Source organism: Sorex fumeus, unplaced genomic scaffold (assembly GCF_029834395.1).
Source record: "Sorex fumeus unplaced genomic scaffold, SorFum_2.1 ptg000128l, whole genome shotgun sequence".
Classification (NCBI taxonomy): Eukaryota; Metazoa; Chordata; class Mammalia; order Eulipotyphla; family Soricidae; genus Sorex; species Sorex fumeus.
This window is the reverse complement of record NW_026606185.1, coordinates 22,633,155-22,705,243: the sequence shown is the minus strand read 5'-3', so window position 1 is coordinate 22,705,243 and position 72,089 is coordinate 22,633,155.

Here is a 72,089-nt window from a genome sequence, read left to right as displayed (position 1 = left end):
AAGAGCAATTTAGAACTTTTATGAAGATAATGATGTTTACGACACTGACATACCTCCAAAAGCTAAAATTAGAGTAAAAGACACATGAACATTAAAAGTATCCAACTTCAAATTAAAATTTTAATCTTTCATGATTTTTTGTCTCTCCAAATATAGGAGCAATAAAAACACTCAGAAGCATAAAAGCTGAATTCCTGGTAAAAAGAAATTAGTATAAGATTTTTCAATAGTCATTTTCTACAAATACAAAAATTACCAAAAGACATCAGCACAGGAGTCAGAAAATTTCTGACGAAAGAGACACTGATAAGAGTCAGGCTGAGGTTCTCCAGCCACTGCTACTGGGCTACATGAGTGGGGTTCTATAGTGCCTTCAGGTGTGGCTCAGCGGGGAGTGAGTGAAAATGCATTTGGCCAACGTCTGGGATTACTTAAGCCCGTCGATGTTGGGTCGGGGTCAGGCGGGGACCCCAGCCTACCAGCCTGGGATTGCAGTTCCCGTGATCCAGAGTCAGGCAGTTGTGAGGTGTCAGCCCCTTGGTGCCAAGCCGGTTACTGTGTAGAAGTCATTGAGTTTGGAATTCTCTGAAGGAAATCTTTTTTCCAAATATCAGCTTTGTGGGCAAGGTTTACAGAAGAAGAGCTATACAAAAAGCCAACATATGTCAGATTCTCTTCTCAATAAGTCAACTTTTCATAGTGTTGTAGCCAGAGAAGAAAAGCAAGGCAAAACTTCCACAACTGCAAATTTTCTGCAGAGCCAACATCTTTTTGACAGATTTCACCTCTAGAACAGGAGCAAGACTCACCTATGATCTTTTATTTGCCATCATGTAAGAATTAAACAGAAAGAAAGGTCACTGTTCCTGATACCAGAGAGCATTTTGAAGATAAGATTCTAAACATTGACATAAGACATGTTGTTAAATAGAAGCTGAGAAACTTGTATCACTGAGCAGTGTGGAAGGTTCTGCTGCTGCATCACCATTTTCCTCTGGTTCTTTGAGAACTGAAGAGAAAAAGAGTGCAGAAAATTTGAAGAGCACTGTTTCTGATTATCTGATTATCGCAGGGCTGGCTCAAGAAGTGACTTCCTAAAGATATTAGAAAATGAGAATCAATACTGAGGAGGCTCTGGGAACTCTGAGCTACAAGTGCCATGGCACAGAAACACTGCATAGTTCCACAGGCATAAATGGAAGTGTCGCTTCTTTTTAGAAGGCACTTTTCAAGTCAGCCTGGCACCTGGAACCGCTGTAGTGCCCCAAGTGTCTGCCATGAGTGGCCCCAGGAACGTTCAGCAGGACTCCTGGTGCTGGATCCAGAATAGCACCAAGACTAACAGACCTCTTAGTGGCCTCCTGGCTCAGGGTGTTGCTGCAGAGCTGATACGGTCCCCCAAGGAGATCAGAACCTCTGCCACACTGCTTCAGGTACATCTCAAAATGAGTGCTGCTGCAGCATGTTAAAGAAGAAAATCTCCCTGAGCACAAACTGGCTGGAGACCCAGGATGGAGGCGTGTGGCCCCTGGTCAGGCTCTGCTGGACTGGTGGCTGCAGCCCACCCCAAAGTTCCCAGGCCGCATACAATAGCAGTCCTGGATCTGGTCCTGGTCTCTGCTGGGACCACTTCTGGGTCCCAGGGATGCTGAACCACCAGCAGGTCAACCTGGACCCAAAGAGCAAGTGCATCAATATCCTGATGGTGCCTTTAGGCTTCCTGATGTCCAAAAATAGCTACTGTGCCTCTGGCCAGACTCCAGCAACTCAGGACCAAGTTTTCAGAGAAATTAAATGTCCTTTAAAAGTTAGATATGGGGAAGACACACCCACAAACACCTCTAGCTCAACCATACAAGCTCATTTATTGGCCTTGCTTCAGAGGCCCATAAATAAATCTTGAAAGAGATTAAAAAAACACAGTTAATCTTGAACTCGCACAAGGCTGAACACACCAGGTAGATAAGAGGGGGGTGGGTTCACGTGGTGTCTGCCCAAATAGCCCCCTGAAGTCATTTGCTCTCACAATTCAAAGTTGCCACCATGTTCCCCACCAAACTCCACCATCTCACGACAGACCTCACCAAGATATCAATCTGCTGAAAATTCAGGTATGCAGGTTTTGTGACTGAAATCTCTAGGCTTTCTTGGGACTGGGATGGGTTACCTCCCGCCTCCTCCTTATATTTCCAGAAGCCCTAGCAGTCACATCCACCCTAAATCTGCCATCCAACTGAAAACGCTACTCCAGCTGTACCTTTCTGATAAAAACATTGAACTCCCTGAACAAATACAATGACCTTTTGATACCTGAATTGCAAACCATAATGCAGAGGTAAAGAAAGAGAGAGAGAGAGAAAGAGAGAGAGAGAGAGAGAGAGAGAGAAGAAAAGTGCCTGCCATGGAGGCAAGCTAGGGGCAGAGAGTTGTTGAAGGATGGTGAGAGGGAAACTAAGAATATTGGTGGTGGTAAATATACACTGGTATAGGTATGGGTATTGGATCATTGTACAACTGAAACCCAATCATGAACAGTTTACTTGTAATGGTCTACCTCAAAATTTTAAATCATGCTGTAACAACAGGTATTATCCAGGACTATCCAAGTTATCATAACACATGGTCACCTTTTGTATATCAATATGCAACATAGATAGATTGATTTGCTCCTAGCCTTGTTTGGTCACACTTCATTCATAATTAGGGGCTTATTTTGTGATTATTTCATTATCAAGCATACTGAAGCAATTTACAATGCTTAAAATTTAGATGTTCTATGGCTCCCTTCCTGAGGTTTATTTTTATGGTCATGGTGGGCATTTAACACCCACTTTGAAATTTTTCCAAACTAAATCTCTGTGGCCATGTTTTGGGGCTTTGTTCACCCATCTGTTCATGTGTTTGTATAAGCTTAAAATAATTTTTAGAGAAAATCTTGGCTTATTCCACTGTACTTATTTAGCCTATCATTTTAGAATTGAAGTGACCTCCTACTCTAATATATGAAAATTCACAATTCTACATAGAAAATTACATTATAAAGAAAGCAAAGAATAAATATTCCACAGGGAAATATGCAGAAAACGATACAGTGTCTGCTACAAAGACTAAGAGGAACTCCTTGATCCTGCAGTTGAGAGAACCCCAGTTCTTACAGGGGTGTGTGTGTGTATGTTGGCCTTTAACCAGTGCACAGAATACCTGATTCCCCAAACAACTAAGGATATTTATTCAGAAATTCACTGCTATACAACACTTTAATTTAAAAACTTAATTGAGAGAGAGAGAGAAATACAGTTATACAGAATTTTCTGAATTGTATGTATTCTATTTACTCCTCTAAAACTTGAGAATTTGTTTTTCAGAAGACCTTGAGCTATCCAACCTGCATTGCTCTGGTCACCGATAATTCTCATACTAAATAGTGCTAATTTGTTCTCCTCTCATCCTGGGGTGATGGTAAAGAAGTTGTCCCATATGCTTAGGGTATTTATTTGTTGGAAGTACTGCCCACTTTATTAATAGACCTCTCTACTGGGTTCTTTAGAATAAATTTGTTCAGAGCTACCTAATAAGGAGAAATAATTGTGCATATTCTGAAAAATTGTATTAGGCACACTGTGGCTTAGTGTCTAGATTTGAAGATCTTTAGCAGTGTTTGGAAAGCCAGATTTATAGAACTTTAACAGTGTTTAGAAACTCAACCTCAATTATGTATTTTAACCTCTTTTCTCATAGTCTACCTACCTTCTTACCTTATTTTTCTTTCACTCTAATTCCCTTGCTCATAAAATCACCATTGTATTCGTGTTTTCAGACTTGAGTGAACAATGTAAGGTAGATATGGATTTTATAAACACATAGATTAAAAAACAAACAAAAAAAACCTATGAAAGTACTTAGCCTAATTTTCTCATATCCAAATGAGATTCTTGAGAACCTTCATAGTCTCCTAACTCTCAAATTCTAATTTTATGTAATTCTAAATATTTGTTTCACAAACTAGATCATGCAAGTTTTCTTAATATCTTAAAATATTTTAACAGAGAACATCATGCAACCACTGGAATGGGAAGGAATGGGAATGAAAATAGACAGTCGACAACTACATCACCTCCGCTTCACTGATGACAACATTCTAATAACACCAAACATTAGCCAAGCAGCACAAATGCTGGCCAACTTTGACCATGAGTGTGGAAAGGTCTGACTGCAGCTAAACCTCATGAAGACAATGTGTAGGAGAAATGGTCTCATTCCTGATGTTCCATTCACTCTCAACGGAACGAACATCTCCAAAGGTAACAGTTGTGTGTACCTAGGTGAAGAAGTCAACATGACAAATGACCTGCACCTGAGTTTCACAGGAGGAAGAGAGCAGCTTGGAATGCCTTCAAGAGTGGCAAAGAAATAGCCAAGAGGACAAAGAACCTCTGGGTCCTGGCACATCTCTTCAATTCCACTGTTCTTTCTGCATTAACATATGCCTCCGAGACCTGGGCTCTACAAAAACAGTATGAGAACACTATTCAGGTCTCCCAAAGAGGAATTAAAAAAACTGTATAATTGAAACCCAAGCACAAAATTTGTAATTCTACAACTGTACCACATAGTGTCTCACTAATAAAAAATTAAAAAAAAAAAAGAGCTATGGTTGGAGTATCACGTTTCGACCTCCGTCAACAATCAAGAATCAGGGATGCTGTGTTATTTGCCAAGGTGTCAAAAATCAGATGGGCTGGATATGTAATGAGATTTGGAGACGACCGCTGGACTAGAGCCATTACCGACTGGATTCCATGGGACGTCAGCATGGCTGCCCACCTACGAGATAGTCAGCCTTCTTCATCAAGACCCTGAAAGATCGGTTTGAGGCTCAGAATTACTGGTCCCCACCCAAGCAAATCGATGAGTAACTGGATATCAAATGATCAAGTGACCTTAACAGAATTCTCCTTGATTTTCTTATCTGTAAAATGGCAGTAATATTTAATTTTATCTGTACTCCTTATCACTATATAAAACAGCATGAGCTCTACTTAATTTCTTCCCATGCTACTCATCACAGCAGGATACACATGAACTATACTGTGATACATGTGAACTACACTCCAAAATATAAATTTGAATCACTTTCTAATGAACTGTAATTGTTAACTATTCTTCTCTCTACTCAACACACAGTTTCTCTATCAATTTTGAATCTGGGATGTTAAGAAATTTCTTCATACAACTCACTTTTGAACCAGCTGTAAAATAACAATAAAAGTTGTTTTGTATCATGACCATAATATAAGGAAAATATATTTACTTTTTAGTGCATGAGCTGATATTTGTTTAGTATTTATATAATAATCCTATTGAAAGATACATGAAGCAAAATAAAATATTACCACCTATCAGGAAGCACTTCAGTACAGTCTAATGATTATGGGCAGAGTGTGGAATCACGCAGCCTATTTGAATTCCATCCCTGACTCTTACTAAAATTCCTGACTTCAGTCATTCTCCTTAATATCTTTGCATTTCCATTTTTCAATCTATAAAATAAGGATAAATTGTTACAAGGATAAAATAAATAATACAGGTGAATCAATGGAATAGTGTTTAGCATCTAAAATCAGATAAAAATGAGGATTGTTATTAGTCAATCACAAAACCATTAAATAATGTGGAATAATAAGTAACAACACAACATTTTGATAAATCTGAAAATATAAATTCAATAAATTTCTTTTCAAACAGACTTTGTATTTTTTAATAGCAGTAGTAAATAATCAGTAAGAAATATGAAAGGAAAAATCAGGAGAAAGTTATTTCAATTGCATGTCATTTTTTTGGTCAACTAGAAAACACCATAAGTCAATAAAATTTTTAAAGATATATATAAATATATGCACTATAATTATATCAGAATTTCCCAACATTAATCTCAAAAACATTTGCATTGTCCTTTTTCTTTTAGAGATTAAATAAAACAAATGAAAAAAGTAGAGGAGGATTAGTGTTTTTGAGACATCCTGATGGCAATAAATAAACAATATGGCTAAAGTGACCATCTGGCAAATTAATTCTCATTTCTTGGCCCAATTCACCAACATTTGCATTTTTATGGATGAGTATCCAGACTTCAGAATTAGTGAAATACATGTCACTCGTGTACTATGCTTCAAAATATATAACATTACATATAAATAAAAAAAATTTTAAATTTTACAAGCTACCGAGAGTATTCGATATGCCAGACACAGTAACAACAAAAGTCTCCAATGGAGACGTTACTGGGCCCGCTCGAGCAAATCAAACTTAATGAGTTAAGTCAAAATTTATTAACAAAAATTCTTGACTTTCTGTTCCCTAAAATGAATAATACCCAACTTTCTCTTTTCTCAGTAACATTGAGCTGGTTATTTGTTTCTAGAGGAAGTGATTCTCCTTATTTTAGACTAATGCTACAGCTTCAGTTTTATGTGCCAATTTTTGAAAACAATTCTAAAGCTCACATCATGAAATATGAGTTATATGCCTACAGAGAATTGTTTAAATTTCCTAGGGGAGCTTAATACTCACCCACACCATATGGGGAACAGTTTTCAGTTCCCACAGCAGCACATCTACCTCAATATATTTAGTTTTGGTCTAACTTGAGTCACCTCAATTGATTTAGAAGCTGGTAATTTCTCAATAACATCACTTTTTAGTCTTTTTTAAATGTCTTTAGTATTTTTGTACTTTATTAAAGCATTTAAATCTGTTACATCACTGAGACTTAACCAGAAGAGCCAGATTGACAAATAATATACAAAACAGACAGCAGACAGACATTTAACTGAGAAAGATTACATTTGAAGAGGCTTTTTTTGGGGGGGAGTATTGTCACTATATTCTTATAGAACAGTTCATTTCCTCTGTTACCCTCAAATTCACTTTGATTTTAAGTATAAAAATGGGAATTCATTGTATATGATATTTTCCACTTACTATGTGTTATAGCTGTCAGAGATTCAATCTTTAAGGTTCCTAGAAAAGTCTAATGATCTTATTTTCTTCTATTACCAGCAAAATAAATTTTCATATTTGATTTATTTTGACCTAGTTAATACTTCAGTCATTGTAACACTTGGGAGCTATCCAGTTATTACTTAAATTCTTCCAAGTTGCCTCAGAGTAGATTACCTCTCTGAAATAGCACTCCTCTGCAGAGTTCACTATCAGATTTCTAGCCAAAAAAATAAATTCTTTTCAAGAACATGTAATTTATCACATTGGGTTTCTTACTTCATTTACCGTTCTTATTTTCTTCATATTGGGTTAAATTTAGGTCTTATGAGGTTAATATATCATTCATTTTATTCACAATTCCCTCTCTTTCTGAATTTTCTCTTATTTCTTCCTGGAAAAGTAAACCAGATAGTCTCAGGGTATTAAAGCAAAAGACATTTCCCATTTTATTAATTTTAAATCAAATATTTTGATTAGTTGTCCATTCACTCAAAAATATTTTGTACCTATTTCATACTGGACATAATTCTAGATGATGTCAGCATTCACACAATTAATAATTGGAGGAGATAAACAGTAAACAAACATGGGCTTCCAAGATAAATGAATCAGGCTATAGACAAAGTCTATGTAGAGTGTATTGTAGAACAGGGCCTCATGCTCAGGGCCAGAGTACTTGCCTTACATGTATGAAGCCTTGGGAACAATCCCCAACTTAAAAATAAAACAGAAACAAAAACAAAAATAGAATAGAATAACTGCTAATAGCATGACTCTGGATCCTGGAACTTGGATTGATCCTTGTTCATTTAATAACCATATGATTATTCTGCTTGGCTATTTCGGCATAACAAATTATCCTCCAATACTTTTCAAAATAAGCAACAATCACTTACTTTACACATGAATTGGTAAATCAGGAATTCACACAGAGTACAACAAAAAACATTCATATATGGGCTGGAGCAATAGCACAGCAGGTAGGGCATTTGCCTTGCATGTGGCCAACCTGGCTGACCCCGCTCGATACCTTCACTCCTCTCAGAGAGTCCGGCAAGCTACGTAGAGTATCATGCCTGCATGGCAAAGCCTGACAAGCTATCCTTGACGTATTCTATATGCCAAACATAGTAACAACGAGTCTCACAATGGAAACGTTACTGGGCCCGCTCGAGCAAATCCATGAACAACAGGAGGAAGGTGCTACAGTGCTATGTGGATAATTATAGATGGAATTTTATCTGAGTGACTAGAATAGCTGGGAAACTATAGCCATGATAACATGCTCACAGTTGCGTCACACTTCTGTATGTATCTCAGATGCAGGTACAAAGAAATAGAAGTTGCCAGACATAGTTAAGACATAGACCAAAATAGTACATGTATATAAAAAAGGCAAGTGTTGGTCCTACCACATTCTATTTCTCAAAGCAGACACAGAGACCACTAGGTTCAAGAGCATGTTACTGCTGTCAATGAAAGAGTGTCTAAGAACTTGCAAATATCTTTAATCTGCCAAGCTGTCCTTGGATAAGCACATTACTTTTTCAGCATCTCAGATTCCTCAGTGGTTAGTAACAGTTTGTTAGAAATTCTAATAATTTAATTAAAGTGTCAGGAAGATAGAATTCAACTTTATGACATGATGGTAAAGAATTTAACATCAAGGAGGGTGAGGTAAAGATGACTGAAAAAGGAATAATTTTTTTGTATGTATGTCTGAGGCACCAATGCAAAGAATGCATAAAAACTGAGCTTTAACACAGCATTCCACAAGGGTCTTACTCGGAAAATTCACTGGAAAATGAATCACCTCAAAAAACTCCATTCTACAGAACAGAGAACTGTGAAAATTTTAAGGCATGCTTCCTCTTGTATGGGGGATGAGGAAAAATAGGCTGAAAGAAGAAAGGGAAGGCAAGTTGACATCATACATAGAATACAAAATTCAAAACTAAGTGCTGAGTGCAAAGGACTTGCAGAACTTCATCTTTATACCAGTACTTGCTAAATAAAAATTAAAGAAAAAAAAAACACCATAATCCTCTGGTCTTGCTGAGCGCAGCACAGGGGATTAGGAGTGCTGCTACATTGAAGTTGGGAGCAGATACTGCTGAGGTGAGCCCCACCTGAGAGTTGCAATCTCAACTCTGCCCCGATAGACTTTTTGCCTGAGCTATGGTAGCCCCACCTCAACGGACAGATTCATACCAGGGTACCCAATTAAGGTCTGAACTTGAACAAGACTCTGAACTTTTTAAACAAACAAAGGATGATGCCACATCTAAAGTAAGAGTAGCCATCCCCAAGCCGGGTCTAACTCTGCAGAGTCTCCGCCTCAGTTCCAAGCAACAGCATTACAGCCACCACTGCACCCCTACAGGCTCACAACTTCACCCCTCTCCAACTGTTTTGAGTTGCCATATAATTTGACAAGCTTATAGTCACAGCCAGCTCAGAAACAAAGGAAGCTTCTCTAATGTAGGTGTACAAAACAAGTGGCCATCGTGGGCAAAAAAAAAAAAAATTAACCTGTGTCCATCGTGGAAAAAAGAATTCTAACCTAAGTGTGAGGACACCTAATATGAGAAATTTGAAAAGGTTCTGTTTTGTGCCTGTATCCACTTGGTGAGAAACAGACTAGGAACTGGAAGCAACAAGCACAGACAGAGTCAGAACTAGAGAGAAAGTAGAGTATTTATGCAGGCGGCCTTGCACAGGGCAGATCTTGGCTTGAGCCCCAGTATTGCAGATGATCCCACGGGCACTACTAGTGACCCCTGAGTAGAGTTCAGTATGACCCCAAAACCCAAAAGCAAAAGAGGGTGCAGTTGTTCCCAAGCCACAACAGGAAGCTGCTACTCCTGAGAAAGCAATTGGGAGTTGCCAGCCAGAGGCTTTTATAGGGAGGAAACAGATATCGTAAAATTTCTAAACCCACTCCAAAATCAAAGTGGTGCAGAAGCCGTCTTAAGAGTTCGAGAGTTTTCATTCGGGCTACCTGGAAAATGTAGAACTGCTATTTTAAGAAGATAGATGATGAATTTCACGAAAGTATTCTTCATTTAGTCAATAAAAATGTCCACCCACCTATTCCACCCCACAAAACAATCAATAGGAATGAAATTTTGGCCTACACAAACTGAAAGTAGTAGGACCAAGGCAATGAAAGATGCTACATAATAATTCTATCAAAAATTCTATCTTTGGGGGCTGGAGCAATAGCACAGTGGGTAGGGTATTTGCCTTGCATGTGGCTGACCTGGGTTCGATTCCCAAAACAAGGAAAAAATATATTGAGTCATTTCAATTTATCACAACCCCCAAGAATATAAGATAAGTGCATTATGCAAATTATTATGTTCAGATAATATGCAATAGAAAAGGAAGAAGTGTAGTAATTATTTTTCCATTCTGTTCAAAATAACAACCTCTGATGATATATGGTGATCTAAAAAATACAGTTAATCTGAGTTGCAAAGCACTGAAAATTGAATATGGATTTCAAAATCAAATAAAAACAATGCAGGAAAAATTTCATTAAAAAATAATCTCAACTGAGTCACAAAATTAGTATAGGAATGAGGTGTTTCCCTTGCAAGTGGATGGCCATGGTTCAATCCCGAGCATCATGATGGTCCCCCAAGTACTGTCAGAAGTAATCTCTAAGTACAACACCAGGAATTAGCCCTGTATGAGCACAATAGGGTTAAGTCCAAAACCAAACAAATGTTTAATTGATTTCATGCAAAAATAACTTTTGGACATATTGCATTAAGTAAATTATTCTATCAAAGTTAAGTTCAAATGTTTTTCTTTGCTTTCCTTAGTGTGGCAACTAGAATAATCATATTATAATAGTGCTTTGTAATTATGCTTTGTGTTACATTTCTGTAAGACAGTATTTCTTTCTCTGAGAGATACAACTTAACCTCTCTAAGCATCAGTTTCAACTTTTGTAAAATAAAAGAAAATAACTACTGCTTCTACTGCTTCATGTCACTGACTGATTTATTGTCAAGACAAATGAATAGGGACTGGAGCAATAGCACAGCAGATAGGGCATTTTCCTTGCATGTGGCCAACCCGGGTTCGATTCCCAGCATCCCATATGGTCCCCCGAGTACTGTCAGGAGTAATTCCTGAGTGCATGAGCCAGGGGTAACCCCTGTGCATCACCAGATGTGACTCAAAAAGCAAAAAAAAAGACAGATGAATAGATATATAGGCAAAAAATGGTAAATTATGAGATTATATAAATACAAGTGTCCATTGTGAAAAAATTCTTCATGAAAAAGTCTGCAAAATGAATGAATGTGGTAAATATAAATTTCAATTGCTCTAGCACAAAATTATATTGTGCTAAACAAAGCAAAAACAGAGACTTGCCCTCCAAATCTTTCACTATTTTCAGTTCCATAAATTTAAAATGCTAAGCATGCCAAACTATCTGACAGATCCCATAATAGATGAACCTCTCAAAGAGCAGGATACTGTTTTGTGAGTATGTTCATGGGATGAAGTAAACTATCATTCTATGCAGAGATCAGCCTAGCTTGAAACCTGAAGTATGTGGTATTTGTATCAAGGTGTGAAATTATCAAAGCAGTACTGACAGTAAACAGTTAGCTCTTTGGATCCAGGGGCTATGATCACTGTTGATTTTCTAAGCAATGCAAATTTCTAATGTACCATAAAATATAAAAGTAAATCTAAATTAGAAAAAGCTAATATTCTTGATCTAGTCATTCCATCCCCTTTGCAATAGTTTCTAGAATTTAGTGTGACTTTCACAAGCACAGGAGGGGATACAAGAAATCTCAAGGGATATTAGGCTCAGGTAAATGGAGACAGGTAGAATGAGGTCCCCCATACACTTAAAGTAAAGATGTCTTTATGTTCACTCACAGTAGCAAAATTCTAAGTCAATAGGCAGATCTATTAGGGTGCATAATTAAAGTTCCCAAATATAACCAACCTTGTAATCAAGGAATGGTAAACAAACTAACTTTATAGTCTAGCCTCACTTGCTTATAAATTCTTATCTTTAACAGGTTGGACTCTAATAATATCACAAAAGTTGCAATTCTTAAACACATCAAGTCCCAAAACCTGTACTCCTACTGCTATCCTGTCAGTACAAACTCAATTGTCCCCACTACTGTTTCCCTAGCAACCTCCTACTCCTAACTTGCAAGGTTCAGCTAGAGTCATGTCCTCTGGGAATCTGTCTCTGCCGCATCCTACAAAACTCGTGTCTATGTTATAGATTAACATCCTTGTAATGTAAACTGGAATGGCCAGCATTAAAAACAGTATGGGGGTTCCTCAAGAAATCAAAAATAAAACTTCCACATTTTCCAGCAATTCCACTTCTGCATACACACACCTATATGTCTGCATATGTGTGAGTCTGTATACATCTGTATATATGTATATATATATATATATATATATATCCTAAATTTGTATTTATGTGTATTATAAAGTCAAAATGAATGAAATTATCATCTCAAATAAAACATATTTCCATGTTCACTGCAGCATTAGTTACAGTATTTGAGACATGAAAACAGTTTAAATAATCATAAATAGACCAATTAATAACAATGTGATAAACATACATATAAATACTGGGAAATTATCTAGATTTGGAGTCAAGGAGATATCTCTAGGAAACTGGAGTGCATGCCAGCATGCAAAGGGCCCTGAGTTCAATCCTAGAATTGCATGCCCTCCTGCACACGCACAGGAACAACCCTGAGAAATACCTACCATATGTAGTGCAACAAGGGTGAACTACAAGGGTCCCAACAGAATAAGTCAAACAAAGTAAGACAAATACATGTTATCACTTACATAGATATTTTTTATAAAAATAATTTTTATTTTAAGAAAATAATTAAGGAAAAAAGAAGAAGAGGGTGAGAGAAAACAAAAAAGGAGGAAAGAGAGATTGGGGTGGTAGGAAGTTGGGGTGGTAGAGGGGCAAAATGGAAAGGTTGATAAAATGGGTGCATACTTTCAATTATAAGACAGGTATGGCTGGAGCATCTACTATATGACATTGGGACTATATCTGCCACTGAACTCAAAGTATATTTGAGATTTATTAAGATATTAGAACTTGGGGCTAGAGAGATCGCATAGCAGGTAGGCAGATAGGGTGCCTGCCAGAAGTAATCCCTGAACACAGAGACAGAAGTAAGCCCTGGGCACTGCTCAGTATTAGCCCCCCAAAAATCAAACAAACAAAAATAAAGGACAGTATAACTTAAATAACTTAAATCTCCTCACCAAAAATTTAAATAGGTACATTATATATATATATATATATATATATATGTGTGTGTGTGTGTGCGTGTGTGTGTGTGTATACAAATATATATTTTATAGTTACAATCCCATTTGTCAATAATACTTCGGTAAAGGTAAAAGCAGCAGATGGGGAGAAGGCAAAACAACAAATGCCCTTATACCAGAATTGCCTATTCCTATTTATGACTTCATTCGGCTGAGACCTTTAATGAGGTTTTTCGGCTTTTCAGTATAGAAACTTTGTTGCATGCTGCTCCATGACAGTGATAATCACAGACTCCCAGGGGTCATCTCCCAGCACCTCTCTATTGGTAATTGAGTTAGGATAAACCAGCCACCCTCAGCTCTTCCCCGAACTCATTCTCATTACTTCAGGATCTGAACATGAGCTGAGATAGAATCTACCTATTCTCTCTACTCTGCAAACACAGGGGATTAGCTCCACAGCCTGTGGTTTCCTACAATGCCGATTGGTTTAGAATAGGCATTTTGTTAGAAATTTAGTAGACTGACCTCAGCTACAATCGCCAAATAATTACTGCATTGATCTCCGCTAATGGATCAAAATGTGTATGCACAACAATTAAACATAGGTGAATCAAAAAAGTGTATTATTTACTAGTGTCTTAAAACTACTATATAGCTTGTATGTATTTAGAAAGAGCACAGAGCGATAGCACAGCGGTAGGGCATTTGCCTTGCATGCAGCCAACGTGTCTGACCCGAGTTCGATTCCTCCGCCCCTCTCGGAGAGCCAGGCAAGCTACAGATAGTATCTCGCCTGCACGGCAGAGACTGGCAAGCTACCCATGATGTATTCGATATGCCAAACACAGTAACAACAAAGTCTCCAATGGAGACGTTACTGGGCCTGCTCAAGCAAATTGATGAACAACGGGAGAACAGTGACAGTGACAGTATTTAGAAAAGAAATGAATTTCAATTGTACACTAAAGAATAAAACATCAAGCTAAGAAACCAGAAATAGCTTAAGGCAGACTATCTAACAGATAAAGACAATCTCCATATCCTACAAACTAAGTTCTCCTGAAGATAATACATTCAACAAAGGCAGCAACTTATTATTGATTTATATGCCTACATCCTTCCCTCTCCCTTATGGTGTACCCAAATTTAATATTCTATATTGTAAAAAATCTTTGAGGGGAAGAAGGGGTGGGGTCCGATGGCTCTTCCCCTAGCCTCCCACAATTGGGGTGGGTCCATGCCGCTCCCCGAGCCAGGGCAGCCCGGGCCATGTGGCAGACAGTGGACGAAACAAGGGCCAAGTTGGTTGATTGATTAGATGCCATTTATTCCATTCTCCCCATGTGCCTGCCTCAGTCTCTCTGAGCCTCCCATCCTAGTCTCACACTGCTCCTCATTCCCATCTTCTGTCTCTCCCACTCATCTCTCCATGCTCCATCTCGCAGCCTGGGCTCTCTCTCTCCACATGCTTCCTCCTGTATTCTTCTACATTCTTCTCTCTCTCTGTTCCCCTTGCTAGTCTCTTCATGGTCCATCTTGCTGCCCTGCACTCTCTCTCTCCATCTCTCTTACCTCCCCAACTTCCCAGCACTCTAGGCCACACTGCACCCAGTCAGGTAGCAAAATCAACTTAAGAAAGCCCTTCCTGAGGGCCCACCGGGTTCAAAGGGAATACCACTAAAGAGGTATTCCAAAGCCTTCCTGACTGCCCAACAGCAAAATACCCTTTAAGGTGTTTTTCTCTTTTCCTTCGTCTAATAACTCTATCAACATCTTAATACTAGTTATTTTTGTATGGATACAGTAAGAGATAACATTGAGGCTTGTAGGGCAATTCTCCTGGGAACATCTTGCCACAGACTCAGACTACAGCACTCAGGTCAGATTATTCATTCCTAACCCTAGCAGGGTCCAAATCTAGTTATTACTTTTTGTATCATGACAACATTTGTCCAGGACCAAGATCTTAACTTATAATTAAGCATTATGGCACTTTGGCCAGGCCCATCTCGATGCCAGGGTAGCACATAGCTTACCACTTGCCCTGGTTCCATCCAGTCCCTCATCGGGACCCTGCTTGTGGGGGTGCTAAGAAGTAAGGTCCACTGAGGTTTAGGTGAGAGAAAAGATGCCCAGGAGAAAAATATAATGGAGAGTCACATTACAAAAGCATAGCATATACTGTCGTCCTGTGTCCATACAAAAAGGACATTGTTCTGAATAAACTATGCAAAGGACTTAGGGAGAAGAGAAAAATCAATATTTACAGGTCAACTGAGCACAAAGAAAGAAGTTACAAATAAACACAGAGAAATGGGAGCACTGTGATAGGAGCAACCCATATACCTAAACTACCTGAGGTATGCAGGAAGGACAAAACAATGCTATTCTACACTATATGTATATCGTAATTTAATTAATAATGCATAACCTTCACATAAATATGTATACATGGTTTCATCCTAAGAGGAGAGCACAGAATGCTCACAATAGAGTGGTTTTGATTTTAAGTATAAGGTGAATTGTGTGTTACAAAGCAAAACAGAACACAATATCTTATGAAAGCAGGCCATGATTAAGTTTTGGGAAGAGAAGTAAGAGTGTATTACAAACTTCTGAAACTCAAAAGGAAATGAGTTGTTAACATTAACAAGCATTAACAAGTATGTGGAACAATAGTAAGGTGTGGGTTGAGCACTTGAACAGCTCGACTCATATCCTTCATCAGCTTTTTCATTTATAAAAAGAAGTTAATGAAGCTACTGATTTCATGGAATTTTTGCAAAAATGAAAAACTTAATTCTCTTAAAGACATTTGTTAGTTACCACAGAAAATATGAGATTCCTTGTAGGAGCAAATGTAGTAAGAACAGCAGAAGCAACAGCCGTCGCTTAATTTGGACATTCACACTTAGATCCCTTATGCATGGGTCTGTTAAACTGACTTTGAATTGGGGCTGATGGTAATTAGTTATTAGGTTTTTAATCCTCACTCATTCTAATTAAATATTTACAAAAAATACAAAATAAATATTTTCCTGAAATTTCCCTCTCTCACATTCAAGATACCTAATTCATATTCCCCATGAAGAGTTTCACACGAGATTTCTATTTCTCTTAAAATGCAGAATGCTCTCCTTTTAATTTATCCCATACTAAATGTATTTATGCAATTATAGATTTGCTGGGAAAAACTCCAACCGTCTTTTCCAAAGCCAATATCTGAGTGGTAGTGCAAAGCAGTTAACAACACTTACAAATTCTGCGTGCTGCTTTCTCTAAAATGTCTTCTTCGATTGTAAATACCAGTTTTCTTAATCCCCTTCCACATATTTCCTAGGAAACCTATTTTTAAAAAAGAAAGTTTAAAGCATCAGTAAAATAAAAACTTGCTTCCTAATTAACATCTTCCCACACAAATAGGAATAAAACATAATAAAGATTTTAAGTTTGATGGGATAAGCTGGAATATTAACAAATTCTTTCCCATACATATTCTAAAAAAGGGAATGAAATGCCAAAATTTCAAGTTCACATATTAAACATTTTATATTATTTTGCAAGCTGTATGAAGTAGCTCTACATTACTAAGAAAATAATAATTAACTTCTTCGCCTAAGAATTATTCTCCTTTACCTATATGTCAAGTTTGATATGACTTCCTTTATCATGGTCAATTCTACCTGTTAGTGTTTGTCACTGTATACTTAGAACTACAAATTTAATAGCACGAATGGATCATAACATCTGTATTAGCACTGTAGCACTGTAGCACTGTCCTCCCATTGTTCATCGATTTGCTCCGGTGGGCACCAGTAACATCTCCATTGTGAGACTTGTTACTGTGTTTTGGCATATGGAATATGCCATGGGAAGCTTGCAATTAGTATAGAAAAATATTGTTGAGATTTTAGCTCTATATTTCTTAAACAGAAATTGCCATTAAGTCTCCATTAGCCCTAAAAACACTTTACTAGTTGAAATTTACTACATACTGAAAATCTAAAATTATTACCAAATTTACTAATCTTTCCCAAACAAATTTAAAATTTAAAGGTCAGGTGTATTTTATTTTTCCCAAACATGATCTTCTAAAAATAAATCATACGTGCATTCACCATCTACAATTTAATTATCCTCCTGAGACTAGAGAGTTAGAGTCAGAGGGTATCATTGAGCAGCCTTTGGGAAATTGAAGCTCTTTCATTTGCATTACTTTTTAGTAACAGGAATTCAGACTCTGCCTTTCTTTCCCCCCTGTGAAAAGGTCACAGTCTATCATTATTATTAGAAGTTTGAATGAAAAATGGTAAGGTAGATACTTTTTATGATAAAAGTTAGGGGAAAAGAAAACAAATAACATGTTGACATTTAAAGTATTCATTTTCAAAATAGAGGGCACTGTGGTCTGTCACTAGCATGTTTCCTCATTATTGGGTTTTCTTCCATTTATAGAATCTCTGGGTTAGAAGGAGTAATAAAGGTCATCTTGTCCAACTACCACCTGATCCCTAGAAAATGTCTTTTCTGTGGTACAGTCTGGTTTATATTCTTATAAATTATTTTTATTGTCAGTAAAGAGCCATTTTATTATACTTCATAGTGAATATTTGATTATGATTAACTTCTAACATCTTTATTTCATTTGACACTTAAAAAAGTTTTTCTAAAACTTCATAAATTTTGCTTCTAATTCTCTTAACTTTTTTCCACATTGGGTATGAATATATGGTTATTTTTTAAATATTTTAGCATAATATCTTAAAATATTTATTTACTTGTTTATTAGAAATCTCATTAAATTGTATGTCAGATATTTTATCCCCAATATTTTCAATAAAAAGGCTACTATTTTTTAGTTTAAAAGAATATTTTACTTTTACAATATATATAGTGAGTTACATTCTAATGCAAATAGTTATATGAAATTTGTTGTAATAATGATTAGTGGTTCTCTTCATATAAAGAATTAGCTGGACTCATTTGTGGAGTATTGAACAACATAACATGAAGCTGATTCCTAAGGATAGTAGATACACGGGACAGGAAAATTGCTCCATAGCTGGAAGCCTGCTCATAAGCAAAGGGGAGAAGGCAGCTGGAATAGAGAAGGGATCACTAAGAAAATAATGGCTTTGAGGAACCGATCAGGATAGGAGATGTGTGCTGAAAGTAGATAAAGGACCAAAAACGATAACCTCTGTGTCTGTATTGCAAATCATAATTCCCAAAAGTAGAGAGTATGGGAAATATTGTCTGCCATGGAGGCAGGGGGAGGATTTGAAAGTGGGGGGGAGTAGAAGAGGCATACCGGGGATATTGGTGGTGGGGAATGTGCACTGGTGGAGAGACAGGTGTTTGATCACTGTGTGATTGCAACCCAAACATGAAAGCTTGTAACTATCTCACAATGATTCAATAAAATTTAAAAAAAAATAATTAGCTGGGGGCTGGAGCAATAGCACAGCTGGTAGGGCCTTTGCCTTGCACGCAGCCAACCTGGGTTCAATTCCCAGCATCTCATGGTCCCCCAAGCACTGCCAGGAGTAATTCCTGAATGCATGAGCCAGGAGTAATCTCTGTTCACCGCTGAGTGTGACCAAAAAACAAACAAACAACAACAACAACAAAAAATTAGCTGAAATCACACTTCCTTTCCCTTTTGATTATATTTGTGCATTCCTTTCTCTCACGGTTACCTAGTTACTTCCAGGTGTAAATGACTGTTTAGTAGAGTAAGAATTTTAAAAAGGAACTTTTATTATTTGCCAGAAGGAGAGAGAGAAAAATAATTGTAGAATTTAAAATGCTATCATTCACTTAAAATGTCTCTTAAAAATCTCGATCCTCATATAACAGCTTCATAAACCCAAGTGATAGTTCATCATCATCAGCTGAAAGACTCTTAGTTGGATGGTTTGGCTTTTATTTTATATTTTAGGTGAGTTTGATAAAATATTTGTTTAAACTCTATCCAATTCCTTATCTATGTTCGACATGTGGATTGCAAAGATAAATAAAACTCAATTAAAAGGACATATATAGACATAAGAAGAAAAGTTGAAGTGCTAGTTGAAGAAAGAAGCTTCTTTCCTACATAAGTTTCCAACTAGGTATAAGTTTCAGGGTAGTAAAGGAATCTAGAAAAGTTGAGGTGGTTTAAACAAGAATAAAGCAAGTTCATTAAAGAAAATAGCATGTTCTGTTTAGATTTACATGGTGGAGGCCTCCAAAGTAAGAGGTCTGTGTAACATTCTCGGGGGAAGCTTTTCATAGTGTATTGTTGGGCTGCTTTAGGCAGGAAACTTTTCTTTCTAGAAATTGGTTAATCCTGGGACGGGGCAAGTGCAGGAGACATAGAGTCAATCCTGGGGAGGAAGAAAATTGTATATAAAATGTTCTTTCTGAGTCATCATCTGAAGAAAATGCGAGATACATAAAATATCTTAATAATTTAAGTGAATAATAAAATGATATGAGCCAATCATGTAAAGATGATTAAATGTACATCAAACAATTTAAAAGGTATGCCAGGAAAAGAGAAGTGGGGCCAATTCTAGGAATTTGAGTGGCACATGCATAGAATTGTTAACTTGCTGTATTATATCTCCACTGGGCCAAATTTGTGAGGCAGGGTGCCTAGGTCAGTTCCACTAACTGAAGGGCAGAATGGAGCAATGGTGGGGCCTTTAGACTCCTAGAAATATTTGATTATCTTAGTAGAGACAATTTCAGACGGTCAGGCCTTTGAAATTGGGACTTAACCTGGCATCTCTTTAGAGAATTTCTGCTAGACCCCTTCACTAGTGGCATGCCTAAGTGGCTCTGAGGCCACAGAGCAACTGTACATTGCAAGTCTGTGCCATTGCAGCTCAAGGGCCAATTAATCAATGGCCAGCCACATGTTAAAAAAAAGGAAGAAGAAAGAAGAAGAGGAAGGGGAGGAAAAAGGAGAAAGCATAGAAGAAGGGGAGGGGAGAAAGGAAGAGGAAGGGGGGAGGAAGGGGAAGGTGGGAAGATAGGAACGGGAGGAGGAGGAAAAGGAGGAATAAAAGGAGGAGGAAGAAGAGAAAGGAAGGAGGAAAAAGGAAGTGGAGGATAAAGGAGGAGGAGGGGGTAGTAGGAGAAGAGGTGAGAGAAGAGGAGGAGGAGGGGGAAGAAGGGAAATAGAAGGACTAGGTAGAAGGACCCCTATCTCACATCCTACATAAAAGTGCATCAAAAAAGATTAAAGATTTAATATCTAGCCTCAATCCATACATTATATTGAGAAAAATATAGGCAAAATCCGTATCTCTTAAGACACAGAAATACTCAAGATCTCTAAATAAACAGGCCTCATTGTTTCTGCCCATTTACTGCATTTAACCATACCATTACTCATTCTATCACATTTCTCGTTATCCAAAGAAGAACAAATACTTCAAGTTTACTTTTTTGTGTCATTTCTTTCTCCTGGGTCACATAAAACTTATTATCAAACAAGTGAGCTTGATTTTCTCTTGTTAACCTACCTTTTGTTATAGGCATTCCAGCTAACAGTTTAGAAAGGCAAAGAAAACAAATATATTCCTTTTCCAAAGTATTTTAACTCAAAGCCATGAATTGAAGAGATTCTCAGGAATACATATGCTAATGATTAGAATCTTCACGCTCACTGACAGCCCCCAAAGCTCTTGGACTTACTTGAGTCTGCAAAACAACTCAAGAGATCATCTTTTTTGATACAAATGCAAATTTCTTAAACATAACTTTTAAATTGAACATTCTCCCCCACCCCTTTTTTCCTTTAGATTTTCTGGTAACTAAGCAAATAACTCACAGTGTGGTTAAGAACAGTACTAATCTATCTGAGCTGCCTTTACCCCTAGAGTGTGAACAACTTGGAATTTAACACAGCTGTTCTCGGGTGTTAGTCTCTTATTTTGTTCGAAAAGGGAGCAACAAATAAAGGGTGCTGGGAAGATATGCCCAGGATGGGAGATGCCTGCTGAAAGTAATCTATGGACCGAACATGATTGCCACCCAATGTCTCTTCTGCAGACCACAGCACCCAAAAGGAGAGATAGAACAAAAGGGAGTGCCCTTACACAGAGGCAGAGTGGGATGGGGGATGGGGGGTGGGAGGGATACTGGGATTGGTGGGGGTGGAGAATGGGCACTGGTGGTGGGATGGGTACTCGATCATTGCATAACTGAAACCCAAGCACAACAACTTGTAAGTCTACAACTGTACCTCATGGTGTTTCACTAATAAAAAAATTAATTAATTAATTAATTAATTTAAAAAAAAACAGTACTAATCTGAGCACAACTCAGAAGATAGTTAGCAAATGTATAGTTTCTCTTCTTTGTGTCTTCTAAAATGCCTAACATTAAGTCATTTTATGTGCTAGGTGGTTTGTTTAGTTATTCACCTTTTTATTTCCTTGTCCTTATTCACTGGGAGGTAAACTGTAGCAAATGCTTCAACATCCCAGTGATGGCTGTGACTTTGCTTTGACTAGAATATTGTAGAAATGAAACAGTGTTGGTTCCTGGCTATAAATATTATGTATATCTGTCTGTACTCCTGCATCTTTTAAAAAAAATCTAATTTATTTTTTAATTAAATCACAAAACTGTGAGATACACAGCTACAAAGTTGTTCATGATTAGATTCAGTCATATCATGTTCTAACACCTGTCCCTTCAATAGAGTACATGTACTTTTTCCACTACCAATGTCCCCAATTTCCTTCCCACCCCCACCCTATGGCAAGCACTTTCTCTTTCTCCCTCCCTCCCTCTCTTTCTCTCTCTCTCTATCTCTCTGTCTGTCTCTGTCTTTGTCTCTCTGTCTCTCTGCCTCTCTGTTTCTGTCTCTTTCTCTCTATCTTTGTCTCTCTGCCTCTCTGTCCTTCTCTCTCTTTCTCTCTGTATTTCTCTCTGTCTCTCTCTCTGTCTTTCTGTCTCTCTCTCTCTCTCTCCTTTTGGGCATTATGGTTTGCAATACGGATACTGAAAGGTTATCATGTATATCTCTTAACTACTTTCAACGCTCTGTTCTTTTCCAGAGTGATCATTTCCAACTACTATTGTTATACTGGTCCCTTCTCTATCCTAACTGCCCTCTATACCACACACAACTGTGGCAACTTCCAACCACTGACTAGTCCTCCTGAGCCCTGTTTTCCCTGGCTTTGTATCCCTGAATCTTTAGTCTATTTTCCAGGAGAACAACTAGGTAACTAGAGCTCTCAGAATAAAAAGACCTTTGGAGCAGACTTGAAGCCAACTTGCCCTGAGATATAACCATACCAACTAACCTGTAGAGCATTACATAAAAACTAAATCACTGTTATTTTAAGTCAGTGAGATTTAGGGGTTGTTACACTACTTTATAAGAAACAGATTTACTTTGCTTTGTATATGTTCTCTAAATTTTTTATTTATATTTATAGGGTTTTAGCCAGTGAAATACAACATAAGGGGTGGAATTATCTTGTAAAGCACTAATCAGTTTAGTAATTATTTTTTGAGATATCTCAAGAAGAAGTGGTCCATATTTTATAATTCACTGGAATTTTATGGGGGTTGCTTTTGTTTGGGGACTATGTCTGGTGGCACTCAGGGCTTACTCTTCCCTCTGTGTTATGTGGTACCAGGGATCAAACCTGGATATTCAGCACGGTATCATCTCTCCAGTTCTGAGATTTTATGGACTAGATATTGGTAAACTATTATTATTTACAATGTTGGTGTTTATTGTTCTCTTCCATAAACTAAAGTTTCTTTGGTCCATCTTTCTCTTCATGAACACAATCATGATTATGAATTTTGTGTGTGTGAATGCTTGGCTTAAATGAAAACTGTAGACTTCAGCTATAACATTTATATGCTGCTCAAGTCAGAAATCTTAGAATTTGTAAAGGATCATAAAAAACAAGATTAGCAGGTACTAATCTTATGTGCAAATACTTGATTTACAGTGATGAACTGAACACTGAAACAATACCCACATTTTCCAGGAAAATAAATTATAAACTTAAAAGCATTTGCAAGCTAAAATGATGCCAATAAAAGACAGTACAAAAGGAAGGGTGATTGCCTTGCATATGGCCAACTACATTCCATCCCCAGCACTACACATGGTCCCTTGAGCACCGCCAGAAGTAATGTCTCAGGTCAGAGCCAGGAGTAAAGACCTAAGCACTGATGGGTGTGGATAAAATAAAAAAATAAAAGTCCTTAAGGATATAATCCCCAAAATCATTAAAACTGATTTTTTTTTACTTTCACATTTTAAAGATTAAACATACTTCAGATTCTACATAACATTGGGGTTTTGGTAGCTTGGAGATTAAGGTTCAGATAGGAATCTCAGGGATCAAAGTCAGAGTCCTTATTCAGCCCAGAATTTACTATGTTATACTTATTTATGGGCTGGAGCAATAGCACAGAGCATAGGGCGTTTACCTTGCACACAGCCAACATGGCCTACCTGAGTTCGATTCCTCCACCTCTCTCGGTGAGCCCAGCAAGCTGCCGAGAGTATCTTGCCCGCACGGCAAAGCCTGGCAAGCTTCCTGTGACGTATTCGATATACCAAACACAGTAACAAGTGTCACAATGGAGATATTACTGGGCCCGCTTGAGCAAATCGATAACGGGAGGATAGTGACAGTGACAGTGATACTTATTTATAATATTTAAACTATTTTGGAAACAAATTCAGTTTTTAGATACCTCAGCGATAACTTTAAAAGCTTAAATATTTTAAAGTATTTTTATTTTAAAAGCGATAGCACAGCAATAGCACAGCTGGAGCGATAACACAGCAGTAGGGCATTTGCCTTGCACGCAGCCAACATGGCCGACCTGAGTTTGATTCCTCCGCCCGGCAAGTTACTGAATCTCGCCCACACGACAGAGCCTGGCAAGCTACCCGTGACGTATTTGATATGCCAGACACAGTAACAAGAAGTCTCATAATGGAGACGTTACTGGACCCGCTCGAGCAAATAAATGAACAACGGGAGGACCGTGATCCGTGATTTTTATTTAATTTTCAATGTATGTCTTATTTATTTTTCAGTGCCTGGGATTGAATCCATATATCCTCACACATGTAAAACAATTTCTCTAACTATGCTTGGTGCATGTTTACTTATAGATTACTACAATAACTATTATAATGTAATTCTTTTATTAGTATTATTATAATGTATTTATTTTAATGCATAAAATACAGAAACAATTTGAGTGATTGATTTTATGTGATATAGAAAATCTGTAGGAACAACAAAATATTAGAAATAATCATAGATTTCCTGATACTTTGAGGTTGAAGAACATTTGGCTCAATCTTCCTGAAACTTAATTTTCTCATCTAGAAAATGTAACAAGAACTTATGAGGGCTTGGAGACATCATGAGGACAGGCTTTGAAGGATAATGTATGAAAACACTATATCTGACATAGGTAAAGCCCAATAAATAAAAAATATTATTTGTTACTGTAAAGGTAAAGGTAAAGGTAAAGGCCCTCCCGTTGATCGTCGATTTGCTCGAGCGGGCCCAGTAACGTCTCCATTGGAGACTTTGTTGTTATTGTGTCTGGCATATCGAATACTCTCGGTAGCTTGCCGGGCTCTCCGAGAGGGGCGGAGGAATTGAACTCGGGTCGGCCATGTTGGCCGCTTGTAAGGCGAACGCCCTACCCGCTGTGCTATCGCTCCAGCCCCTTAATCACAGAGCAACAGCAACAATAAGATGTCTAAAATCTGAAGCTCTGGCTCGCTCTTCAAGTCCATGTTCTCCCTTGAACACATATCTCGCTCATCTCTATGTTTCATTGCTTGTTTAATTCCACTAGAGAAGTCTGCATTCACTCTTGAACACATTCTCCTCTTCATTCTCCCCTCACATCTTTCTAAATAAGTTCCTATAAAACCATCTTGCTTCACCAAAAAGTAAAAACAAATCTGAAGCGTAGGTCCTCTAAGAAGCATTGCTACTTTAACATGTAAATAAATATGATGTCTGTGGCTTTGATTACTCCCATATAGTTCTTCAATTTATCTTTGTGACAGTTGGAAACAGGAGAGGAGAAAGATAGGGTTTGATTGTTCACAGATTACTCTATCTTTAAAAATAATAATTATTATATTTTATGTTACATGTTTACAATAGTATCAATGTTCATGAATTTGATATACAAAATTATCACACTTAATCACTACCAAAGTACCCAAGATTCTTTTTTTTTTTGCTTTTTGTTTTGCACTCAGTGATGCACAGGGTTTACTCCTGGTTTTGCACTCAGGAATTACTCCTGGCAGTGCTCAGTGGACCATATGGGATACTGGGGATAGGACCTGGATCAGCTGCGTGCAAGGCAAATGCCCTACCCACTGTACTATCACTCCAGCCCCAAGATCCATATCTCTATGTTACTTCTCGTCCACCTCTTCATTCCCCAACTTTCATACTTTCATGGTATTTCCAATTTTGCAATCAAAGATAAAGGATTTGATATCAGTCAATTCTTTCTGTCCCCCTTGTTCTGTTTCTCTCTATACCAGAGATGAATGGGATTATCCAGTATTTGTTGGAAGGGATTTGCTCAAAATAATGTCTTAAGGAATCAAGAACAATGTTTCCAATTTCAAATGTTACACATACACTGGAACAATCAATCATCACATTTATCAGGATCATTTGATCTATTCAACAATCACCTCATCATGTGGTCCAAGCTCAGTTCCACCTGATTCTTACTGCCAAACTGAAAGAACAGCAGTAGTTCTCATAATAACAATAACTACACTAAACATCTCCTTGGTTCCAGTACTGTGCTACCAACTTCACATATTTAGATCTCCTAATAATGCTTAAGAAATACTAGAATACTAGAATTATAAATCTTAGGATGAGGAAATGGGCCATAGACATCAATGCTCCCTATTCTTAGCACCAAATAAGGCACGGGACAGGTTATTTTGGCTTTCAAGTTTGTTTGTTTTATCTGTATCTTTTAATGGTAGAGTCAGCATTTAGCGTTAAAATAGAGCTTGACTTGGAAGCGACCTAAGATTTCATCCAAATTAAACCTGTTTTTTTATACATGAGGACTCTGAAGTCAATATCAGAACATCCAAGTCACAAAACCAAAAGAAGAAACCAAGGTTATAAAATCCACAATATACCTTTGTTCTCTCTCTCTTCCCTTCCCCCCCTCTCTGAATATGACAATAATTAAATTCTGCTGCTTTGAATTATGCCACTGAAGAGAGAATTAAGTCCAATCTCATACAGGACCAGAGAACTCAAATGTCATGGGCACTTGACATTGCATGCCCCAAAGGCCCAAGTTCAATCCCCAGAATCATGTGTATCCCAGAGTACAAGTGGCTGTAGCCCAGAGACCCTTGAGTGCTTCACTGTAGTGCTTCCTTAACACAGAACTGTGCAGCCTGGTTGGGTTAGTGATAATAGGAATGGACTCTGGGTGCCCTGAAAACTACGTGAAGCTCCCCAATTAATTATTTGAAATCTATCATATATACTATTATAAATATCTTTAGCTGTATTTCCTTATCAGAAAGACTGTGACAAATTTTGGATACCATTACCACTGTTTTTATAAACTGCTCCGTAAAAGATAGAAAGCTAAATTAATGAGGAACAAAGAATCATTCTAGACTTCTCACCTTGAATACACACTATTGAATGAAAGCAGAGCTCTGAGTGGGTGGCAATGACATTGTTAAAAGAAAAATAACCAATCTCCCCCAGTTTCTCTTTAATATGTAGGAGTCAGACTTGTTTGGGCTTCACCTATTGTAAAAGTCCTGCTGACTGTTCCCATTCACCATCACCTCTTGCTGACTGAAGCACGATTTCTGACGTCTGTTTCTGACGTAAATTGAAGCAATACTGACAGCTTCAACTTACCAACATAATTCAGAGGTTGTGCTCTTTGGCAAGGGCTTAGACTTATTTTTTGTTTTGTTATTATGCTGGTCTGGATACATCACTTTATAAAATAATAGTCAAGGCCAGAGCATTGTCTCTATGCTGCCAAAACATATTTATCTATTTATTTATTTATTGCAAAAGCAAAGAAATTTTATTACTAGCCTGAGCCAGTGCTAGCTAAAGCTAGGGTCCAAGTCTCATCCTATGCAGTGGAGTCTTGACAAGGACCCTGACTCCAAATCACGAGCAGCCAAAACATATTTTAAAGGTTTTTTGTCTTACAAGCAGCCAACATGGCTGACCCGAGTTCGATTCCTCCGTCCCTCTCGGAGAGCCCGGCAAGCTACCGAGAGTATTCAATATGCCAGACACAGTAACAACAAAGTCTCCAATGGAGACGTTACTGGGCCCGCTCGAGCAAATCGACGATCAACGGGAGGGTCTTTACCTTTACCTTTACCTTTGTTTTTCATTGTTCACAACACTTCAATATTGATATGCATGAAGCATATTTTCCAGTCTCCCATTATTTGTCATTCAACTTTTTCAAAAGCCTTTGTGGATTCTGGCTTGATTTTCTTTTAGTTGGCAGTTGCTATGGGTGAATGTATGAATACTCCACACCCCCACCAAATAATATGTTGATTCCCAAATCTAATCCCCAATGTAAAGATATTTAGAAAAGAAGCCTTTGAAGATAGTTTGGATTAAATTGGGGCAGGTGGGTAAAGTGCTAATGATGGGATTAGTCTTTAAAAAAGAGAAAGAGTCATAATTGCTCTCTGTTTAACTGTGCACAGTGAGAGACCATGTAAAGACCCAAAGATGTGTAAAATAGAGGGAAGATATTACCAAGACACCAACTTTGCCTTTATCTTGATCTTGGATTTTCTGTCTTTAAAACTGTGAAAATGAACTATTACTGCTTAATTCAGCCATTCTGTTATATTTGTTAAAGCAGTCTGACTAAAGATATCACTGAAAATTTTGGGAGAATGAAAGAGTATTTCAATGTTTATACCATTAATGTAATTTTTACACATCAGTAAATAATTCCTAATGCAAGTGTCCTATGAAACATTTTAGGCCTTTGGGATGTGAGTGCTTTTATTCAGGATCAACACCTTTTCCTTCCTGACTTGTGGCAATGGTTGAAAAGTATAAAGTGTATGATAGGTTCAGATCCCCTTTTCAGGCTACATGAGAATTCCAAATAGGTTCAACAAATGAATCTCTTTAAATGAAGGCTCCAAAGGAAGGCAAGTAAGCTGTTTGGTTGTTTGAATGATGCTTCAAAATGCACTTTCCCCCAACAGAATGAGTGCATACCAACATGGATTCTAGACCTGTAAGACCCAGACATTCTGTGAACTAAAAGTGAAAAAGAAGATCCTGATGTACATTCAAATAGATTTCCTGTGAATAATTCATCAAGTATCTAAAACTCCCATCTTAAACTATTCTTATAAAAGATACTTGGCAAAGCTTCAAGCAAAGCGGTGATGTTCTCAGACATATGAGGAGGATAGCTATTAAAAAATGCTTCCACAGGTTTTGGATCAGTGTAAAAGAGAATTTCTAAACTATTGAGCATCACAATAATTTTGTTACTTTCTGATCTCTGAGTTTAAAAGACATATGTCTGGGCCTGGAGTATCACATAAGTGCCTCTGGGAGAATTATATCTAAAAGTACTTAAAGGAAGAAACAAAGGCACACTCCAGCAACAACAAACCCTGAAATACATATAGAGAGTCCTGACAATATGGTCTGGACTAATTTAAAGACATACCTTATATTTTAACTACAGATATCTGGGGTAAAAAACTACTTGTTGCTTGAAGAACAATACCTTGGTTTATTAAAAAAGTTATGAAAAAGAATAAAAATCATTTATGAATTATAAACTAAAAACTAGTAGCTCAGAATACAAAAGTGAAAGAAACTTTAGTTCATGGTATGAGAGAGACATAAAACTCATTTCATAAGATTTCATGAAATGATTGTGACATGTGGGTAAGAAGATAAACCTCAGAAATATGCAATATCAAATTAACTTTTTAACACGATAACAAGATTAAATATCCAGCAAAAATAAAGACATGAACAATCCTTTCTAGGGTCTCTTCATGTCTTACAAAATAACATTTCTGTGACCACACCCAGTGGTACTCAGGGCTTACTCCTTGCTCTGAACCCTGGGATTACTTCTGGTGGGCACAGTGGACTATCTGGGGTACTGGGGATCAAACCCAAGTTGTCTGTCATCATGCAAGGCAAGCTCCCTACCTACTGTACTATCTCTCATGTACAAAGAGTTATACTTAATAGATCTTTTATATGGCAATATACTGCCACTTAATAAAATGCTCTTTGTATGGTCCTGTTCTCCTGTTTCTATTATAGTTGCCTAGGTTCAAATTAGTCTGTGAGCTGATTGAAACAAAGATGATATTGCAGATATCTCTCTAACCAGTGCTCAGTGATGCTCTTTGCATATATTTATTTTTCAATTTATACTTGATAAGTATTTTAAAGTGCTCTTACATGGAAAAATCTCTGAAAACCATCAACAGGTCTGTAATAGACGCAAAAATTCTTTGTGCTCTCTTGAACCAGAAAGCAGAAAAAGGCAGTCTAGTCTAAAAACAAGACTTTAAGATCAAGGTACAAATAGACAGTTCAATGCTGAATACAAGTTTTGCATGCAGGAGGCCCAGGTTCTATTCCTGGTACCATATGGTCTCCTTAGAGTTGCCAGGAGTAACCTCTGCCCTAAACCAGGAGTATCCCTCTAGCACTGCCAAGTGGGATCCCAAAACAAAAATGAACAAACATAAAAGGAATAAAACTTCATTGATAGGCTCATTTATTCAAGCAAGAGGAAAGCAACAAAGATAGCTCTAGTTGACTTCCCGGAGAGCTTCATTGAGTTTCAAAATCATCTTTGATTATGTTCCATGCAGGGGACAGTTATAGATGAGTTTTGTGAGAAAATGGAAGGAGATTTCTAAATATCAGGGTTCTACCCCTTTTGATTCCTTTTATGACTATGGCGTTACCTAATAATTATAATTAGCTTTACTAAACCCATACCAAGAGACAAATAGATGAATGATGCAAGCTAATAGGAGCCACTCCCAATAAAAGACTACAAGGTATTAACTTCTGTTGACAGAATTTAGGTATCACCAATATAAACAGCTGTAAGCCCTGACTGCTCCCAACACAGTCTAGAATATATATCAGGTATTAATGAAATCATCACTGAATCTGTACTTCATTGGATCTCAGTGCTGGCCTGTAAACATTCTTTCACTACTACTATAAAATGGAAAGGAGATGCAATCAATTCAGCAATAAAAGACCATTTTTTCCAAGTTTACCCTGATACAGAGATGATAAAATTAGTGCCAGGATGATAAAAAATATTTTTTGAAATAAATTAAACATGATGATTTCCCCTGTAACCTGGATTCAAGTCTGCTTGCTGGTTTCCTTTAAGAAGCTGCATTAAATGAGTTAGCTAGATATTTTGCTTATTTTCCGTACTGTTCCCTGAAGATACATTTCCTTCTTCTCCCCACCATGTTCCCAATTATCCTCAGCTTTTTTATTAAGTACCACAGTGTTCTTTGTATAAACAGAACATTTTACAAAACAGTAAAGTCAATAACATATGCTTCATAAGTTCTTTAACTTCTTTAAATACTTTTGAGAAAAGATTTTCAATAGCTGTCCAGATATTATTCTAGTAAATAGAATTCAACAACTCATCAAAAAGATCATACCATAATAAAATAGGATTTATTCTGAGGATGCTGGGATTGTTTAACATTCTCGTCAATCAACATAATATACCATATCAATAAAAGAAAAAAGCAATATGGTCATATCAAAACATGCAGAGAAAACATTTAACAAGATCCAGCACCCATTTATGACAAAAACTCAACAAAATGTGAGTTGAATGAACATTCTTCAATGTAGTGAAAGCCATCTACCACAAATCCACAGCAAGCATTATTCTCCGTGGGGAAAATCTAAAAAGGTTTCCCTCTAAGATCAGGTACAAGATAAGGGTGCCCACTCTCAGCATTCCTATTCAATATAGTACTGGAAGTACTTGCCATCGCATTTATGCAAGAAAAAGATATCAAGGGCATCCATACAGGAAAGGAAGAATTCAAGCTTTCACTATTTGCAGATAATTTAATTATTATACTTCAAAAATCCTACAGGGGCTGGAGTAGATAGCACAGTGAGTAGGGCATTTGCTTTACACGCTGCCAACCCGGGTTGACCCTGGTTCCATTCCCAGCATCCCATATGGTCCCCTGAGCACTGCCAGGGGTAATTCCTGAGTGCAGAGCCAGGAGTAATCCCTGTGCATCACCAGGTGTGACCCAAAAGGCAAAAAAAAAAAATCATAAGACTATCAAAAAAGCTACTAGAAACAATAGATTTGTACAATAAAGTGACAGTTTACAGAACCAGTACTCAAAAGTCCATGGCTTTCATACATACAAATAATAAAAGGACACTGAAAAAACAGTCCCACTTAAAATTGTGCCTTGGAAAATAAAGTACATTAAAATCAGTCACTAAAGAGGTCAAAGACCTATACAATGAAAACTACAAAACACTACCTCAAGAAATAAAAGACAAGACAAGGAAATGAAGACACATCCCCTGCTCGTGGATTTAGAGAATTAAATAAAGGTAAAAGTAAAGGCCCTCCCGTTGTTCATCGATTTGCTCGAGCAGGCCCAGTAACGTCTCCATTGGAGATTTTGTTGTTACTCTGTTTGGCATATCGAATACATCACGGGTGACTTGCCAGGCTCTGCCGTGTGGGCATTGTCAAAATTGCAATACTCCTTGAAGCACTGTACAGATTCAATGGAGTCCCTATAAGAATACACCTGACATTTTTTCAAGGAAATAAAACAAAAACTCCGAAATTTTTATAGAACAATAAACCCCCACAAATAGATGGGAGGCATCACCTTCCCTAACTTCAATGGTACTACAAAGCAGTAGTAATTAGAACACCATGGTAATGGAATAAAGACAGACTCACAGATAATAGAATAGAGTTGAATAATCCTAACACAGACCCTCAAATATATGATCACTTAATCTTTGATAAAGGAGCAAGAAATATGAAGTGGAGCGAGGAAAGCCTCTTCAACAAGTGGTTGTGGGAAAACTGGGCAGCTACATGTAAAAAAAAAATGAACTACTCAGACCTCTAACACCATGCACAAAAGTCAGATCAAAATGGATTAAAATATCAGACCCAAATCTATCAGGTAAATGAAGGAAAATGTAGGCAAAACTCTCCATGACACTGAAGCTAAACACATTTTCAAAGATGAAACACCACTGGTTAAGGAAGTTATAAACAAATGGGACTGCATTAAATTAAGAAACTTCTGTATCCAAAAGAAATGAGAAATGCTAACCAAGATACAAAGATAGCCCATGGAATGGGAAAAATTATTTACCCAATACCCAATACTGATAAAGGTTCAATATCAAACATATGTAATGCTGGTAAAATTTTACAAGAAACGAAACACTCAACCACATCAAAAATGGGGAGAAGAAAGGAACAGAAACTTCCTCAAAGAAGAAATTCAAATGGCCAAACGGCACATGAAAAACATACTCTACATATGGGTGATGCAAATCAAAACAATGAGATATCACCTCACACCACTGAGACTGGCAAACATTCAAGAGAACAAGAACAACTAGTACTGGGCAGATTCAGAGAGAAAGGGACTCTCATTCATTGCTGGCAGGAACATCGACTGGCCTAGCCTTTTTTGAAAACAATAATAAGATTCTACAGAAGAAGAAGAAGAAGAAGAAGAAGAAGAAGAAGAAGAAGAAGGAGAAGGAGAAGGAGAAGGAGAAGGAGAAGGAGAAGGAGAAGGAGAAGGAGAAGGAGAAGGAGAAGGAGAAGGAGAAGGAGAAGGAGAAGGAGAAGGAGAAGGAGAAGGAGAAGGAGAAGAAGGAGAAGAAGGAGAAGAAGAAGGAGAAGAAGAAGGAGAAGAAGGAGAAGGAGGAGAAGGAGAAGAAGGAGAAGAAGGAGAAGAAGAAGAAGAAGAAGAAGAAGAAGAAGAAGAAGAAGAAGAAGAAGAAGAAGAAGAAGAAGAAGAAGAAGAAGAAGAAGAAGAAGAAGAAGAAGAAGAAAAAAAAAAAAGAAAAGGAAAAACCAACTAGAAATTGAGCTCCCATTTGACCCAGCAATAAGACTTCAGGAAATATTTGGGCCATTGGGGGTCCAAAACACACAGCAGAAACATCATCTGTGCTTCTATGTTCATTGCGCACTATTCACAATAGCCAGAATCTGGAAACAACCGAAGTGCCTAGGAAGAGAGGTCTAGCCAAAGAAACTATGGTACATCAACACAATGGAATACTACACAGCTGTTAGGAAAGATTAAGTCTAGAAATTTGCTTATAAATGGATGGACATGGAAAGTAACATGCTGAGTGAAATGAGTCAGAATGAGAGGGACAGATATAGAATGACTCATTTGTGGGATTTTTAAAAAAGTGTACTCCATTATTGTGAACAACTCTATGAACATAAATTCTTTTAAAAAAATTTAAAAGTATGATATGAATAAATAAGGCCAGGAAAAACAGGGGCTAGGAGGATTGTTCAATGGCTGGAAGCTTGCCACAAGTGTGTGGGAGGCAGTTAGGATAGAGAAGAAACCAGTATGACAATGATAGTTAGAAATGATCACTCTGGACAGCTGTGAGAATGAAATACACTTCAATTTAGTGTTGAAAGTAGGTAAATGAATATACATCATACTTGATAACCTATAAATATCTGTATTGCAACCATAATGCTGAGAGAGAGAGCTTTCCACGGAGGCAGGCGGGTTGGGGAGGGGGCAGTGGGAGGGAAACTGGGGGTATTGGTGATGGGAAATATACACTGGTGAAGGGATGGGTGTGGAAACATTATATAACTGAAACCCAATAAAGAACAACCTTGCAACTCTGTATCTCACTGTAATTCAATTAAAAAAATTGTAAGAGAAAAAACTGTCAAAATTACTTATATTGCACCAATTCTATGCCTTCTGCAACTATTACCTGGTTGAAAAAAAACTGAGTATGAAGAAAATGGAAAGAAAAGATGGAAAAGGAAGCACAAAGGAACTAGGGGATAAAAAGAAGGAAAGAAGGGTAGAGAAGAATGTGAAGAGATAAAACAAAAAAGAAAAGAGTGAGTAAATTGTTTGATAAAACTTGAAATTTTCAAGATTTGCCTTTCTCCTTTTATGTAATTAAAAAATTTACAGTCTGTCAGATATACCACAAAGAAAGAGAATTACAGACCAATATCCCTGATGAACACAGATGCAAAGATCCTCAACAAACTATTAGCAAATAGAATCCAACTACTCATCAAAAAGATCATACACCATGACCAAGTAGGATTCATCCCAGGGATGCAAGGATGGTTTAACATTCGGAAATCAATCAACATAATCCATCATATCAACAAAAGAAAAGATTAAAAGCATATGATTATATCAATAGATGCAGAGAAAGCATTTGACAAGATCCAGCACCCCTTTATGATGAAAACCCTAGCCAAAATGGGTATAGAGGGGACTTTCCTCAACATAATTAAAGCCATCTACCACAAACCTACAGCAAGCATCATCCTCAATGGGGAAAAACTGAGAGCCTTCCCTCTAAGATCAGGGACGAGACAAGGATGCCCACTATCTCCACTGCTGTTCAATACAGTACTGGAAGTACTTGCAATAGCTATTAGGCAAGAAAAATATATTAAGGGCATTCAGGTAGGAAAGGAAGAAATCAAGTTCTCACTATTCGCAGATGATATGATACTATACTTAGAGAACCCAATACCTCCACCAAAAAAACTCCTAGAAACAATAGACTAGTATAGTAAAGATGCAGGCTATAAAATCAATACCCAAAAGTCCATGGCTTTCCTATACGCAAACAGTGAGAGAGAAGAAAGCAACATGAAAAAAACAATCCCGTTCACAATTGTGCCCCAGAAAATCAAGTACCTAGGAATCAGCTTAACTAAGGAAGTAATGGACCTGTACAAAGAAAACTACAAAACTCTATTTCAGGAAATAAAAGAAGACATGAGGAAATGGAAAGATATCCCCTGCTCATGGGTCAGGAGACTTAACATTGTCAAAATGGCAATACTACCGAAAGCATTGTATAAATTCAATGCAATCCCTATTAGGATATCCATGACATTCTTCAAAGAAATGGAGCAAACACTCCTAAAATTTATATGGAACAATAAGCCCCCACGAATAGCTAAAGCAATTCTTGGGAAAAAGAAAATGGGAGGAATCAACCTCCCTAACTTCAAACTGTACTACAAAGCAGTAATAATCAAAACAGCATGGTACTGGAACAAAGGCAGAACTGCAGACCAGTGGAATAAGGTTGAATACACTGACATCTCCCCTCAATTATATGATCATCTAATCTTTGATAAAGGTGCAAGTAATGTGAAATGGAGTAAGGAAAGCCTCTTTAACAAATGGTGCTGGCAGAACTGGACGGCTACATGCAAAAAAGTGGGCTCAGAACTCTGCCTAACACCATGTACAAAAGTAAGATCAAAATGGATTAAAGACCTCAACATCAGACAAAAAAACCATAAGGTATATTGAAGACAAAGTTGACAAAACCCCCCATGACATAGAAGCTAATGGTATCTTCAAAGATGCCATGCCACTGGCCGAGCAAGTGAAAACAGAGATAGATAAATGGGACTATCTTAAACTCAGAAGCTTCTGCACCTCAAAAGAAACAGTGACCAAATGACAGTCTACAGAATGGGAAAGGATATTCGCCGAATACACATCTGACAAGGGGTTGATATCAAGGATATACAAAATACTGGTTGAACTCCACAAGAAGAAAACATCCAACCCCATCAAAAAATGGGGCAATGAAATGAACAGAAACTTTCTCAAAGAAGAAGCCCGAATGGCCAAAAAGCACATGAGACAATGCTCTACATCATTAATTATCAGGGAGATGCAGATCAAAACCACAATGAGATACCATCTCACACCTCAGAGACTAGCCCACATTCAAAAGAACAAAAGCAACCGATGCTGGCGCGGATATGGCGAGAAAGGGACACTCCTTCACTGTTGGTGGGAATTTCAACTGGTTCAGCCCTTCTGGAAAACAGTATGGACGATTCTCAAAAAATTAGAAATTGAGCTCCCATTTGACCCAGCAATACCACTCCTGGGAATATATCCCAGAAAGGCAAAAATGTATAGTCGAAGTGACATCTGCACTTGTTTGTTCATTGCAGCACTCTTTACAATAGCCAGAAACTGGAAGAAACCTGAATGCCCAAGAACAGATGACTGGTTAAAGAAACTTTGGTACATCTACACAATGGAGTACTATGTAGCTGTTAGAAAAGATTAAGTCATGAAATTTATGTACAAGTGGTACAACATGGAAAGTATCATGCTAAGCGAAATGAGTCAGAAAGAGAGGGATAGACATAGAAAGATTGCATTCATCGGGAATTATAAAGTAACAAAATATGAGATTAATACCCAAGAATAGCTGAGATCAGCACCAGGAGGATTACTCCATAGCTTAGAGGCTAGCCAGGCATTCTAGGGGAAAGGGCAGCTCACATAGAGAAGGGAGCACCAAATAAAGGACGTTTGGAGGATTCTCCCAGGAGGGAAGATGCATGTTGAAAGTAGACTATGGACTGAATATGTTTGCCACTCAAAGCCTCTTTTGCAGACCACAACACCCAAAAGGAGAGAGAGAACACAAGGGATCGCCTTGCCACAGAGGCAGGGTGGGATGGGAGGGATGGGGGTGGGAGGGATATTATCCATGGTGGTGGAAAATGGGCACTGGTGGAGGGATGGGTATTTGATCATTGTATAATCGAAACCCAAGCACAAAAAATTGTAAATCTACAACTGTACCTCATGGTGTTTTAAAAAAAAAAATTTCGGAATTTCAAAATCACGTGGCCCTACTGCAGCCACGCGACATCATGTTATTCATAACCAGAAATAGAACACAAATTGTCTACTGTTGCCTTTTCAGCAGATTTGAGTGTTGGGGTAAAATCTCAAATAATAATAGTGGGTTTGGTGTCAAAATATTGAATGTGATAAAAGTAGAGAGAGAGTAATATGGAAATCATCTGCCCCACAGGTAGGGGGAGGGTATGAGATGGGGGTATACTGGGGTTTTTGGTAGTGGAGAATCGGCACTGGTGAAGGTATGGGTGTTTCATTGTATGACAGAGACTTAGACCCGAAAGCTTTGTAACTGCTCTCATGGTGATTCAATAAATAAAATTATTTTAAAAAAATTTACAGTCTGTATAACTTAGCTACACATTAGAGTGCCAGAGCGGGCCATCTTCTCTGTAGCACACCCCCATCAGCACCCTGCACAGAGGATGATTGATTTTGTTAAGAATTATCTTCACTTTCTGCTAGGTTTCCTCTTTTGTCCTAGTTAAGAAAAATCTGTTCAGTATTTTGTCAGTATTGGGGGTTATTTGATGTTTTTCAAAGAGTTACAAAAATTTTGCTTCTAAGAACAGTTTTATATAAGTATAGGACATTTAAAAAATAAAGAGAAGGCAAAATAAGCTAAGAACTGTAGGAGCGATGGAGTAACTCAAAGGAATTAGTTGTTAGAATTTGAAAACAAAGATATCCAGTCATTTATTAGTGACTTTTTGTTTTCTTGAGAAAATAAGTAGAATAAAGAGAAAGGAACCAATATTAAGTTGAAATTGGTGTGTGCAATTTTCTAAAATCTAAGAACTCCAGAATTAAAAATGTTCAAATCATTGATAAAAACCTTTTTAACCTTTAAGAAAGGAGATGGGGCCAAGGAAATAGTACAGTGGTTAAGGCACTTGTCTTGTTGCAGGCTATCCATTTTTGATTCTTGGCACACAATCAATCCCTAGAATCAAGAGGTATAGTAATGCCTGTGCAGAAAAAGGAGTAGCCCTGCACACCACCTCATATGGGAAAGGAAGAAAAGGAGGGAAGGAGGAAGGGTATAAGAAAATGAATTAATCACTATTCTTGCATAGGAGCGATTATAATTCTTCAGCTGGCAATTTGTGGCCCTATGTCAACAGCCTACCACTAAGGTTAGCTCCCCTAACCTTTTATAGTACAAACCATTGGAAATATTTTTGAAATGAAGATTCATGTTCAGAGGTCAGAGGTAGAGCTTGAAATTCTACATTTATATCAAACTCCCATAAGAGCTGAGCACCACCCTTAAGAAGCAAAGCCTACTGAATCCATAAGACACTTAGAAGAAAAATGTAGACAAAACTCTCAACACCATTGAAGCTAAAGGTATCTCCAAAGATGACTCGCCACTGACCAGGCAAGTGAAAACAGAGATAAACAAATGGGACTATCTTAAACTGAGAAGCTCTGCACCTCAAAAGTAACAACAACAACAACAAAAAGCAGTGACAAAGATACAAAGAGAGTCTTCAGAATAGGAAAAGTACTTCATCCAAAACCCTTCTGATAAGAGGTTAATATCAAAGATACAAGGCACTGGTTGAACTCTACAAGAAAAAAAAATCCAACCCCCTCAGAAAATGGGACGATGAAATGAACAGAAATTTTCTTAAAGAAATTCAAGTGGCCAAAAGGCAAATGAAAAAAATGTTCTTCATCACTAATCAATTCCAAGGAAATTGGAATTGGTATTATTGTGTTACTTATTAAAAATCTGTACTCCTGAGCCTCACAAATTAACAAATGCTGATGCAATTAATGTTTATGTTCCAAATTTTCTTTTAATATAATGTATTGCATTACAAATCATCTAATAATATATTGGAAGTACCTAAGATGTGGGGCTGGAGATTTATAACATTTTAATATTCCACAGCGAGTAAAGCGTTTGCCTTGCACGCGGCCAACCTGGGTTAGATTCCTCCATCCCTTTTGGAGAGCCCAGCAAGCCACTGAGAGTATCCCACATGCACGGCAGATCCTGGCAGACTCCTCGTGACATATTTGATATGCCAAAAACAGTAACAACAAGTCTCACAATGGAGGTGTTACTGGTGCCGGCTCGAACAAATCAATGAAGGTCAGGAGGACAGTGCTACAGGACAGTGCTACAGTGTTACCTAAGCTGTATCAGCTAAAATTTAAACCTATTTTTATTTCCATTTTTATCCCCCTTTTCTGATAATTACCTTGAGTTTAAAGCTTTAAAAATAATAAGAAACAAATTTTCAAATAAAACCACTCTCCAAGGAAGGAATATATAGCACTGCAAGTAGGGCACTTACCTCTGTGTTATAGACCCAGGTTTTATCCCTGCATCCCAAAGGTTCCTTCAAACACAACCAGGAGTAATTTTTTTATTTAAAATTATTTATTTTAAATAATATCAGTGTATTGAGGGTCAGTGTGGGAATTCTGAACTTCTTCCCTGCAAGCAAAGAGTCCCCAATATTCACGTGGGCCAAGCCCCACTGCAGCAGCTCAGCTGTCTGAGGTCTCTGGGGTCGCAAGGAGTTTCTGGTCAAATTCTAGTTAGGTTTGAGGAAGCACCACAAGACAGTCTGACCTCTGGTGAGCACCTCATCTAAAAAGATACACAACCACCCTGGCTGGGAAGTGTGAGCACTAGTGAGCATGCGTAGCAGCACAGTCATCCATGACGAGCACAATAACTAAACAAATGATCACTGCAGCGTGGAGTTTGTATGACTGCCAGTCACTGCAGTAACAACATCAAGAGCAACAATGGGTGAGGGTCTTATTTTTTCAAAAAGAGAATAAGAGGCAAATAATAAAATTGTATGATAAGCATATGCCTATGCTTATCAATAATTGAATTAGCATGGTTATTCTAAATATACAATGAAAAGATAGACATTGTCAATGAATAATAAAACAAGATCTAAATATATGCTGTCTACAAGAAAACCAATTTTTCCCCTTTATTTTATTTTATTTTTTTTAAAGTTGTAGATTTACAATTTTTTGTGCTTTGGTTTCAATTATACAATGATCAGATATCCATCCCTCCACCAGTGCCCATTTTCCACCACCATGGATAATATCCCTCCCACCCCCATCCCCCATCCCCCCTGTCTCTGTGGCAGGGCAATCCCCTGTGTTCTCTCTCTCCTTTTGGGTGTTGTGGTCTGCAAAAGAGGCATTGAGTGGCAAACATGTTCAGTCCATAGTCTACTTTCGACATGCATCTCCCCTCCTGGGAGGATCCTCCAAACATCCTTTATTTGGTGCTCCCTTCTCTATCTGAACAGCCCTTTCCTCTAGGATACCCGGCTGGCCTCTAAGTTATGGAGTAATCCTCCTGGTGCTGATCTCAGCTATTCTTGGGTATTAATCTCATACTTTGTTACTTTATATCCCCCAGATGAATGCAATCTTTCTATGTCTATCCCTCTCTTTCTGACTCATTTCGCTTAGCATGATACTTTCCATATTGTACCACTTGTATGTAAATTTCATGACTTCATCTTTTCTAAGAGCTACATAGTACTCCATTGTGTAGATGTACCAAAGTTTCTTTAACCAGTCATCTGTTCTTGGGCATTCAGGTTTCTTCCAGTTTCTGGCTATTGCAAAGAGTGCTGCAATGAACAAACAAGTGCAGATGTCACTTCGACTATACATTTTTGCCTCTCTGGGATATATTCCCAGGAGTGGTATTGCTGGGTCAAATGGGAGCTCAATTTCTAATTTTTTGAGAATCGTCCATACTGTTTTCCAGAAGGGCTGAACCAGTGGACATTCCCACCAACAGTGAAGGAGTGTCCCTTTCTCGCCACATCCACGCCAGCATCGGTTGCTTTTGTTCTTTTGAATGTGGGCCAGTCTCTGAGGTGTGAGATGGTATCTCATTGTGGTTTTGATCTGCATCTCCCTGATGATTAATGATGTAGAGCATTTTCTCATGTGCTTTTTTGCCATTCGGATTTCTTCTTTGAGAAAGTTTCTGTTCATTTCATTGCCCCATTTTTGGATGGGGTTGGATGTTTTCTTCTTGTGGAGTTTAACCAGTATTTTGTATATCCTGGATATCAACCCCTTGTCAGATGTGTATTCAGTGAATATCCTTTCCCATTCTGTAGACTGTCTTTGTATTTTGGTCACTGTTTCTTTGGAGGTGCAGAAGCTTCTTAGTTTAAGATAGTCCCATTTATCTATCTCTGTTTTCACTTGCTCGGCCAGTGGCGTGGCATCTTTGAAGATACCATTAGCTTCAATGTCATGGAGGGTTTTGCCAACTTTATCTTCAATGTACCTTATGGGAAAACCAATTTTTTTATGTAGAAGTACTGCTATTTATTCAGCCACTGATTAGCTGATTGAATTGGGCATGAACTCCACCTTACATTTTTTTCCATTTTTTATAATTTTATTTATTGAATCACCGTGAGAGCAGTTACAAAGCTTTCGGGTCTAAGTCTCGGTCATACAATGAAACACCCGTACCCTCACCAGTGCCCATTCTCCACCAAAAAGAAACCCAAGTATGCCCCCATCCCACACCCTCCCCCTACCTGTGGGGCAGATGATTTCCACATTACTCTCTCTCTACTGTTATTACATTCAATATTTGACACCAGACCCACCATTATTATTTGGGATTTTTACCCCAACACTCAAATCCGCTGAAACGTCAACAGTAGACTATTTGTTTTCTATTGCTGGTTATGAATAACATATGATATCGTGTGTCTGCAGTAGTGGCCACGCGATTTTGAAAGTTTGAAATTTTAACAATCAAATCTGGAGGAGTTTCTGCCAAAACCTGCTGGGTTCTGAGATTTGTTCCTGAGTCTCTTGGATCATGGCCATTAAGCAGCTTGATCATGACCCAGAAAGGCCATTCATGGGCCGTGACTCAGGGTCTCGTTGGGGTGAGGGGGAAAGGGACAGCTCCATCCCCATCCCCTGAGGCCTCGTGTGTCTCGTCACTGCGGGCCCAAACCTGACTGTCCAATGACCTCTGGCGGGTGGGGACCACCAAGCTGCCAAGGGGGAGCAGGTGGAGGGACAGCACCCTTTCGCTCCTGGGGTGGCTTGGCGACAGTAATCTACTGCGTGGTCTGGACGCATTTCTGCCAAAAACCACTGGGTTTCAAGATTTGTTTCTGAGTCTTTGGGATCACAGCTGTTAAGCAGCTTGATCAGGAGCCAGAAAGGCCATTCATGGGCCGTGACTCAGGGTCTCCATGGGGTGGGGAGGAAAGGGCCGGCTTCACCCCCATCCTGTGAGGCCCCGCGTGTCTCATCACTGTGGGCCCAAACCTGACTGTCCAGTGGCCTCTGGAGGATGGCGGCCATTGGGCTGCCAGGGGGAACAGGCCAAGGCACAAAACCTAATCCCTCCTGGGTGGCACAGCAGCAGTAACCTACTGCAGCAACTTTTGGCAGAAATGCTTCCAGACCGTGCAGTAGGTTACTGTCACCGGGCCATCCCAGGGGGGAAGGGTGCTATCCCTCCACCTGCTCCCCCTTGGCAGTTCGGTGGCCACTATCCACCAGAGGCCATTGGACAGTCAGGTTTGGGCCCGCAGTGACAAGACACGCGGGGTCTCACAGGATGGGGGTGGAGCCGGCCCTTTCCTCCCCATCCCAACAAGATCCCAAGTCGCCGCCCATGAACGCTCTTGCTCCTGATCAAGCCGTTTGATGGCCATGATCCCTGAGACTCAGAAGCAAATTGCAGAACGCAGCAGCTTTTGGCAGAAATGCGTCCAGGAGTAATTCTTGAATGCAAAACCAGGAGTAATCCCTGAACATCAGTAGGTGTAGCCCTGAAACCAAACCAACAAAAAAACCACTCTCCTTTCATCAGTTACAGACTTACTCATCGCAACTCTCCCAATATTTTATCATTGCCACAATTTCAATTTGTTAAAAGCAGGTCTCCATATTTTCTTTCACTACTCCACAGAGGTTTTGAGAAAGAATTAAATTCAGTTTCCTGATACCCAGTTTCCTAAACCAAATTAATGTACCTGAGTCATTAACCTGTATATTGTAGCAGCTGAAGACCTTCAGAACCAGCCACCACCATGCTGAGACCACTCTCTACACTCTTAAAGGTACCGGCAGAGGAACAAAGGCATGCGGGTCCCCGGGCTGAGATCTCCAAGCCTGCTTGGATCAGGGCTGAGCATCCTCCACCCAGATCCTCCATCTTCCAGTAGGCAGGGGCCACACCCACCAATTCACCCCCAGCGCCGTGTAATCCCATCAATGGCCAAGACCCAGAGACTATAAAATCCAGCTCCCAGAAGCATAACATCTTATCATTTCATTCTTACTTTGGACAACCTGGCAGGCTACCGAATGTAACCTGCCCACAGGGCAGAGTCTGGCAAACTCCCCATGTTGTACCCAATATTCCAAATACCAGTAACAATGATGGGTATCATTCTTCTAACCCTGAAAGAGCCTTGAATATGGCACTTTTTAAAATCTCAGGGCTAGGACGAAGGAGACGTTACTGGTGCCTGCTCGAGGCAATCGACAAACAACAGGATGACCGAGATCGTGATTGTAGCACTGTAGCACTGTCCTCCTATTGTTCATTGATTTGCTCGACTGGGCCCCAGTAATGTCTCCATTGTGAAACTTTGAGACTTCTTGTTACTGTTTTTGCCATATCGAATATGTCACGGGTAGCTTACCAGGCTTTGCTATGCGGCAGGATACTCTCTGGTAGCTTGCCAATCTCTCCAAGAGGGACAGAGAAATTGAACCTGGGTTGGCCACGTGCAAGGGAAACGTCCTACACACTGTGGAATATTAAAATGTTATAAATCTTGCTGTTCCCTAAAACCTGAGTTTTTCTCCCAGTCCTTTTTAGCTCCATGTTTCTATTACTAGTTCTTATGACTATTGTTAATAATTGCTACTATATTCAGCTAACACTGAAGTTTTGCTAAGGTGCCTAGCAAGGTTCTTAAATGTTATATGTGTTGTCTTAATTTTTTCACACAATGGAAAAATTATTTCTCTTTTATAAAGAAAAAAGATTAAGCTAAGTAGATCATTCAAGGGTCACAAAGCTAGTAAAATGTTAGTTCTGGATTCAAACTCCAATACATTTGTCCCAGAAAAACTCATCATCTCTATGTTATACTTGCCTTAATTACTTATCCAGCACTGAATTAAATTTCTTAAAGCATTTATTTTTTTAAATTTTGTATAATCTTCATATATGTAAAAGAAGAGGGGAATGAGACCCATTGCATTTACTGAAGATAGACGGTCGGCAACTACAACACCTCCACTTTGCTGATCACATCGTTCTAATAATACCAAACATTAGCCAAGCAGCTCAAATGCTGGCCCACTTCGACTGTAAGTGTGGAAAGATCGGACTGCAGTTGAATCTCACAAAGACAATGTTTATGAGAAACGAACTCATTCCTGATGCTTCATTTGCTCTCAACAGAACGAATGTTTCTGAATGCAACAGTTATGTGTACCTAGGTAGAGAACGTAACATGAAGAATGACCTGGCACCTGAGTTGCACAGGAGGAAGAGAGTGGCATGGAACGCCTTCAAGAGCATCGAAGAAATAGGTAAGAGGATGAAGAACCTCCAGTTCTGGGCACATTTCTTGGATTCCACAATTCTTCCTGCATTAACATATGCCCCAGAGACCTGGGCCCTATGAAAATAGGGTGAGAACGCAATTCGAGTTTCCCAAAGAGGAATTGAAAGAGCAATGCTTGGAGTATCATGCTTCACTCAAGTGAGAGAAAAAATCCGGAGTTTCGATCTCTGTCAATGATCAAGAATCAGGGACGCTGTTGAATTTGCCAAGGCATCAAAAATCAGATGGGCTGGCCATGTAACGCTATTTGGAGACGACCGCTGAACTAGAGTCGTTACCAACTGGATTCCATGGGACATCAAAAGATCACGTGGCCGCCCACCTACGAGATGGTCAGACTTCTTCATCAAGACCCTGAATGATCGGTTTGAGGCTCTTCGTGTTCCTAGAGTGATCAGACGCCACTGGGCTACACGAGCACGCAATAGGGACAAATGAAGAAGTTACCGGCACCCACTCGAGCGAATCAATGAGTAATGGGATGTCAAGTGATCAAGTGATCAAGTGATATGTAAAAAAATTGCTAGTTTTAAGAAAGCCAAAATTCTAATCTGAGAACTATTGTACTTAAATTAAAATGTTCTAGTATGTTATGTTTAAATTCAAAGAGTTTTAATACAAATAGAATCTTTTATCTATTCCCATGCTGATGCAAGGCTGAGAAGGCCTCAAACTGATTAATCCCATTAGGAGTGGATAACTTCTATTAGGTGTTACAATTTAAGTATTTTTAAATTACTGGAAAAGAATATTGCAGTATTGTTCCTGTTTCAAGATCAATAATATAACAAAAACAGTTTATTATATTGTATGTGTATGTGGCAGGGGGAGTTGAGGAAAGGAGAGGTCCTATATAATGTTTAACTTTAGACCACCTAGAGAAGTTGGTCTTGAATAGCTTTCTAGGTGGACTCATGCATCAAATGGATGGATGTTTGAACTCTCTTGGTGGTTAAAATTAAATTTTAATTTTAATTTAAATACATTTATCCAACAAACAGATCCTTGTTTCTTAGACTCTCAATTATAAATACAGGATGAACGTTAAGCAGGGTTTACTGACCAAGTTGCATCTTAGAAGTTTTATCATTCATCTACTTTTCAACTATTTTAAAAATCCATAAAAATAAAGGCAATCAAAAGAATGATATTCCAGGGTCAGAGAGATAGTACAGCAGGGAAGCTACTTGTCTTGAGCATGGCTGACTCAAGTTCAATCCCAGAAATGTCATATGGCCCACTGAGCAATGCCAGGAGTAACTCTGAGCATCACTGGGTATGTGCCCACCACCTCGCCCCCAAGGTGATGTTCATTTCTATTGTGGAATAAAATCTGCTCTTGAGTAAGCTGATATTATGTTCAGAAACACAAATATATGAAAACATTCACTTCCTGAAAAGTATATTTCACCAAAACATAAAAACTTTCTTCATGGCTTGCACTAAATAATATTGATTTCATATGTATTTTTCTATTTCCTGTGAAAATATAACCAGCTGTTGGCAAAGGATCCATCAAGTTCTTAGTTCCCATTGAGAAGAGATCTAAACATATCAATTCCCATGATATATTTTCATTTAAATTTTTTTCCAACTTTAAAATTTGAAAGATCCCAGGGGCTGGAGAGATAGCACAGTGGGTAGGGCTTCCTGAGTGCAGAGCTAAGAGTAACCCCTGTGCATCATCAGGTGTGATCCAAAAAGCAAAAAAATAAAATAAAATAAAATAAAAATGAAAGACCCTTCATAAACCCTTAAAAGACAAAGTCTAAGAGACCAGTAGTTAGCTGATTAATGAAACAAACTGCTGAAAATATAAAGAAAACTCTAAAGCACTGCACTGTAGCACTATCCTCACGTTGTTCATAGATTTGCTCAATTGGGCACCAGTAACATCTCCATTGTGAGACTTGTTGGTACTGTTTTTGGCATATTGAATACGACATGGGAAACTTGCCAGGCTCTGCTGTGTGGGTGGGATACTCTCAGTAACTTGCCGGGCTCTCTGAGAGGGACGGAGGAATCGAACCCAGGTCAGCCATGTGCAAGGCAAACACCCTACCCACTGTGCTATAGCTCCAGCCCAAAGAAAACTCTAAAATAAGATATTTTTGCATTGAGGAATCTGATATTCACAATTTCAATAGATACAAAGAACAAAAAATCTGACAGACATTTTTTGTAACCCCTTGGATCAAGCTGGGCTTGAACAACTAACTGTGAAAGACACATCTCCAGCCAGGGCATGGCTAAGTGTGGTCTGAGCACTACTACACCACATCAAGGTCCACTGGGTGTGGAATATATTTTTAATCGTCTATAATTTAGATATATTTTTATTATATTCATTTTTCATATGTGTGCTCTAGATCAGATGAATTCATAGACATTTATCTATTTTTGCAAGACACTTTCACTTAATTGTGACAAATTATAAATTAAGGATCAAATATCACACGGCTGTAAAATATCAAATTGTTACTTTTTATAATATGCTCAGATAAAGATGGAATCTTAGAATAAAGTATCCCCCAAATGGTAGGAAATAAATGAGAGAGAAGTACATGTGACTTTTAGTAACTTTCAAAAATCTCTTGAAATTGAAAACCTAATGGTGTGATTTTTCTTCAACAGCGAAAAAAAGGACTTGCTTTCCAGGTTGAAAAAAAAAATGACAAAAGAGCATTAAAAACTACGTCAATATCTATTTTATGTAGAATTTTATATCAGTGCAGTTTGATAAACATTTTTTAAGTAATAAAAGTTAATCAAGAACAAGCTAAAAATCAATAACCTCAGCAGGTGGACAGATTTCTTGGATGGATTTAGAGAGATGAGAATTTACTGCAGCGCAGTTGTTGGGATTTAATTCAGTATTCTTTCACTCCATCCTCATGATATAAAATTTATGGATAAAATGTCAGATATTCATTACAATCATAAGAATGTTTTATCTACTACATAAATGGTTTCAAATCTCATCCTATCAAAATTATCTATGGACATACACCGAATACATCACTACACCTGTTGGTTAATATTTTTTTAGTAAAATTCATTTCAAATAAAAGAGTAAAGTCATGTCTACATTAGTGACGTGGGTAAAAAAAATACCAATAATGACAATTTTCAGATATAGCTAAATAAAATTTTATAAAAAAAATTCCCTTTACCTTTGCCAGAGTCTAAAACTTGAGAAGAAAAAGATAACAGAGGGTGGTACAGCCCGCCCCCAAGGGCCTGGGTTCCTTTCTGGGCACGCGCAGCTAGAAACAGCCCCTAGACAGCCGGTTTTCAACCCCTGATCTGCGTGGGACGGGCACAGAGGCCCAGCTCTGGGCAACAAAGCTGAACGGCTCCAATTCCAACAGATACAGCCCGCCCCCAAGGGCCTGGGTTCCTTTCTGGGCACGCGCAGCTAGAAACAGCCCCTAGACAGCCAGTTTTCAACCCCTGATCTGCGTGGGATGGGCAAAGAGGCCCAGCTCGGGGCAACAAAGCTGAACTGCTCCAATTCCAACAGGTACAGCCCGCCCCCAAGGGCCTGGGTTCCTTTCTGGGCACGCGCAGCTAGAAACAGCCCCTAGACAGCCGGTTTTCAACCCCTGATCTGCGTGGGACGGGCACAGAGGCCCAGCTCGGGGCAACAAAGCTGAACTGCTCCAATTCCAACAGGTACAGCCCGCCCCCAAGGGCCTGGGTTCCTTTCTGGGCATGCGCAGCTAGAAACAGCCCTTAGACAGCCGGTTTTCAACCCCTGATCTGCGTGGGACGGGCACAGAGGCCCAGCTCCGGGCAACAAAGCTGAACTGCTCCAATTCCAACAGGTACAGCCCGCCCCCAAGGGCCTGGGTTCCTTTCTGGGCATGCGCAGCTAGAAACAGCCCCTAGACAGCCGGTTTTCAACCCCTGATCTGCTTGGGACGGGCACAGAGGCCCAGCTCTGGGCAACAAAGCTGAACGGCTCCAATTCCAACAGGTACAGCCCGCCCCCAAGGGCCTGGGTTCCTTTCTGGGCACGCGCAGCTAGAAACAGCCCCTAGACAGCCGGTTTTCAACCCCTGATCTGCGTGGGACGGGCACAGAGGCCCAGCTCTGGGCAACAAAGCTGAACGGCTCCAATTCCAACAGGAGACATTCCCAACTCCTCGCCCAGTGCCAGGGACATTTTCCGGAGCCGCGGCCGCTGACGCGGCCGTGAAATATTTTCCCACTACATATGCCATAGGAACCATAAGCTAACTTCTTAGATGGAAACTTCTCTATTTTAGCTCAGCCACTAGAAACACAGTAGCCAATAACTCATAAGCATATCTTAACTCACACTGCATATCAAGCAGAATAGTACCAGTGAACGTGAAGGACTAAACCACACCTCTCACAATGGTAAAGCAACGCAAAAGCCCATCAAACTTTCATATTGAAGAGTCTAGCCCAGATGACACCAACAGTACTGTAGTGTTAGACAACCTCTCTGACAAGGAATTCAGAAGGGAGCTACTTAGGATGCTTAGGGAATTAAAAGAAACAATGGAAAACAATGCCAATAGAAGACAAGAGGATCTGAAGGCAGAAATGAGGAAAATGCAATCAGAAATGTCAGACCTGAAAAATCTCGTAGGCGAATTGAAAAGCTCAGTGGAAGGCCTCAGCAGCAGAGTAAGAGCGGCTGAGAACAGAATCAGTGAGCTCGAAGATGAAGTTCAGAGACTATCCAGAAAAGAGCAGAAAATGGAAAAGAGACTCACAATTCGGGAACAGATGGCAAGAGAAGATCGTGATGAAGCCAAGAGGGGTAACATAAGAATTACTGGAGTCCCAGAGAGACAGGAAGAAAACCTCGATGAAGAAGAAACTGTCAAAGAAATCATTGCTACAACATTTCCAGAGCTGAAGAAAACTTGTGACCACATTCAGGAGGCCCGAAGGGTACCAGCTAGAAGAAATCCGAATAAAAATACCCCAAGACACATTCTGATCAAAATGACCAAAACCTTAGCCAGAGACAAAATTCTGAAAGCAGCAAGATCGAAGAAAGAAATCTCTTACAAAGGAGCATCCTTAAAATTCACAGCTGATTTTTCTGATGAAAACCTCATGGCCCGAAAACAGTGGTGGGACATAGTAAAAAAACTCAATGAAATAAATGCCTCCCCAAAAATACTTTTCCCAGCAAGACTCTCATTCATAATAGAAGGAACAACACACAGTTTCACAGACAAACAACAGCTCAGGAACTTCATAGACTCAAAACCATGGTTACAAGAACAACTAAATGGGCTACTTTAAGGCAAGAAAGGCCCCTCAAATACACCAAACTTTAACAGAACAATGGGACAAAATCCCATAACAATAATCTCTCTCAATGTCAATGGGCTAAACGCACCAATTAAAAGACATAGAGTGGCAGGATGGATTAGAAAATTGAACACAACATTCTGCTGCCTGCAAGAAACGCATCTCAATAGTCAAAGCAAACACAGACTCAGAGTCAAAGGCTGGAAAACAATCCTACAGGCAAACAGCTCCCATAAAAAAGCTGGGGTAGCCATCCTTATATCAGACCACATCGATTTCAGAGTGAGGAAGGTCATAAGAGACAGTGAAGGCCATTTCTTATTGATCAGAGGATCTGTACAACAGGAAGAACTTACAATAATAAATGTATATGCACCTAATGAGAGACCAGCAAAGTACTTAAAACAACTACTCATAGATTTGGAAAAAGACATCAATAGCAACACAATACTAGTGGGAGACTTCAACACTGCTTTGTCACCTCTTGATAGATCAACCAGACTCAAGCTTAGCAAGGACATACTTCATTTGAGGGAAACAATGGAAGAAAGGGACTTAGTAGATATATACAGGACACTTCATCCACAAAAAGCTGAATACACATTCTTCTCAAGCGTACATGGAACATTCTCCAAGATAGACCACATGCTGAGCCACAAAACATGCCTCCATAAAATTAAGAAGGTAGAGATTGTATCAACAATCTTCTCAGACCATAATGCGCTGAAATTAGAAGTAAATCACACACAAAAACAGAAAACTAAATCAAACACCTGGAAATTAAACAGTGCACTATTGAACAACGAGTGGATTAGACAGGAAATCAAAGAGGAAATCAAAAGATTCCTAGAAACGAATGAAAATGAGAACACGAGTTACCAAAACTTATGGGACACAGCAAAGGCTGTGTTAAGAGGAAAGTTTATAGCTCTACAAGCATTCCTCAGGAAGGAGGAGCGAGCACACATAAGTAACCTAACCTCACAGCTTAAGAGCTTGGAGAAGGACCAAAAAAAGGAGCACAACCCGAACAGGAGAAAGGAAATAATAAAACTCAGAGCAGAGATTAATGAGATGGAAACCCAAAAAACAATCCGAAAGATCAATGAAACCAAAAGCTGGTTCTTCGAGAAAATTAACAAGATCGATAAGCCTCTAGCAAAACTCACAAAGAAAGGGAGAGAGAAAACCCTAATAAACCGAATCAGAAATGAAAAGGGGGTCATTACAACAGAAACCACAGAAATTCAGAGGATCCTCAGGGAGTACTTTGAGAAGCTTTATGCCACGGAACATCAAAACCTCGAGGAAATGGATAAATTCCTAGACTCCTACAGACTCCCAAGGCTGAACCAAGAAGACCTGGAATACCTGAACAGACCTATCACCATCAAGGAAATTGAAATGGTAATAAAAAGTCTCCCCAAGCACAAAAGTCCTGGCCCGGATGGATTCACTAGTGAATTCTTCCAAATCTTTAAAGAGGACTTACTCCCGATGCTCTTTAAGCTTTTCCACGAAATTGAAATATCAAAAACACTTCCGAACAGTTTCTACGAAGCAAATATCACACTGATACCAAAAGCAGACAGAGATACCATAAAGAAAGAGAATTACAGGCCGATATCCCTGATGAACACAGATGCAAAGATCCTCAACAAACTACTAGCAAATAGAATCCAACTACTCATCCAAAAGATCATACACCATGACCAAGTAGGATTCATCCCAGGGATGCAAGGATGGTTTAACATTTGGAAATCAATCAACATAATCCACCATATCAACAAAAGAAAAGATAAAAAGCATATGATCATATCAATAGATGCAGAGAAAGCATTTGATAAGATCCAGCACCCCTTTATGATGAAAACCCTAGCCAAAATGGGTATAGAGGGGACCTTCCTCAACATAATTAAAGCCATCTACCACAAGCCTACAGCAAGCATCATCCTCAATGGGGAAAAACTGAGAGCCTTCCCTCTAAGATCAGGGACGAGACAGGGATGCCCACTCTCTCCACTGCTGTTCAATATAGTACTGGAAGTACTTGCAATAGCGATTAGGCAGGAAAAAGATATTAAGGGCATTCAGGTAGGAAAGGAAGAAATCAAGCTCTCACTATTCGCAGATGATATGATACTCTACTTAGAGAACCCAATAACTTCCACCAAAAAACTCCTAGAAACAATAGACTCGTATAGTAAAGTTGCAGGTTATAAAATCAATACCCAAAAGTCCATGGCTTTCCTATACGCAAACAGTGAGAGAGAAGAAAGCAACATGAAAAAAACAATCCCATTCACAATTGTGCCCCAGAAAATCAAGTACCTAGGAATCAGCTTAACTAAGGAAGTAAAGGACCTGTACAAAGAAAACTACAAAATGCTACTTCAGGAAATAAAAGAGGGCATGAGGAAATGGAAAGATATCCCCTGCTCATGGGTCGGGAAACTTAACATTGTCAAAATGGCAATACTACCAAAAGCATTGTATAAATTCAATGCAATCCCTATAAGGATACCCATGACATTCTTCAAAGAAATGGAGCAAACACTCTTGAAATTTATATGGAACAATAAGCCCCCACGAATAGCTAAAGCAATTCTTGGGAAAAAGAAAATGGGAGGAATCAACCTCCCGAACTTCAAACTGTACTACAAAGCAGTAATAATTAAAACAGCATGGTACTGGAACAAAGGCAGAACTGCAGACCAATGGAACAGGGTTGAATACACTGACATCTCTCCTCAATCATATGCTCATCTAATCTTTGATAAAGGTGCAAGTAATGTGAAGTGGAGTAAGGAAAGCCTCTTTAATAAATTGTGTTGGCATCACTGGACGGCTACATGCAAAAAAATAGGCTCAGAACTCTGCCTAACACCATGTACAAAAGTAAGATCAAAATGGATTAAAGACCTCAACATCAGACCAGAAACCATAAGGTACATTGAAGATAAAGTTGGCAAAACCCTCCATGACATTGAAGCTAATGGTATCTTCAAAGATGCCACGCCACTGGCCGAGCAAGTGAAAACAGAGATAGATAAATGGGACTATCTTAAACTAAGAAGCTTCTGCACCTCCAAAGAAACAGTGACCAAAATACAAAGACAGTCTACAGAATGGGAAAGGATATTCACCGAATACACATCTGACAAGGGGTTGATATCCAGGATATACAAAATACTGGTTAAACTCCACAAGAAGAAAACATCCAACCCCATCCAAAAATGGGGCAATGAAATGAACAGAAACTTTCTCAAAGAAGAAATCCGAATGGCAAAAAAGCACATGAGAAAATGCTCTACATCATTAATCATCAGGGAGATGCAGATCAAAACCACAATGAGATACCATCTCACACCTCAGAGACTGGCCCACATCCAAAAGAACAAAAGCAACCGATGCTGGCGTGGATGTGGCGAGAAAGGGACACTCCTTCACTGTTGGTGGGAATGTCCACTGGTTCAGCCCTTCTGGAAAACAGTATGGACGATTCTCAAAAAATTAGAAATTGAGCTCCCATTTGACCCAGCCATACCACTCCTGGGAATATATCCCAGAGAGGCAAAAATGTATAGTCGAAGTGACATCTGCACTTGTTTGTTCATTGCAGCGCTCTTTACAATAGCCAGAAACTGGAAGAAACCTGAATGCCCAAGAACAGATGACTGGTTAAAGAAACTCTGGTACATCTACACAATGGAGTACTATGTAGCTGTTAGAAAAGATGAAGTCATGAAATTTACATACAAGTGGTACAATATGGAAAGTATCATGCTAAGCGAAATGAGTCAGAAAGAGAGGGATAGACATAGAAAGATTGCATTCATCTGGGGGATATAAAGTAACAAAGTATGAGATTAATACCCAAGAATAGCTGAGATCAGCACCAGGAGGATTACTCCATAACTTAGAGGCCAGCCGGGTATCCTAGAGGAAAGGGCAGTTCAGATAGAGAAGGGAGCACCAAATAAAGTATGTTTGGAGGATCCTCCCAGGAGGGGAGATGCATGTCGAAAGTAGACTATGGACTGAACATGTTTGCCACTCAATGCCTCTTTTGCAGACCACAACACCCAAAAGGAGAGAGAGAACACAGGGGATTGCCCTGCCACAGAGACAGGGGGGATGGGGGGATGGGGGTGGGAGGGATATTATCCATGGTGGTGGAAAATGGGCACTGGTGGAGGGATGGGTATCTGATCATTGTATAATTGAAACCAAAGCACAAAAAATTGTAAATCTACAACTTTAAAAAAATAAAATAAAATAAAGGGGGAAAAAATCATAAAAAAAAAGATAACAGAGGGTAAGCTGAGTGCATAGACAATACAGATAGAATCTTGTATAGACAAAAAAGAACTTAGAATTCCTAGTAACAGTTCTGTCAAATCAAGATGTGCATATAAATGATTGTTAATCACTTTCCAAGAACCCACCTCCTCTCCCAAGGAATAAAAAAGGAGGAATTATTCAAGAGTCTTGACAAATTGAGAAGCAACCCCACAGCCACTCCTCACTAATGTTTTTTTTATTTAAAAAATTTTTAATAGTGAGACATCATGAGGTACAGTTGCAGACTTACACATTTTTGTGCTTGGGTTTCAATTATACAGTGATCAAATACCTCTGTGGCAGGGCATTCCCTTTTGTTCTCTCTCTCTTATTTAGTGTTGAGGTTTGCAAAAGAAACATTGAATGGCAATCATGTTTAGTCTATATTCTACTTTCAGCATGCTTCTCCCATCCTGGGAGGATCCTCCCAACACCTTTATTTGGTGTTCCCCTCTTTATCTGAGTTCCCTTTTCCCCTAGTTTGTGTGGTTGGCCTTCAAGTCATGGAGTAAAATTCCTGGTACTAATCTCGGCCATTCTTGGGTGTTTGTCTCCTAATTTGTTACTTTATGTTCCCCAGATGAATGCAATCTTTCTATGTCTATCCCTTTCTTTCTGAGTGATTTCGCTTAACATGATACTTTCCATGTAGTATCACTTGTATGTAAATTTCATGACTTCACCTTTTCTAACAGCTACATGGTACCCCATTGTGTAAATATACCAAAGTTTCTTTAACCAGTCATCTGTTCTTGGGCACTCAAGTTTTTTCCAGATTCTGGCTATTGTAAAGAGTGCTGCAATGAACAAACAATTGCAGATGTCATCTCAACTATACTTTTTTGCCTCTCTGGGATATATTCCCAGGAGTGGTATTTCTGGGTCAAATGGGAGCTCAATTTCTAATTTTTTGAGAATCATCCATACTGTTTTCCACAAGGGCTGAACCTATAGGCATTCCCACCAACAGTGAAGGAGTGTCCTTTTTTAACCACATCTGCGCCAGCACCGGTTGCTTTTGTTCTTGTGGATATGGGCCAGTCTCTGTGGTGTGAAGTGATATCTCATTGTGGTTTTTATCTGCATCTCCCTGATGATTAATGATGTGGAACATTTTCTCATGTGCCTTTTAGCCATTCGGATTTTCTTCTTTGTGAAAGTTTCTATTCATTTCATCTCCCCATTTTTTGATGGGGTCGAATGTTTTCTTTTTGTGGAGTTCAACCAGTACTTTGTATATCCTTGAAATTAACCCCTTATCAGATGTGTAGTTGGCGAATATCCTTTCCCATTCTGTAGACTGTCTTTGTATTTTGGTCACTGTTTCTTTTAAGGTGCAGAAGCTTCTTAGTTTAAGATAGTCCCATTTGTCTATCTCTGCTTTCACTTGCTTGGCCAGCAGTGTGACATCTTTGAAGACACCATTAGCTTCTATGTAATGGAGGGTTTTGCCAAGTTTTTCCTCAATGTACCTTATAGATTCCCGTCTGATGTTGAGGTCTTTAATCCACTTAGATCTTACTTTTGTACATGGAGTTAGGCAGAGATCTGAGCCCATTTTTTTGCATGTAGCCGTCCAGTTTTGCCAGCATAATTTGTTAAAGAGGCTTTCTCTGCTCCACTTCACGTTTCTTGTCCCCTTATTGAAGATTAGATGCTCGTATGCTTGGGGGGAGATGTCAATATATTCACCCTTGTTCCATTGGTCTACAGCTCTGCCTTTGTTCCAGTACCATGCTGTTTTAATTATTACTGCCTTGTAGTAGAGTTTGAAGTTAGGGAGGTTGATTCCTCCCATTTTCTTTTTCCCAATAATTGCTTTAGCTATTCGTGGGGGCTTATTGTTCCATATAAATTTCAGGAGTGTTTGTTCCACTTCTTTGAAGAATGTCATGGGTATCCTAATAGGGATTGAGTTGAATTTATACAGTGCTTTGGGAAGTATTGCCATTTTGACAATGTTAATTCTCCCCATCCATAAACAGGGATATTTTTCCATTTCCACGTATCCTCTTTTATTTCCTGAAGTAGAATTTTATAGTTTTCTTTGTACAGGTCCTTTACTTCCTTAGTTAAGGTGATTCCTAGGTACTTGATTTTCTGGGGCACAATTTTAAATGAGATTGTTTTCTTCATGTCACTTTCTTCTCTTTCACTATTTGCATATAGGAAAGCCTTGGACTTTTGGGTATTGATTTTATAGCCTGCCACTTTACTATACAAGCCTATTGTTTCTAGAAGTTTCTTGGTAGAGATTTTAGGATTCTCTAAGTATAGTATCATATCATCTGCGAATAGTGAGAGCTTGATTTCTTCCTTTCCTACCTGGATGCCCCTAATATCTTTTTCTTGCCTAATCGCTATTGCAAGTACTTCCAGTACTATATTGAACAGCAGTGAAGAGAGTGGACATCCTTGTCTCGTCCCTGATATTAGAGGGAAAGCTCTCAGTTTTTCGTCATTGAGGACAATGCTTGCTGTAGGCTTGTGGTAGATGGCTTTAACTATATTGAGGAAAGTTCTCTCTATTCCCATTTTGGCGAGGGTTTTCATCACAAACGGGTGCTAGATCTTGTCAAGTGCTTTCTCTGCATCTATCGATATGATCATAAGATTTTTATCTTTTCTTTTGTTGATATGATGGATTATGTTGATTGATTTCCGAGTGTTAAACCAGCCTTGCATCCCCGGGATGAATCCTACTTGGTCATGGTATATGATCTTTTTGATGAGTAGTTGAATTCTATTTGTTGGTATTTTGTTGAGAATATTCACATCCGTATTTATCAGGGATATCGGCCTGTAGTTTTCTCGTGGTGTTTGTTTCCTTTTGGTATTAGAGAGATATGGGCTTCATAGAAACTGTTTGCGAGAGTTTCTGTTTTTTCAATTTCCTGGAAAAGCTTGAGAAGGACTGGCAGCAGGTCCTCTTTAAATGTTTGGAAAAATTCGCTAGTGAATCCATCTGGACCTGGGCTTTTGTTTTTGGGAAGACTTTTGATTGCAGTTTCTATTTCATTGATGTTAATAGGTCTATTCAGATACTCCAGATCTTCTTGACTCAACTTTGGGAGATTATAGGAGTCCAGGAATTTGTCCATTTCTTCTAGATTCTCTTGTTTCGTGGCATACAGACTTTCAAAGTAGTCTCTGATGATCTTTTGGGTTTCTTTGGTTTCTGTTGTGATATCCCCCTTCTCATTTCTGATTCGGTTTATTAGGGTTCTCTCTCTCTGTTTCTTTGTGAACATTGCTAGTGGTTTATCTATGTTGTTTATTTTCTCGAAGAACCAGCTCTTGGTTTCATTGATCTTTCGGATTGTTTCTTTGGTTTCCATGTCATTGATTTCTGCTCTAAGTTTTATGATCTCTTTCCTTCTGCCTGATTTAGGCTCTTTCTGTTGATCCTTTTCTAAGGTCTTGAGATGTGAGGCCAAGTTTTTTATGTGTATCCTTTCTTCTGTCCTGAGATATGCTTGCAGAGCTATAAATTTTCCCCTTAATACAGCTTTTGCTGCATCCCTTAGGTTCTGGTAGCTCGTGTCTTCTTTCTCATTTGTTTCCACGTATCCTTTGATTTCATCCTTTACTTCATTCCTGACCCACTCGTTGTTCAGCATTGAATTGTTTAATTTCCAGGTGTTTGATTTGGTTCTCCGTCTCACTAATGTTTTATGGCTCTCAAATTCTGTGCAGTCAAATGTAGGTTTTCCTTTCTGACCGGATAGAAATCTGTCCTAACTCTTCTATACTATCTACTTGAGCTCTCGTCCTCAGTACTATCTATAGCTGTTTTGTGAACCATTCTTGTACACCAGCATTTAATTAGGACCAAAATTTTACCTCTAGAAAATTCTAAAAATGTCTACAAATTAAATTACCCTATTGTAAAATTTTCTCATTCCATTTTATGTCTGGCACATCCAAAATAGGTCTGGGAAGAGATTGAACAAGAGCAAGGTAAGTTTAAGAAATGCCAACATATATAAGGAGTCATAAATTTGAATACAAATCACCTTCTATTGCAAATTTTCAGAGACATTTAATATACCAAAAGAAATCACCTTACAAATTAAAGTTCACAGAATTTAAAGTCCAAAGTGATTCAATCCCAAATTGACTTTCCTTGCTTCTATGAGTTAAATGTCCAAAGTCATTATAGTACAAAATAATTTTTTTAAATTTTTTTTGGGGGGTCACACCCGGCTATGTACAGGGTTTACTCCTGGCTCTACACTCAGGAATTATCCCTGGCGATGCTCAGGGGACCATATGGGATGCTAGGAATAGAATCTGGGTTGACTGCGTGCAAGGAAAACGCCCTACCCACTGTGCTACTGCTCCACCCCCAAAATAAAATTTCTTTGTAGGTGTAAGCACATAGAAATAAAGTCAGTTTCTAAAGTCAAAGTTCTATAATCATATTTTAAACTTTTTTTTGCTTTTTGGGTCACACCCAACGTTGCACAGGGATTATTCCTGGCTCATGCACTCAGGAATTACTCCTGGCAGTGCTAGGGGGACCATATGGGATGCTGGAAATCGAACCTCGGTCGGCTGCATGCAAAACAAATGCCCTACCTGCTGTGCTATCACTACAGCCCCTCAAACATATTTTTTGAATTATGATTCTCAGTTGCCAGTAGAATTATCTTATTCTGCAGCTGGATATGTTGGGCTTCTGCGCTACCACCTGGGTTTCTATCTTCCTAAAGAAGGTGTGTAGCTTTTGAGGATCTCAACCTTGATTTCTAAACTTCTCACTTTTTAGAGATGTTTTACATAATTAAAAAACTATGATTTACAAAGTCATTGATAGTTGGATTTTAGGAACATAATATTTTGACACCAATCCCACCAAGTGTCAACTTCCCTTTGCAAATGTTCCCATGCTCCATTCCCCTGCCTTCACACTCCTGCCTTATCACCACCTTGACAGGTACCTTTCAAAGTTCTGTGATTATGTTATGATCTCATGTTTTCAATGATGTTGAGTCTGTGCCTTGGATATATAGCTGTATCATTCACCCGTATCCCCAACGAGGCCCCTGATCCTTGTTCCCCTATTACTTTTCTTTCTCTTCTTCTTCCTCTTACTCCTGAATTTTTTCTTTTCATGTCCTTCTCCCTATAATCTGGGGTCAAGACTGATTCAGGCATCCCACCTTTACTACATTATATTTCCTCATCCCTTTATTCTATATATCACAGATAGGTGAGATTATCTTGTGTGTTTTTTTCTGGCTGACTTCACTTCAACTTGATATCTTCTAGTTCCAACTGGGTTGCAGCAAATTGCATGATTTCATCTTTCTTTGAACTGCATAGTATTCCATTGTGTGCATATACCACAATTTCATAATTCATTCAGCTATTGTTGGACACCTAGGTTGATTCCATATCTTAGCTATTGTATTAATTTCTGCAATGACTAATGATGTTCATATGTCCTTTTTCTTTTCTTTCTTTATTTTTTTTTACTTTCTAGTGATGCTCAGAGGTTACTCCTGGCTCGACACTCAGGAATCATTCCACACTCAGGAATCAATCCTGGAGGTGCTTGAGAGATCATATGGGATGCTGGGTATTGAAACTGTGTTGACCATGTACAAGGCAAACACCCTATTAACTGTACTATCAGTCAGGCCCCACATATGTCCTTTCAACTAAATTTTTTTTCTGCCCTTGTGGTATATGTCCAACAGTGGAATTATGGCAACATATAGTAGCTAAATTATAAGTTCACTGAAAATTCTCCATACTAGTTTCCAAAAGGGCTGAACCAGACAACATTCCCATAAGCAATGGATGTAAACTATCTCACTTTTTAAAAAGTGTATAAATTATTAGATATATAGGATTATATGTCCCATACCCCAAACCTATTAAATTTATAACATACAGCATTCTCTTTCCTCTAGAACAGGTAAAACCCAAACAGAATTCTATTCTCAGAACCCAAAATTTATGTTACAAAATCCAGAATATATCCTCATGTTACCTGAGTACAGAAAGGTAGATATAATACATTTTTTATTTTAACCAAAATTTAGTCAAAAAAGAAAATATAGAATTTTCTAAAATTCATGAGCCAAGCACACTCACAGAGGAAAAATTGTCATCAGGACCTCAGATCATGATGATAATTTACTATTTGGGGAGGAACAAATACAAAGCATCTAATAAGTGCACAATCTCCTTTCAAGCCATTGTATTAAAATATCACAGCACCTTCTGCAAAATGAAAAATTGCAGTGTCATCTGCCCAACTCATTGGGTCAAATCTGTGATGCATATGTTTTCAAATGCCATTTTAAAATACTTGCTTTTTGGATCACACCTGGAAATTCTCAGGGTTTACTCCTGACTTTGTGCTCAGCAATTACTCCTGGCTGTGCTCACATATGCCAGGGATCAATCCCAGATCGGCTTTGTGCAAGGCAAGCACCCTACCTGCTGTATTATCACTCCAGCCCCTTAAAATACTCTTACTTCCCCTTGATTGTGGTGCTTCTGAAACCTGGATACTATATGCAGGAGAGTATCTTCCAAGTACCACTGCCTTCACTGTGCCATTTGAAATGGAATTTTTAGTTCTGTACTACTCTGGCCCTTTGCATTACTTTCTTGAAGAAATACTTAGGTCTATCATATTTTCTAGGAAAGGGTTTTCTCTTATTCACACATTTTTTTTACTTTGCATCTTTTATTGAAGTAACATTATAAGAATTTTCACATTGTTTGTATTTGCAATATTACTTCATCACCCCCACCATCAGAGTGCCAAAACCCTACTTCCTCTGTCCTAAACACCTTTAATTCCCCACCCACTCCTCACCTTACATTGACTCTGCACTTATCACTCCTTGTGGAGTTGGGTGACCATATGTGGTACTGGGGATTGATCCCAGGCCAGCTGCTTGAAATGCAAGCATCTTACTCAATGTACTTTATCTTTTGGGTTCAGAAATTTTTAAGTTTGACAACTTTGACATAATCTATTATGTTTATTTCTGCTTTTTTTTTTGCCACTGGAATTGTCTTGTAAAGACTGTTCTGAAGTTAGTATTGTGGAGAATTACACCTTTTTGTATTTAATTTATACAGGTCTGATATCTGGGTGTTAATCCATTTTTAATTAACCTTCGTGTATGGTTTGAGACAGAAGTCATTTCATTCTTTTTTGCATGGAGCTAACCAGACCTCCCAGCACCATTTGCTGAGAGAAGACTTTTCTTGATCCATCTTTGAATATGTCTTAGATATAAATAACTTTATTTTTACCATAGATTTTTAATTGTAGTAGGATAGAGCACCAATATTTTCTTGACTCTTTTTTAGGTAAATTGACATTAACTTCCTGCTTAGGTAATCCTTATGTCTATAACTGTAAAGCTAGATTGTTCCATGGATCTAAGAACTTTCCTTTTTTTCACCTATCTCATTTTTTCATGCCCAGAGATCTAGTTTTTAACATATCAACTTATATATTGTGTCCTCAAAAAATCCTGCCTCAGGGACTAAGGTGCAAGCTATTTGTGAATTAAATGTTCCTGAAGAGAAATTAGGAAAGCAGAATGGAAAGAGGGTAAGGGGAGTCAGGAAAAGGAAGGCAATAGAACTCAGCAGTGAGATTCAGTAACCCCAGGCACAGTCAGTTCTTCCAGGCAAGATGGACACAAGGCAGTTCTTACAAAGGTTGCTAAAAGTTTGAAAACTGATTTAGCACAACCTGCAGTTCATGTTTTTCACTTCAATGTTCTGACCTTTAGGCCTGTTGAAAATCTGAATAAAAGTCAGGAAAACTGGTTGAGTGGACTGAAACTTGAAAACTGTTTTTACAGAAAAACTCCTTTTTTATATTTTAGTTGGAAATTTTTTTCAACTTTATATACCTACTAAATGCTTATTAGCCAAAATTCACAGGGAGGTTATAATAGGAATTTACAAAAAGACCACCGAGAAATTACCTTCCACTTTCCTCTTGAAGATTCTAAGGTACCCCAACATCTGTGACATGTGCCAAGGAGATTGAACTCCTGCACACCACTTGAGATCCCATATTGCTTCATTTTTGTCATCTTGAACTATCTCTATCTTATTAAACTTCACTAAGTCTTCTAAAAAACATTTATTGGTTTTAATTGTCTTAATTTCTTTTCCCCAGTACTTCTGGTTTCAAGTGTGATCTATCACCATCAAATGAGATCAATCTTTTATATTGATCAAAAGTCCAATTACTGCTAAAGAAAGTTATGTATATAATATTTTAAAGTGGCAACGAATTGGGAAACCAAATAGGATCATTACCAATTGTTAGGCATTCCTTATGGATACAAAAAATAAAAGTTTAAGAAAGTTTTATTTATTTATTTATTGAATCACCATGAGAACAGTCACAAAGCCTTTCAGTTCAAGTCTCGGTCGGTCATACAATGATCATACACCCATTCCTTCACCAGTGCACATTTTTCACCACCGAGAACCCCAGTATACTCCCCTCCCACCAACCCCCTGCCTGTGTGGCAGAGATCCACTTTACTCTCTCTCTCTTACTCTCTCTCTCTCTCTCTCTCTCTCTCTCTCTGTTGATCACACTCAATATTACAACAAAAGACCCAACATTGTTATTTGGAATTTTCCCCAACATTCGGACCTGCCACAAAGACATCATTAAAAATTTTTTTTCTATTGCTGATTATGAAGAGCATATGATGTCACGAATCACGAATCATGACCATCCTGTTATTCGTCAATTGCCTCGAGCAGGCCCCAGTAACGTCTCCTTCATCCTAGCCCTGAGATTTTTAAGAAAGTGCTATATTCAAGGCTCTTTAGGAGAATGAGACCCATCATTGTTACTGGTATTTGGCATATTGGGTACGCCACAAGGAGTTTGCCAGACTCTGCCATGTGGGCAGGTTACATTCAGTAGCCTGCCAGTTTGTCTAAAGTAGGAATGAGATAATAAGATGTCATAATAAGATGTCACGTGGCCAGAATAGCAGCCACGCGAATTTGGATTTCTGATATTTTAGTAATAAACCTAGAGGGATTACTGCCAGAAGCCCCTGGATTCCGAGATTGGTAAGTGTACCTTTGGGATCATGGTCAGTCAGAAGCCAGAGTAGGCATTTGAGGGTGGCAACCCGGAGCATTGTCATGGCGGGGAGCAGGGCTGATTCCACCCCCATCCCATGAAGCCTCACGTGCCTCATCAATGCAGTCTCATATCTGGATGTTCATTAGGCTCTAAAATATGCAGGCCACCATGTCGCTGGAAAGGGGGACAGGCAGAGGGACAGACACCCTTCCCCTCCCAGGGCGGCATAGCACCATAGTTACATACACAGTCAAGATGTATTTCGGTTGGGCATTATCTTTTGCTCAAATTTTCCCATCACCATTCAAGCCTGATTTTCAGGGACAAATGCTAGATCATTTACTTTCCATTGATCACTTTGCATATCAGGAAATGGCTTATGTGGTCTAGTGGTTCAGAAAATAGTCCTAGTACCCGTATGCCAGAGCCATGATTGTAGAAGCTCATGGTCACAGGGATTCCATCTAGAGAAGGTGAGGAGACAGCACCTACCCCATCTGGGGCCTCCAGGTGATATCGACTCTGAATGAGGCTGGGAGAATTCTCCGGGAGCTGTGGGGCCTTCCAGCCAGGGTTTTTCTTCGCTGCTCTGTGCTATAAGAAGACGCTGGGGGTGGCTTGTGTGCGGGACTTCCAGAATCAGAGGTTGCCTGGGAGCCAGGGTGGCCCCATTGCAGTTCGGAAAATAGTCCTGGTACCTGCATGCCAGAGCCATGCTTGTAGAAGCTCATGGTCACTGGGGTTCCATCTAGAGAAGGCGGGAGACAGCACCTACCCCATCTGGGACCTCCCAGTGATATCGGCTCCGGATGGGGCCTGGAGAATAAGAAAGTTATTAAGAGAAGTATAAAACAAAAAAAAATTGAAGGTAGCATTTCATGTGGGCTGAATCGATAGCACAGTGGGTAGGGCATTTGCCTTACACATGGCCGACTCAGCTGACCCAGGTTCAATTACTCCGCCCCTCTTGGAGATACCGCCAAGCTACCGAGAGTATCTCACCCTTGGCAAAGCCTGGCAAGCTACCCGTGACGTATTCAATATGCCAAACACAGTAACAAGTGTCACAATGGAGACTTTATTGGGCCCGCTCAAGCAAATCGATGTACAACAGAAGAACAGTGACAATGACAGAATTTCTAGTCAAGACAGAACATTTTTGTGAACAATTTATGTGGATACAATGGGGAAAAGCTCTATTTCATTTCACTCAAGTTAAGGATGTATCATAAACATTCTACAGTCTTTCCTGAAGCCACAAACTGAAGATAATTCCCTGAGAGATTCTTATTTTTGCAATCCCCTATAAGGGGATAATATCTGATTTAGGAAGAGGAAGTCAGGCTGTTTACTTATCTCTTCCCTTTGGCAGATTAGAAGAGGTGTTAATTTTGAGTGACTAATGGACTTTATAGGTTTTGTCACTTCTCAGCCTTGCTCTGACAAGTACATTTTGTGCTAAAAATAGTCATTAATTGCTCTTCTCTCTACACTATTTGCAGTACCCATTGCCCACTCTCTGTTCTTCAATGGAAAAATCTGTTTTTGCTCATCACAGTTATGACACATTTTATGTCACTGTCCTCTATGACAGGTATTTACCACAGGGACTGAACATTAGCTGCTTTGTAATCCAGGTTTTATTTCCTAGAAAAAGAGTAGAATTATTCTAAGAGGATTTTAAAATACAATATCTAGATGAATAAAAGTGTGAAAATGTTCAATTCATTATTTAGAATTTCAGGACATCAGAGAAATAAAGCTAACAATTTATGATATTTCTAATCTGCAAGTTCAAATTATAAACCTAAAATTTAAATCTGGCAGTTCTGCAATATATTCTTTTACTAAATAGTTTCAGTTTGTTCTTATTTTTTAAATATTTCAGTGCTTCATAAGCTTTTTCAAATTATTATAAGTACATAGATAGCACCACGGGTAGGACATTTGCCTTGAATGCGGCTGACCTGGGTTCGATTCCTCCACCCCCTCTCAGAGAGCCTGGCAAGCTACCGAGAGTATCTCGCCCACATGACAAAGCCTGGCAAGCTCCCCGTGATGTATTCGATATGCCAAAAACAGTAACAACAAGTCTCACAACTTGTTGTGAGATGTTACTGGTGGCTGCTCAAGCAAATCGATGAACAACGGGAGGACAGTGCTACATAAAGGCATGAATACTATAAATTTAATATAAGTGCAAATGATTTATCATGTTCTATAAATGTTGGATACTTCTATCAAGCTGAAATTGACAATCCCTGAAACAGAAATCACATTTCCGGGTCAGAGAAATAGAACAGGGGTAGGGCACTCACTATGCAGGTGGGTGACCCAGATTCCATCCTTGGCACTTGACATGGTCTCCTGAGCAATGCCAGAATTAATTGCTCAAGAGAGTCAGGAATAATTCCTGATCATAGTGGGTGTAGACAAAAAAACAAACCCTAAATGATAAGTATCATACTGAGTGAAGTTAGAAAAAAAGAGACAGATACAGAATGATTTTCCTCATATGTGGTGTATAAAGAAAATAGTAAGAAACAACAAGTACTCAAAGGCAAAAGAAATTGAGAACTGGTCTTTAAAAGGTAGCATATCATTTTAGGAGGATAGAATGGTAGAGGGGTGACCCTGAAGACATGGTGGAGGGAAGCTGACACTGGTGGAGGGTTGGTGTTAAATGTTTTTTGTATGAAACGTTATCATTGTTGATATTGTAAATTATGATGCATAAAGCCCCAACACCTGAAGAACCTGCTGTCAGTACTCATCAATACACTGACTCGGCTCTTCACATGCTACCTGTCTGAATGCAAGTTTCCGTCCCAGTGGAAAACCAGCAGGGCGTTCTACTGTGCAATAAGGGAGACATCCATGACATTGGCATATCGCCCAATCTGCTGTTGTCTGTTGTCTACAAGCTGTTCACTCGAGTCATCCTGATTAGGATTGGCAGAACACTAGATGAAGGACAACCATGCAAGCAAGTCAAGTTCCGAAAAGGATTAAGCACAATCAACCATATCCACATGGTGACCAAGAACACTGAGGTTTCTCAGGAGTTCAAGATGCCACTCTGTCTAACGTTCATCATTTTAAAGAAGGCCTTTGATTTTGTTGAGACTGAAGTGAACATCAAAGCCCTAACCAAACAGGGTGTTCAAACTCAGTACGTCAGGATTTGTCGCAAGCTGTATTATGGATTCACCACAAGGATCTCACCATTCTACAAAGAAGTGATCATAAATGTAAAGAGAGGGGTTCAGCAGGGTAATGGTCATCAACTACACCACCTCCTCTTCACTGATGACATCATTCTAATAATACCAAACATTAGCCAAGCAGCACAAATGCTGACCAATTTTGACTGTGAGTGTGGAAAGGTCAGACTGCAGCTGAATCTCACCAAGACAATGTTCATGAGAAATGGACTTGTTCACATTCCATTTGCTCTCAACAGAATGAACATCTCCAAATGCAGAGTTATGCATATCTAGGTCGAGAACTCAAGATGACACCTGAGTTGTGCAGGAGGAAGAAAGCGGCGTGGAACACCTTCAAGAGCATCAAAGAAATAGCTAAGAGAATAAAGAACCTACAGGTCCAGGCACTTCTCTTCCACTCCACTGTTCTTTCTGCACTAACATATGCCTCAGAGATCTGGGCCCTATGAAAATAGGATGAGAACACTATTCAGGTCTCCCAAAGAGGAATTGAAAGAGCTATTCTTGGAGTATCACGCATCACTCAAGTGAGAGAAAGAATCCAGAGTTCCAACCTCTATCGACGATCAAGAATCACGGACGCTGTCTCATTTGCCAAGTCATCAAAAATCAGATGAGCTGGACACGTAACTTGATTTGAAGATGACCGCTGGACTAGAGCCATTACCAACTGGATTCCACAAAACGTCAAAAGAATGCATGGCTGGCCACCTATGAGATGGTCAGACTTCTTTGTCAAGACCCTGAACAAACGGTTTAAGGCTCTTCATGTTACTGGAGTGAGCAGATGCCATTGGGCAACACTAGCACGTGACAGGGATGGATGGAGACGTTATCGGTGCCTGCTCGAGCAAATCAATGAGTAAGGGGATGTCAAGTGATTAAGTGATTAAGTGATCAAGTGATGGTGCCTAAGTAAAGGTTTTTTTTTAAAGAGTTCCTTATCTTTAGGAGTCCTGTTAAAATTTAGGTTTTGGCATATATTAGAATATGCAAAGAAATGTAACCATTGTTTCAATATTAAAAATAGATTTTGAAACATTTTATTTGAAGTCTTACCTTCATAAAATACAACTGTGTTTTTTTTTAATTTTTGAATTTTGATTGTAAATAATAAGAAGATATAGCCTTTGAATATAATGGTCAAGTCACACACTGAGGCTGGAAATAGGCTTCATTCTTATCAACTAAATTGGATATTTATATTTATCTTTGGAAGATCTTGCCATTCTCTAAAATACTTTTCATTGAATGGTTTTCAAATTGCAGATTTATTGCAAATAATTTCAAACTGTGTCTGCATATTTATTAGAAGTTCATGTTATTCATTCACCTTAAATATCAGTAATCATCCCTAATACTTTGTGACCCTAACCAATAGTCCATTATGTTTAAATATATCAATTTAAAATTAAATTGTAAATCATCTAAATTTTATTTCTACTCATGTATATAGTACATAAGTACCAGCAAGATTTCAATCTGATGCACTTTAGAAGGGAAAATTTAAATAATTAACTTATTCAGTGGCATATGAAACCAGAGTCACTATCTTTTAGAATGAGTTTCTGGTCACTCTCATATAAGTGGTATTAAATGATAACTAAACTATCCCAGGAGGTTCCTAGTCTATTAATTCTACTTAGAATCCTTCATGGAATAACAATTGTTCTGTTCTCTTCACTTCACTTTTCAAAAACCTTCAAGAGATTTTCCTCCAAATTCCTTAATTTCTCTAATGGTCTCCTGTAGGTGCACTGTTCTACCCCAACTGGCAATTAAAGATATTTTCACACTCATTCATAATCACAATAGTCAAAGCATGGAATTATCTAAATTTCCATCAATAGATGACTGGATAAAGAAAACGTGACATAAATATATTTTTCATTATCCAGCCATCTGTTGATGGAAGGAGATATATATATATATATATATATATATATATATATATATATATAAACTACCGGTGACATATTTGATATACCAAACACAGTAACAACAAGTCTCACAGTGGAGATGTTATTGGGCCTGCTCGAGCAAATCAATGAACAATGGAAGGACAGTGCTACAATGCTACACACATATATATGTATGTATATATGTGTGTATACATATATATAACACAAACATATATATGTATATATAACTATGCCGTTACAAATCACTTGATCACTTGACATCCTGTTACTCATTGATTTGCTCGAGCAGGCACTGGTAACGTCTCCATTCGTCCCTGTCACGTGCTAGTGTAGTGTCGACTCGGTCAAACCAGGTTTGATTCCTCCGCCCCCCTCGGAGAGCCCGCCAAGCTACGGAGAGTATCTCACCCTCATAGTAAAGCCTGGCAAGCTACCCCTGATGTATTAAATATGCCAAACACAGTAACAAGTGTCACAATGGAGACGTCATTGGGTCTGCTCAAGCAAATCGATGAACAACAGAAGGACAGTGATAATGACAGCATTTCTAGTCAAGACAGAATATTTTTGTGAAGAATTTATGTGAATACAATGGGGAAAAGTTCTATTTCATTTCACTCAAGTTCAAGATGTATCATAAACATTCTACAGTCTTTCCTGAAGCCACAAAATGTTACTCAATGATTTGCTCAAGCAAGCACCGGTAACGTCTCCCTTCGTCCCTATCACATGTTAGTGTAGCCCAAAGGCGTCTGCTCATTCTAGGAACACGAAGAGCCTCAAACCAATTGTTCAGGGTCTTGACGAACAAGTCTGACCATCTCATAGGTGAGCGGCCATGTGATCTTATGACGTCCGATGGAATCCAGTCGGTAATGGCTCTAGTCCAGCAGTCATATTGAAATCTCACTACATGTCCAGCCCATCTGATTTTCGACGCCTTGGAAAACGAGACAGCATCCCTGATTCTTGACCATCAACGATGTTCGGAACTTCGGATTCTTTCTTTCATTTGAGAGAAGTGTGATACTCCAAGCATAGCTCTTTTGATTCCTCTTTGGGAGACCCCAATAGCGTTTTCATCCTATTTTCCTAGGGCCCAGGTCTCAGGCATATGTGAGCGCAGGATGAACAGTGGAATCAAAGAGATGTGCCCAGAGTCAGCGGTTCTTCATCCTCTTAGCTATTTCTTTGATGCTCTTGAAGGCATTCCAAGCTGCTCTCTTCCTCCTGCGTAACCCAGGTGCCATGTTGACTTCTCGACCTAGGTACACATAACTGTTGCATTCGGAGATGTTTGTCCTGTTGAGAGTGAATGAAACATCAGGAACAAGACCGTTTCTCATAAACATTGTCTTCATGAGATTCAGCTGTAGTCTGACCTTTCCACACTCACGGTCGAAGTCGGCCAGCATTTGTGCCACTTGGCTAATGTTAGGTGTTATTAGAATGATGTCATCAGTTTGGGGGAGGTGGTGTAGTTGCTGACCGTCTATTTTCACTCCTATTTCTTCCCATTCCAGTTGTTGCATAACATTTTCAAGGGTTGCACTGAAGAGTTTCTGTGCAATGGTATCACCCAGCCGAACCCCTCTCTTGACATCAACGATCACCTTCTTGTAGAATGGTGAGATCCTGGTAGTGAACCTGCAATACAGCTCACAGAGGATGCTGATGTATTGTATTTGAATGCCCTGTTTGGTTAGGGCTTCAATGACCGCTCCGTCTCAACAGAATCAAAGGCCTTCTTTAAATCAATGAACATTAGACAGAGCAGCATCTTGAACTCCCGAGAAACCTCAATGAGCTTGATTATTATGTGGATATGGTCGATTTTGCTGAATCCTTTTCAGAAAGTGTCTTTTCTCGCATGGTTCTCCTTAATCTAGTGTTCTGCCAAACCTATTCAGGATGACCTGAGTGAACAGCTTGTAGATGATAGACAACAGGTAGATTGGGCAACAGTTGCCAATGTCATGGATGTTTCCATTCTTGTACAATAGTACAGTCCTGCTGGTTTTCCACTGTGATGGAAACTTGCATTCAGACAGCTAGCGTGTGAATAGCCGAGCCTGTGTACTGGCAGTAGGTTCTTCAGGTGTTCGGGTCTAACCTTGTCTGGCTGGGTGCTGTTCACTTCTTTAGTGACGAAATGGCGTATTGGATTTCTGAAGGGAGAACATTGGGAACGAAATATCCATTCTGCGAAATTTGGTATGTGGGAACGTGGGCATAGCTATCGAAGAGATCCAAGTAGAAGTCATGGATAATCTTCTCCATTGCCCTTCTGGAAGATGTGATAGAGCCATCAGGACATTGGAGAGCATTCATCTTGGTCTTGTAGTTGGCGAAGGACAGGCAGGTGTTTCAAATGCTTTCTCCGGCTTCTGCCGCATCTGCCAGCAGTGCTGCTCTTCGCTCTTTGAGGTCTTCCTTTATCGCTTCTCTGCACGGCTTTGCAAGCTTGGACATTCATTTGTGGTAGCTTGAAGCTTGCGCCAAGCCACGTCGGCTAATGAACTCAAGAGTTTTCGAAGACAGTCATCTTTTTGTGGCTATTGTGCGTTCCTCGCACAATCATGGAGGTGCTGAACCAGTCAATCGTATTCCTTGTCAGTGTTGTCAACGATGATATCTTCCCACGTTGCCACAATAGTGCCAAAGAGCTCCCAGTTGGTGGTCATTCTAGTTCTCTTCTTAAACTTTGCAGCCCTTTCTCTCCACTCTGTGAAGTAGAATTTTGCACAAAGGAGATGGTGATCCGATCCGGTTTGGAATTTTGGTACAACAGCAACATCAGTCGGGCAAAACCACCGTTACAAATACACAAAATTATTCCTTTGGGAAAAATTCCTTTGGGGGAAAAATCACTTTAAGTGATTATATTAAGTTATATATAGAAGTAAAGATGGTTGTCTGATTGTTTCACTCATATGTGGACTCAGGATAACTAAAGGATACAAACTGGCAAAGACAACAAAACTAACATCTAAATTAGCTACTTGGAGGAAAGAGAATTGTTAAGAGGATGGCTAGAGGGATCTTTTTGGTGAAGAATGGCATTAGAACTTTGGAGGTGGATGCAAAAAATCATATATGCATAAAGAAATGTTAAGGTATGCCCCAAATCAATTAATAACTATAACTAATAAGAAGTCAATTATAAAAAGCAAAGTATATATGTATAAGGAGATCTGAAGTGGGCAGTGGAATAAAGGA